The sequence below is a fragment of the Thermobia domestica genome, chromosome 1 (genome assembly GCF_964235325.1).
Source record: "Thermobia domestica chromosome 1, izTheDome1.hap1.1, whole genome shotgun sequence".
Lineage (NCBI taxonomy): Eukaryota > Metazoa > Arthropoda > Insecta > Zygentoma > Lepismatidae > Thermobia > Thermobia domestica.
The window spans coordinates 181345166-181417254 of NC_137454.1; the positions used below are offsets into that span (position 1 = coordinate 181345166).

General features: G+C 36.8%; 1 protein-coding gene across 1 annotated transcript; it reads right to left on the reverse strand.

Moving 5' to 3' along the window:
- Positions 1-738: 738 nt before the first annotated feature.
- LOC145691635 (uncharacterized) lies at positions 739-56007 on the reverse strand. Its single transcript, XM_081767016.1, has 5 exons — positions 55141-56007; positions 24850-24980; positions 12988-13162; positions 8360-8435; positions 739-1350 (listed from the first exon to the last, which is right to left on the reverse strand). Exons 1-5 carry the CDS (start codon positions 55757-55759, stop codon positions 1275-1277), a joined length of 1077 nt encoding a protein of 358 aa, XP_081623142.1. The 5' UTR covers positions 55760-56007; the 3' UTR covers positions 739-1274.
- Positions 56008-72089: the final 16082 nt, after the last annotated feature.

Here is a 72089-nt window from a genome sequence, read left to right on the forward strand (position 1 = left end):
TCGTGCACGTTCACTAGCGGGTCAGGACCCATGCGATCATCATCCCTATCATCCCTTTACTTACTAAACAAAAAATTGTGCTGTAAAATGTCGTGGTATCAATACCACAACACATAAACGAAATGGTTCAAATTTAAAAAAACTTTTGTGGCCAGGGTCGTGCACGTTCACTAGCGGGTCAGGACCCATGCGATCATCATCCCTATCATCCCTTTACTTACTATACAAAAATTTGTGCTGTAAAATGTCGTGGTATCAATACCAGAACACATAAACGAAATGGTTCAAATTTAAAAAAACTTTTGTGGCCAGGGTCGTGCACGTTCACTAGCGGGTCAGGACCCATGCGATCATCATCCCTATCATCCCTTTACTTACTATACAAAAATTTGTGCTGTAAAATGTCGTGGTATCAATACCACAACACATAAACGAAATGGTTCAAATTTAAAAAAACTTTTGTGGCCAGGGTCGTGCACGTTCACTAGCGGGTCAAGACCCATGCGATCATCATCCCCATCATCCCTTTACTTACTATACAAAAATTTGTGCTGTAAAATGTCGTGGTATCAATACCACAACACATAAACTTAATGGTTCAAATTTACAAAAACTTTTGTGGCCAGGGTCGTGCACGTTCACTAGCGGGTCAGGACCCATGCGATCATCATCCCTATCATCCCTTTACTTACTATACAAAAATTTGTGCTGTTAAATGCCGAGGTATACATTTTCTCGGTGATCCTACATAAAATTTCAAAATAGCGGCCATTTTTCAAAATATGAGGTATCCACGCTACAGGGTGTAATTTTCGGGGCTCTAAGTTGAAATTTTTGAGTAGAAGCATAAGACATTTTGAATTTGCTGCATAGATTTTCTCTGCGATCCAATTTAAAATTTCAAAATGAATGCATTTTTTTTTTTCAAAACAGCTGTGAATATAAAATTATTGCAAGTTATGACAATGACAATCTTGAAATATAAAGCACATTTACCCCTAAACATTGAAATATTTCGAAAAGACCGAATTAGACCCGAAAATAACCGAAAAAAACACGTGGATCCAGTTGCATTGTTTTTTTTTAAAGCCCGGGTTTCTTCAAACCCTGATACAATCCCTGTAATTACTATACTTGACGTGGTATTGGAACAGAAATTACATTGGAGCACATAGGAAATGAGTAAAAAATAATATATTAATATAAAATCCTTTATTTTTTATTTTCATTTTCTTTTTTAATTTTTTTTTTTTTTTTTTTTTTTTTTTTTTTTTTTACATAATATTCAATAGGATCTTGAGGCCTTTTCGGTTCGGATGCACTTCGTCTGGGTGTCCATTTGGATAGCTCCTGAAAATAAAGTAGGAAGTTTTAGTCGCTCAAATATTGGTAGTATTGGTACATTAATTTTTATTGTTGTTTTTTCACTTACTAGCCATATCATATTCAGTCAATTCTAACTGTAATTTCGTATTTTTAGGAATCATATTGGGGATTACATAATGTGAACACCAGTGGCGTATTTACGATTTTATTTCGAGGGGTCTTGGCTAACTTTATTCCTGGAAATGTGAAAATTCTGCAAGATATTTCATTCACTTTAATATAGTAAATACAATTTCGGGGGGCTTAAGCCCGGAAGCTGCCCCTTAAATACGCCACTGGTGATGGTCATATACTTACTTATTCCTAATTAGTATGCTCATGCCTAGCTTCGGAAATAATACATTTTTCTGTGCCTCTTTATATATATAATGTATATAATTATTCACTATAGTCGAGAAAGCATTTATTTATTTATTTATTTATTTATTTATTTATTTATTTTACATTTAGCTTCATAAATAAAAGGAATTGAAACGCCTAGTTTTATTTCTGTATTCATCATATATCCTAAAGGTTCTTCTGATCATCCTAGAGTTCTCTTTGCAGTGTGTAAAAAAGAAAGAAAAATATGCGATTTGCTGATAGTTTTTTATTGTTTGTGGTTCGTGGTGATTGTTACAGTTATCTGGATGTCTGTGATACCAGATTGTATAAATACTGAATATCAGAATTTACCTGTCGCTTTTCGATGCATTTATTCATGTGCCCTTTAACTCTAACCAGTTATTGTGTACTTGGGCAGTCTGCTAGAGGAATTTCCTGACTGAGAGGAATTTCTCTAAAAATCAGTAAAATGTTTTCCATTGATGTTTTTTTTTTCTTTTTTTACTGTTGTTTTCTAGCAAAATCTATTTTATGTAACTTGATTTATGTTGAGCTCGAAATGTTACTTTTCCACGTACTACAACTCTAAAATTAAAGATATCCAATCGTATTCGGAGAGGTTTTCACGTGATTAGTGTCGACCAGGAATTTGACTAACACATGATGCTATTTTCCGTATTTGGAAGCACACTGGTTTGAGTGGTTTCAAATTTCATATTTAGAACACATTCGTTATGCTATGCATAGTTTAAATAATGAATTATCTATTTACGTTGAATTTTTTTTATAACCATATAGTTGGAAAACACACACTAGTTAGATTTTGTTTGTTTATAAATACGAATTCACGAATATTTCAGTATCATGTTACGATTATAACGGTAGTTTATAGCTCTTATCAATTTCTAATATTAAAATTCAAATAATCTGGGTTTATTTTACCTGTTAAACAAAGTGGCTCCATTTCCAAACTTTTTGTGTGTAACACTGTGCTGTGTTACGTGAATTTGAGTAATATCATGCCCATTAGCACTGGCGCAAATCCCGGAGGGACGAGGGGGACATGTCCCCCCAATCTTGGATCTGGGGGGACTGTCCCCCCAATAATCTGATTTAAAAAGTGCTTTTTCGGATAAGTGTCATGATTTGTGTCCGACTGTCCCAAAGGAATGTAAGATGAAATTGATTTCTCTTTGCTTTTCCATTTTTTTTTTTTTTTAAATCGTATTCTGTAGTATTTCAAACTGAACTTCGTACTGTAGTGAGTTTAGTAGTCTCATCAATATGTCTTAATTCCACTTCCGCTATTTGGGCACAAATTGCAATAAATGCCAGAGGAGGATATGCCCCTCTCCTCATGCTGGAAAGTTGTCTCAGCTGTAGGTACGGGCACCAATTCCGGGGAAATGGGGACACATGTCCCCCCCCCTTCCAACATTGGAACTGGAGGCTCTCCCAATAATCCGATTTGAAAAGTGCTTTTTGCAGATAACTGTGATGAGTTGTGTCCGACTGCCACAAAGGAAAGTGAGATGAAATTTGTTTCTCTTGGCTTTTCCATTTTTAATGAAAATGAAGGCGTGCGACTGTGCGTGACGTAACCTGATATGAAATCTTATCTCCTCCTCTCTCCTATGCCCTAGCACACGAAGCGTATATAAACTATCCAATGTCAGTAGAACCCATCTTTTCAGTAAATGCGCATTTAATCTATTTGTAGTATCAGCCTAGGAATCTACTCATGCTTCGTAAGCTAACTAACTCTATAGCCTATGGAACCCGGAGGTTCAATGCCACGTTCACAAAAGCTCTTCACTGACTTCTATCCAGTTTCTACTTTGTATTCCTATTTTTGCGAGATCCATCTTAATATTGTCTTCCCATCTGCGCCTAGGTCTTCTTAATAGTCGTTTTCCGATTGGTCTTACCGCTAACACCTTGAAAGAGTTCCTACTTTCTTCCATCCTGGCTACATGTCCTGCCCACCTAAGCCTCCTAGACTTAATGACCTTAACAATGTTTGGTAAGCCGTATAATTTACGTAGTTCGTCGTTATGAAGTTTCCACCATTCCCCATTCCCGTTTCTCTTGGTCCGAATATTTCTCTCGGGATCTTGTTCTCAAATACTTTCAGTCTATGCTCTACACTCAGTAAGCGACCATGTTTCGAAACCATACAGAAGAACAGGTATGATTATCGTTTTATACATTTTAAGCCTCAAATCCCTCGACAGAATTCGCGACGACAAGAGGTTTTGAACTGAATAATAACACGAATTTCCTGTTTTTAGTCGACATTTAATTTCTTCGTGAATATGATTTTCGTCTGTTAATATTGATCCTAGATATTTGAAAGTATCCACTTTATCAAAAGTATTATTTAATATTTTAACACATACATAATTTACCGTATTACGGTCCCGACGCACTTCCATGTATTTAGTTTTCTCTGCATTTACTTCTAAATCCATGTCCATGCAAGCGCGTCTAATAAGACCTGTGCATTGCTTTCTATTTTTTTCCTATCACCCCCTACTAAATTTACATAATCAGCGTACGCATAACCTGGTGAACACCGTTCAGCTCTAGACCCTGGTTGCTATCTTTGATTTTCCTTATAGCGTATTCCAGGACAAAGTTGAATAATAATGGCGACAAAGCATCTTCTTGTTTCAGGCCATTCTTAACGTGAAAGCTCGTGGCCAAAAATTTTCCTACCCGGACTTTACTTTGGGATTCATTTAAACATGCCTTAATTGATCTATAGCTTTTCCGGTATTCCAAATTCTATAAGAACGTCGTACAATGTTTCTCTCCTAACCGAGTCGTAAGCCTTTCTAAAATAAATAAATAGTTGATGTACCGGACTACAGTATTCCCGCTTGTTTTCGAGTATATGGCGAATGGTAAATATTTGGTCGATAGTTGATCGATTTCGTCTAAATCCACATTGATAATCTCCAAACATTTCATCTGCGTATGGGGTCAATCTTGCTAATAGAATGTTTGAAAGGATTTTATAGGATGTTAACAGAAGAGAGATGCCTCGATAATAATTACAGTCGGTTTTGTAGCCTTTCTTGTGGATTGGAACAATGATTGATTCTTCCTACTCTTGTGGCAATTCTTCCTTGTTGTAGATAAGGAGAATGAGTTTGTGTATCTTGTTCCACAATTTTTTGCCTCCAGCTAAAATTAACTCAGCAGCAATTTCGTTTACACCCAAGATTTGTGTTTCTTTAATTTCTTTATAGCGATTTTTACTTCTATTCGATTGAGTTCTGGAATATATGGTTCTGCGTTGTGTATCTTCCTTTCTCCACGCACATTAGTTTTTGGCTGCGTGTTAAGCAAATCGTCAAAGAAATCTTTCCATCTATTTAAAATGCTATCTGTATCAGTGAGAACTGTTCCATCAGCTTTCTTTCATATATAAGAACGAGGTTGATAGCCTTTCTTAAATTCGTTGATCCCTTTATACATGTCCCGAGTGTTTTTATTTTTACTATCTTCAAGTTCCTAAATTTTAGCTTTCAAAATGTCGCGTTTCTTTGTTCTAAAAGTTTTGGAAGTTCCTCGCCTGATGTCTACGAAATTTTGTGTAGTTATTTCATTCGGATTTTGTAGCCAACGTAATTTTGCCTGTTTTCTCTTCTCTGCTAGTTCGAACCATGGTTTGTTCCTACGTATTTCCGCGTGTCCCAATTTTACTTTTGAGAGAGGATGTTTCGTAAGCAAAGAAAAGAATTCAATTGCTGGAACATTTTTCTCTATAATCTTAAGGTTACATCTGTTAAGTAAAGAGTATGACATGCGTCAGATTTCTGAAACGATTCCTGTAATGTTATTGAGATTATAATCATTTTGCTCAAAGAGTATTGTTGCATCATACATAATTGATATTCTTTCTTCATAGTTTTGGGGAAGTCGTCATTTATATTATTATATTACTATAAAACAATTTTAACGTGGATCTTTGTGGATGCCTAATTAGAAACATACCAATTATAAATATGCATGTATTCAGATTTCAGTGTCTTTTCACCGCAGTGATTTGTAATACTGATATGTACTACTACTTCATCTACATCACCTAATATATAATATACTCTACAACAGTTGATCAGATTCATCTATCGTAATATCTCCCTTATCATCTCCCTTATTTAGAATAAGCCTCAAATCTGCCCATCTTCCAATGTTGAAGACAACCAATGTCGTATTTAGGATTTTCTTTCGAGGGCTATGCCCAACACAAGGAAGAAAAAGGGCAATTGCCCACCTGAGTTTGAGAATTATATATATTTTAATTTATGCATAAATTGAAGTTATAATGGCAAGAATTACAGATCGATAAATCCTATATGATATGATACAAAAATTTAGAAGTGAATCTAACCCTTTATTCTATTCATACAAGAAAAAGAAAGCATCCTCTTGGCCGTCCTAATTTTCCGGGCTAATTATTCCCCCGTTTTGATTTTCTTTAATTCAAACATTTCCTTCTTTTAAAAATAACTAAACGATATAATTGTTCCTTTGTTATAATAACTAAAGTCCTGTCATGTTGATATCCGCGCATGTTGGTGTGGTACATTAGTTTCGCTTATCAACTCCTCTTAGTTTTGGTGTTACTGATGACGGCCAACTTGAATCACAACTGACAACGGTCGATAAAGTATGATAGGCTAAATGAAAGTAGTAACGTCAAGAAAAAGAATCAGAAAAAAAGAAAGGATGACAGAAAGAACAATTAAGGACGCAGTTTTTACATGGAATGAAATTTGACAAATACAGTATTATTTCTAAACAAAAAGCATAAGAAAATGGAAAGTCAATGACTTCTTAGAAATGGTAAGAGGGATTATTGTTGTACGTGGAATGCGTAAAACTAACAAATTATTTCGAGGGAAGAATGAGCCCGATAGCCTCCTAAATTTTCCATTACTGAAGAAAATTCTGCTCCCCTGATCCTTCGCAGCATTGTTTTTCAAAATCATAAATATTTTGAACATCGCTTATATATATACAGTGGCGGATTCAGGATATGATCAAGGGAGGGGCTAAACCATAATTTGCCGTTTTATCCAGTGTAAAGCAGAATTGAAGCCCATTTTATCCAGTGTAAACCTGAGCGTCAAGGGGGGGGGGCTATAGCGCCGTAGCCCCCCTTGGATCCGCCCTTGTATATATATATATATGGGAACGTCTTACCCGTCCCCCCCCCCAATGTTGAAGACAGATTTTCGCCTATGCCCATTAGTGTATATGAAAACATATTTTCTTCTTCACATACTGTTGTAGAATTTTCGTATATTTCTCTATTATGCATAATCATTGCATAAATTAACCAAGCACAAACGAATAATAATTAAATGTTACCAAATGAGTTTCTTTTCACAGTGTAAAACTACAGTAGATTTGGAAACTTTGTGACTTCAATATTTAAACTTGAAATAGTACATCTATAGCTACTGATTGTAATAAAGGAATAAGATCAAAGATAGAACCTGTCTTTGGACGCTCAATCCACGTCAAAAACCCATTACTCGCTATTTCTTAGAATATATATATATTTACTACTCAAGAAACAGAAAGTGTTAATTGATGTCTATCACTTCTGGTTGCAAAAGAGGAATAAAATCAAAGGTGAATCCATATAAGAAAACTGCTTATCACTATCTACGTCCGTTTTATGCATTATGCGATTAGTGTTGTAAGAGAAAAATCGTATCTTTCCACCACTTCTAGTTTGTACAGAGACAAATATAGAAAGAAAAGTCATTTTTGGGATACTGAAACTTTTAAGTAAAGCGCTGTTCATTATCTATTACCGTTTTGCTCTATAGAAATAAGTATGAAAACCGTAAATACTAAACACAAACAAACTATTTGCTGAGCAAAACAATATATTCACATAATAAACTATATACGTGTTACAGTTTCGCCAACTAACATTTTGGCTTCATCAGACACTATCAGACACTTAGATAGTGTCTGATGAAGCCAAAATGTTAGTTGGCGAAACTGTAACACATGTGTAGTTTATTATGTGAATATGTTGTTTTGCACAGCAAATAGTTTGTTTGTGTTTAAGTACATACAAAGCAAAGCTTCTACTTATCGTAAATACTAGTGAACTTCAACCAGTAACTATTTTGGTAGTGCAATGCGCTAACTCAATTACTAAAAATCTTGAGGAGCTAATAAAGCAATCACTAAAATCACTTGCCGCTATCGATTACCGTTTTGTTGTTTGACGATCAACGCTGAAGCCGGAAATGGTTAATTTGAATCGAATCATTTCTGGTTGGAAAAGAGGGTTAAAGAGGAGATTGGAGCTATTCTTGGGACGCTGATGCAAATGCAAGAAACCGCTTCTCAATTTTTTTTTACTGTTTTAGTTCTGATACCTGTCGACAGACTGACGGACATAGCCGTTGTATGAGACACTGATATTTACGTATAGTATAGCTTACCAGTCTAAAAATCCCGTTCTGAATATACGAATAAACTCCATCTCACTACTTTCCTTCAAAATTCAGTTAAACAGAAATTTGTAATTCGGTAGAAATTGTTGTGCGCAAAAAAATTGGATACCGTAACGCATTCTGCGAGACAGTCACTGATAAATATAAATTATTATTACCTTTCGTATAAGCGCATGTTGGGTCTACCATTATACATGAAATACTTCCACGTTTCCACTACTTTGCAACACGACTCTGAAAATAAAGATAATATAAAATTGAAAGAGTTTCTTACATACAATTCCTAGATAAAAATGACATACGACATGTTTATTAATCGACACCAACATTTATGAAATTAAAAAAAGGTTTGAACAAAAATTTTCTACTTTCGTTCCTTTCATTTGTTTATCGTTATTAATTTTAATTGGATAAAAATATATTTTTTTAAATTAGTTATTTCTGCATTATTAGATTATTAGATACCTAGTCCATATGTAACTAGGCATCCAAGTTTATCATTGCGCATCTTGTACTTCTTTGCAATTTCGCAGTCGGGCATCATCAGTTTCAAGGTATATAAAATAACAGGTAGGACCAGTTCGCGTTTAGTGTTCTGATTGAATCCCTGTCCGTGACGTCATGTGGAGGTATTGGATGTCTTTTTTGTTTGCCTGCTTGTTACACTTCGCCCTTTACTCGTAAAACGGGATTCAAAGCTACATAATTTTCAGATTTCTTGTCTTTTCAATTGAAAAAAAAAATGAGTTATTTTCTACTCACAGATAAACTCCTCCTCGATCAGTTTTAATGATTTTTGGTACTTTAATGTTTACAGTAAAACACCATGTTTACAGGAGAAATGAGTTGATATTACGCAAGGGTAATTACAACGTTCTAACATGACATAACTTAACCTTGCCTAAACCATTAAAAACAGAAACTATACGAAGAAAGCACGAATTTTAAGCAAAGAATTCTGACCCACCAAATCCAACAATTCTAACCTAAACTAATCTAGGCCTATGTTTACCAGAAGGGGTCAAACAATTTAAAAAAAAAAAACATGTGACTTTTTTGGTAATTTCTATTCTTATTAGGTTAGTTTAGGTTAGGTTAGGTCAGTTTAGGTTAGCTTAGGTTAGTTTATATTATATTATGTTTAGCAGAAGGTGTCCAGCATAATTTTCAAAAAAATGATAGAGTTTCACTTATTTCTACTAATATTAGGTTAGCTTAGGTTAGTTTACGTTAGGTTAGGTTAGATTTGGTTACGTTATGTTACGTCTAAGTACTTGCATCATCCATTTCTCCTGGAAATTTTGTGTTTTTTACGTGCTTCTGGACCCTTTCTGCTAAACATACTCCCTAATCAAAACTGACCTAACCTAACCTAAACCATCAAAAGTACAGAAAATATAACAAGAAAGTACGAATTTTAAGCAAAAAGTTCTGCACCCCAATTCAAAAAATATCCCAATGTGATTTTTTTGCAATAGGTACGATTCTGTTAGACAAGATTAGGTAAGGTAAAATTAGATTAGGTTCAGTTCTTAATGGGTTCCTATGAATGTTCTGCTCAAAGTGCACTTTTGCCAGAATAATGAACCAGATGCTCAACATAACTTAAGAATATTATTTAAAGTAAAGAATATATGAGAATATACCTTTATATTCTCGTTGGTACCCCCTTCTAACTCGTTTTACATACATAAACTCCTTGGGCCTTATGCAGAGACGTTTTGACGCAAGATTAGTGCCATACTAAAGACATTGACTAACATAAGTTTCCTGCAGTAGTCAGCCCTTTAGTATGACGCTAATCATACTTCAAAATGACTTTGCCTAAGGCAGCTTAAGTTTCAGACCCTCAGAAACAAATGTCAATAAAAGTAAAATAAATTATTGTTGTTGCATACATAATAATAATAATTGTTTTTGTTCTCCAACTTGACTAGTGTCTTGTTTAGTTTTTTTCCCCATGCCAGTTTAGTATCAATAATGAGGGAACCGTGTCAGATCTTAAATACTTCTTTTGCGGCAAACCAGAAGCTCATTTTTCATATCCTTTTGATAATCCTGTTGTTAAAAGTGAGCAGAACATGTTCGTGCGTTATCCGCATTAAAAGTGTCCATTCGTTTAGAGCGGGAAGCCCATGTTCTTTGAAGTTCTTCACTTTTAGGGAAACGATGGAACAATATTTCATTCGTATTACTTCCTCTATTCTTAGAATGAGCTACTGCACAAATAAGATGACTTTTGCCCATCTTGAAACAGTAGTGTAATTGTTTATTCAGTATTCCACTTATTATTTTGAAAAATACCGCGATACCTACACGTGACGTCACTGACCGCAAAGAATCCTGGGAAAAATGAGAGCAGAAAGGCTATCCTGAGAGTCCCCTGATCAGTTTAAAAACATCACTACAAATGCCAAATCTTCTAGCAGAAGAATGGGGTCATAACTTGATTAATAGCCCACAATATTTCTGCAGCAATAACTTCATACTTGCTGATTAAGAATACTTCTAGGCATAACACAAGTATTAAATGTTGTGACACTGTTATCGATAACGTATGTTCGTTATTAACAACTGAAGTTCGCACTTCACAAATTTCAGCTTGGAACAGAGTTTGTAGTTGATGGAGCAGCATGTACAGAAACAAGAGTCTGTAGTTTCCTTGCCAGTTATCATGTCAAACAGTTTTTTGCTCAAACTTGAAGAATTTCATCTTTGAATATGCTTTTTGCCTTTGGCATGAGATCGAACTGAAGACACTCCATGCTGCTAATATCAAAACTGATGATACACGAAGAGCTACTACCCTTTATACTACCCTGGAGTTCAAAAATCCAGGGTAGATTATAAAGAATGATAATACAGTAAAACCTCTGAATAACTGACACCAATGGGACGGGATTTTTTTTTTCCGTTACTGAGAGGTGTCCGTTACAGAGAGGTTACAAAAATTTAATTTTCTCAACGGTAATTGTATGCAGTAATATACAGTAAATACATTATGTATGAGCGTAAATACGTAAAATTCAACATGAAAATATTCTATTTAGTACGTATTTGAATTACTGTAATGGATGAAGGAGAAATTCATTTCTGTTAAATAATATTATTGTTGGACAATGTGTTAATATGTTCGTATACTGCAAATGATAATGCGTGTATGGTAATGTTCTTAAGAACGTCATCACCCTGCAAAAAATCCATTAATTCACTTACGGCCTATATTAAAAGTAAAAATACGTTTAAAAAGTATGCAATATTATTATTCAATACTGAAAATGTGGAGAAGAAACTTACCAAATTTCTTGGGGAAAAGTCTACAGTAGTTGTCTGCCGTGTACATCCTACGGACACTAAACGGTGTGACAAACATCTTGGCATTTGAAGGCGGCGCTCCAAGTTCCCTTTAAATGCTGCTAGCAAATGAGAGGCTAGCGGTATTGCCACGTTTATTTTGTACACATCCACGTCTATCCCCAGTCACCTGATCGCTTGTCTGCTTAGCCATAGCCACATCCCTTTACCACTTGGCAACGTCGCGTCAGAACTTGCGTTTTATTCGTTTAGCTGAAATGCCAAGATATTTGTCACAGGCTTTAGCTTCTGTTCGAAATTTGCTAGCAACTGTTGGATCAATTGGAGAACTTCTTTTCACCGCGATTAATGGCAAATTTCTTTCATTGTTCAACTGTTTGACACACCAATTTGTACAAAAGAAAAATTTTGGTTTTCCCAAAAAAAATAAGAGAGAAAACGTTGCTAGTTGAAAAATGTTATTGCAAAACAAACTATGTTTCTTGTGTTATCTATGAAATTGTCGGGAAAGATGCAAGGCCCAGAGGAAAAAGCACTAAATTTGTTAGGGAAGGGAAGATCCGCATAGAACTCTTGACCATACGACTAATCCAGCATAAGTGTTAGTGCTTATTGAAGATTTTCTAGTATTTCCACCAGAAAGCAGTTTATTGCGGGCAGAAAAAAAGAAGCATTTCAAGTTCAGCTTGAAGTTGCTCTGTTTAATGACTTGTGGGGAAAAGTCTTTTCTGTCTACTGTCAAATATCGCAGAACCAAGAATAATTCCTGGCCGTTATGAAGAGGTTATTGAAATGTTTGGGGTTAAACAAGGACTGTTCGCGTCCGTATCTGAGAGTGTTCGTAAAAGGAGGGGGGGTTGTTCCGTAAGAGAACATATATTTTTGTTGAAAGAAAAAATCTGTCCGTATTATAGAGGTGTCCGTTATTGAGATGTGTCCGTTAAGGGAGGTTTCGCTGTATTTGTATATTTCATAACTTTTCCAGTATGTGTATCAAAATTTCAGTATATTTTCAGTATTTTCAGTATCAAAATTAAATTCCAGTATAATTCAACTATTTCCAGTGTTTCCAGTATCAGTAGACATCCTGATATTATGCTCCTTGCTCTACTTTTAACTTTTGTGGTCGTGGTAGTTACGACTTAGACCGTTTATTTTTATCTTTCGAAATAATCAATTCTTATCTATAAATCTTTAATGTTGAACGGTTTATTGTGAAATCTTATATATATATATATATATATATATATATATATATATATATATATATATATATATATATATATATATATATATATATATATCAGTGGCAGTGCCAGAGAAATACCTCCTGGTGGTGGCAACGGTAGCCCCTTACATATGTTAAAGTGCAGGTCAAAAAAATATATAATTATCCTTTCTATTGTGCAAAGAAGAACAAGAACAAGGAAAGAGAGTTAAACAAAATTATGCAACCTTACAAAGCACTTACTGGAATTTAGATGACGCATATACATTCGAAAAGTGAGACAATCTTCTCTGTATCCGAATCTATTAAATACTTTTGGGATTGGTGGAGGCTCTAATAGAGTTATGTAGTTTTCTTTTCTCCTTAATATCACCAGAATTGATTGAATATTGTTTAATGTTTCTTCAATATTTATTCCCTGAAATGATAATAATAATAATAATTCGATAAAAATTCCTTCAAATTCAATTTTATTGCTACTTCTTAAAGTTACTATTTATATTCATATTACACGAAAAAAAAAATCCATCGAACTCATGTGGGTTCGTAATAAATGGTACGGAATCGAATTAAACCTAAGTTTTTTAATAATAAGATAAAAATCAATGACTGCATTTAACTTACTTAGAAAAAACACGAATTTCCTCCCAAATGAATATTCCAACTTTTTCTATTTATAATCTGCATGAAGCTGTCGTGTTGCAGTAGAGTAGTACGTGCTTAACTCGTACGCAGTGGCGGACTGGGACATAAAGGGCTCATGCGGGGATTAATCATGGGGGACCTTCTCTACACACACACACACACACACACACACATATATATATATATATATATATATATATATATATATATATATATATATATATATATATATACCTAAAATGAGAAGCTGATAGCAACACTTTCCAAAACATTCTGCCGTTATGTGATTCTTTTGCATGATACAAGTATCCATCAATTTCCAAATGTCCATGATTAAAGAGGTTGTTTGCCCTACGTTTGGCTGATTTCGTTCCTTCCCCCTCCCGAGCAGAATGGACTCACCCGACCTGGCTCGTGGCGTCCTGTAGTGTTGTGCAATGGGTTCCTGGAAACGGAGTTGTTTTTCCGCGTGGACAACAATAACGCACAAAACAGGACCATTGTTGTGAGTGTTGTGTTAAATTCGTTTTCAAGTGTGTGAGTTTCCGCTATGTCACCAAAATTCCGCCCAAACTAAGCCGGTTTTGGGAAGGCTATGTTACGGCTCTTTATAACTCCCACTTTAGTATTTCTGTCATTAGAAAACAGTGCAAGAAGAATGGTTGCAACATCAGAAGAATGGTATTATTATTATTATTATTATTAACTCAAAGAGTCGAGGCGGGAATGCACGCCTTCCTCCCGGATCAGTCCACCCCTGCACGTACGCAATTGTACTAAAGGCCAACATACACTAGCGTATTTTCAGCGCGTATTTTCGGTCCGTAAAATGATGTCGTAAATTTCGGTCCGTAAGTTGGCCCATACACCTAGCGTAAAAATAGGCGCGTAAAAGAAGAAGAAAAAGAAGCGGTCATTTTTCGCTCTTCCGCTCGCCTGTTGTTTGAGTACGTGCTCGTTTTTCAGTTTACTCAAGTTGCTTGAACAAGATGGATCTATCTGTGGCCATGGTTTTAAGTGCAGGTGCTATAAACATTGTGTTGTTAAGTAAACGAATAAAAAGAAAGCATAGAAGAAACAGACTGGGAACCACGCCGAAGAGGATTAAAAATTCACATTTATCTATATCACGTCCAAGCAGCTCAATCCATTTGGCCTATTTTTGGTACAATCTTAGATCATTGTACTTAGTGATCTGAGATCACTAAATATTTATATAAATCGTACTTCGAAGGAGGAGGACACAGGACACAATGATGATTTAAATTTCTAAACAGACACAATGATGATTTAATACAATTTGAACGAGCTTGATATGTGGTTTCCTCTTACCTTCCGAAATAACCTATTGTTTGGAACTGCAGTTTACAAAGAATAAGGGAGTAAAGGAGTGTTCCGATAGTTGAATAATTGATTGATTTTTTTGTTATACGATGTTTTAGACTGTTGACTTTGGTCGTTAAAAAGTGGGCTACTGAATGATAAATTCAATTTAAAGAAAATATGATTTATTAATGGTTGCAGCTTTCGTTTTTTTTTCTTACAAAATTAACGAAGAATATAGTAGTAACAAATAGAATAAATTATCCCCTCACGGGATACCAATTTTTACTACCTTATCCACAGCTCAAAAATAGGCCAGAAAGGAAAACCATGACTTATACAACTACCTCCAGTCCCATTCTTTAGAAATAGTTTGATCCTTGTTAGCTCGGCTGTTGTAAGTTGAAGGGATCCTCCTCGCTGCTTCCATCTACCTTTTTTTATTTCGAAGTTTATCTTGCCATTTAGTTTTTATCTAGTTGTTAAAAATCATTTAAATATTTATTTATTTAAAGGTTGGGTTTTAGCGGACTCAGGTAATTTCATCACCGGAATTTTCCTCACCGGTAATTTTGTCACCAAAATATTAGCATGTAGGTTATTTCGTCATTGGAATTTTCGACATAGTAATTTCGTCAGTTGTAATTTTGTCACCAAAATATTAGCATGCAGGAAATTTTGTCATGGTCATTTTTTCACCTTTGTTGAACTAAGTAGAGACAAAGTAAATGACCGAAACAGCTGACCTTATCTTAATCAAAGTTGGAAAACAATTCAGTTGGTGTTCGACTCTGGAAAATCAAAGTTTCGAATACTCAAAGCAAGAACAAACAGCACTAAAATAACATAATATCAGTTTCACCAAATGTTAAAAGCACAGGCAAAATGGGCCAGTAATGGATTTATATATCACTATTTACAATATTAAGTTTTGGCAATATTAAAATTTCAGAACAGAAAATTAGCAAACAAAATATAACATGTATTAATGCAATAAATGGTTTACATGTTCATTTTCTACTATTCATAACATTATAAGAAACAACAAGCAATTTTTTTTCAAACATTTAGTTCCAGTGTTATACGTTAAGCACAAAGACTAGAACCATTTCTAAAAAATCTGAAACACTCTTCTAGTTTGCTGTTTGGGTGGTTGCCTCACAGCATCTTGATAAAGCACAGCTGAAACCGTTGCTTCAACTTCTTGAATTTCATGAATAAGCTTTCAAATAGTTGCGTGGGACATTCCTACTAGATGATGAAACTTCTAGTTCCACAATTCACAAATATTATTTACCCTAGAATTGCTGTTAAAGGTAGCTTGGTGAACATTCCAATTGTCTGGGGGATATATACGGGGCACATTACGCAAACAAATATTCCCAAACCGAGCTTTAACACGGCGATACGTGTTTGACACGTAAGTGCTATCAAAATAGTCCAGAAGTTCCAGCTCTTCCTCCGAAGTCACTTGTATTAATCGATGCACATCTGCTATTATAAGAAATGCAAATTGTTTATTTTCTAGCAAAATAGATGAAAATTTTCATTGCTCTTGTTCCGTTCTAAGAGTCCAAGCTCTTGAACCTTCCTCCATGTTAACTGAGTCAGGTGAAAAAAGTAACGCTGTAAACGAGTTGAATCTCCAAAAGTTGCATTTACGCTATATCAAAATCCATTACCATAGTTACATGTCCGGATATTCACTAAATTCACTGCACTGATGCACCACCGCACGAAACAGTTCTTCATATGAATTTTGTGTCTTGGTCTACATTAGAGCGTATACCTTGTAAAGGAAGTCTCACCTCAAATAACACACTTTTTTTTTTGGCCCATTGAAAAGTTGGCGTTCACCATCCATGTTTCACTTTTTAATAGCTTCATAAGGCTATATTTAAAGGAAACATCCAGAAATATTTATACGTTTTTCTTCCTTCATAGAAATTTGTTCTCCTCACATATATCCAATAACAATTTGCCAATGTTTACTCAGAGTTGAAATATAATATAATTCTTTTAATAGCTCCTAAAAAAAAGGACACTCTTTTCAAATGACTCTGTTAACTTGGAAGGCCCAAGAGTTTGGGCTCAGAGAACGGTACTAGAATGATGAAAATTTTCATCTTTTCTCCGGGAAAATTAACTAGAGATGCAAGGGCTCGGAAAAAAACCGGCTTTTTTTGAAAAAAAAACTCGGTTTTTTCTGCTTCGCTTTTTTGCTTGGGAAATTTTGGGCTTTTTTGAAAATTTTGCTTTAAACTGATAAAGCAGATTTTGTTTCGCGTCTCTACAACGAAAAGAACTCATTTAAATAGTGGCTGATGCAGATAATAATATGAAACCTCGAAAATAAACCATTAATTTCAAAAAGATTTTTTAAAATTCTTAACATATTTACATTATGAATTCTAAAGGATTAACCAATATATGTAATAATATTTTAACCTCTTATATACAATAAGTACTTTAAAAAATGATACACAAATAACTAGCAAAATTGTATGTAGTATTTTTACTTCAAAATATCTCACACCCTCTTTTTGAAGCAAAGTAAAAAAAAAAACGTAAGAGAAACCTGCACATCAAGAGTTTCGTTTCGGGTGGTTCTGTACATTCTTGAAATTTTTCAGTTAAGTTTTTTCATATACATTGCATGAATATTTCGAACAAATTTTTTACAGATTGATCACATACGTAATAATCTGTTACCACCTATCAGGTGCTTTGGATCTGCAAAATCGGTAAAGCTCCCAAATTCTGTAATGCACTAACTGCTAGTTAAGCTTGTTCAGAATCGGGAAAGTATCGAATTATCTGTTCATGGATCATATACGTAATAGACGGTTCATATGAGCTCATGGTTTCCTAGGCTGTAGAATATATAACCACCATCACGGTTTACCCAATGCTGAAGGTTTCTAAATTTTTAACAAGAAAATTCAACATATAGTTACGAAATCTTTTTTTTTTTTTTACAAAAAAAAAAAAAAAACTATGGAATACATTTTAAAAGAGTGGAAGAAGAATCAATCACTGTTCCAATTCACAAGAAAGACGACAAAATTGATTGTAATAATTATCGAGGCATTTCTCTTAACATTCTATTAATAAGATTGACCCCATACGCAGATGAAATTATTGGAGATTATCAGTGTGAATTTAGTCGAAATCGACCAGATATTTACCATTCGACAAATAATCGAAAAGAAATGGGCATATATTTCCCAGTACATCAACTGTTTATTGATTTTAGAAAGGCTTACAACTCGGTAAGGAGGGAAACATTGTACAACATTCTTACAGAATTTGGAATACCGAAAAAGCTAGATTTATTAAGTGTTTAAATGAATTCCAGAGTAAAGTCCGAGTAGAAAAATGCGAGCGTCCACGTCGAGATTGGCCTGAAACAAGGATATGTGTTATCGCCGTTATTATTCAGCTTTGTTCCGGAGTACGCTATAAGAAAAATCAAAGATAGGAACCAGGGCCTAGAATTGAATGGTATTCACTAGGTTATGGTGTATGCTGATGATGTAAATCTGATAGGAGAACAATCGAAAGAAATGCAGATAAATCTAAATACAAGGAAATTCACAAGGATCGTAATACGGCAAATTATGAGTGCGTTAAAATGTCAATTAATACTTTCGACACAGTGGATACTTTCAAATAACTTGGATCAGTATTACCAGACCAAAATCATACCCACAAAGAAATTAAATGTTGACTAAAATCAGGAAATTCTTGTTATTATTCAGTTCAAAATATTTTGTCGGCGCGAATTCTGTCAAGGAATTTAAAGCTTAAAATATATAAAATGATAATCATGCCTGTTATGCTTTATGGTTGTGAAACATGGTCGCTTACGCTGAGGGAAGAACGCATACTGAAATTATTTGAGAATAAAATTCAGAGACGAATATTTGGACCCAAGAGAAAGGGGAATGGGGAATGGCAGAAACTTCATAAGAAGGAACTACATAATTTATACGGTTTACCAAACATCCGGTTCCGACAATGCCGGCGATGTAATCGGCGGCAATGTAATCAAATGGTAGCTTGCACACGCTTTCCGACCCGGCAAAAAAGCCAGTGGAACTCCCGGAACCAGCAAATGCTTTACCCTATGCTGCTGTTGCTTGCATGCTGCTTTACCCTATAGATCATAATAAAAGTATTCATGTACTCTGTGTCTAGTCGGGCATTTGTTCCATAGAACGATTGTGGACTGAGTGAATAAGCAACCGCAATGCTGCCTTTTCAGAACCTATTATTATTATTATTATTATTATTATTATTATTATTATTATTATTATTATTATTATTATTATTATTATTATTATTATTATTATTATTATTATTATTATTATTTTAAATACCGTGATCTCAGCCTGTTTCAATTTTGAGAAATTTAAAGAGATGTTAAAATTATAACAAAAGTGAAAAAAAAGGCCATATACCTCGTGCGCACACAACCACACACAAAGAGCAAATAATCTTGTTTTTTTTTTTTTTTTTTCGCCCTTCTGCTTAGCCTCTCCCAAGGGGAAAATATAGAAAAATGATAGTTTGCAAGACTGCTTCTATCAATCATTGATAGTGATCAGGTTTCTGATAAGCACTTTCCTTTTGTGTGGATTGTCTTTCTTGGCTCCTGAAAGATCATAGTACGTAATTTGGAAGGGGGTGTGTTTGCTGAAAGAGGGAAAGGAAAGCATAAAGAAGAGTATCCTGTATAGCAGTAAGTAATTAAAAAATGTTGAATCATATTTCCGCAGCTTTTCATATAATGTATGAAACGAACCTTCCACATGACGCACTGTCAACAATGGATGGATCCAAATCTTTCTAGTGCTGCTTTGTTTCCTTTCTTCGCTGTAAGTACAGCAAGGCAAGGAGATATCGTGCTTATTGCTGGACTCATATTCTCTCCTGGGGCCGCGGTGGCTCAGTGGTAGAGCGTTCACCTCTGATGCTAGGGGTCTCGGGTTCAAACCCTGCTCCCGCCAAGTGAACTTTGTGGTGGACAAACACCGTGTGCGTGGGTTTTCTCGGGGTTCTCCCGTTTCCTCCCACTTTCTTCATTCCACCATTTCATTCATTACTCATCATCACCGTCTCCTTTAGCCTAACCGGCATAACCGTGGGACGTAAAACTCAAAAATTTTATTTCATTTCATTTCATGTTCTCTCCTTCACGTTCAAACTCAAACTACTTCTCGGCACTGGCATTACCGGGATGTGTGTGCAAAACAGCGCCGGCACCGACATTGCCGGGTGCGGCACCGGTTTTGCCGGCCATGTGTGCAAAGCAGCCCCGGTTCCGGTTCCGGTATTGTCGGTGTCGGGTCCGGCATTGCCAGGGACATGTGCAAACGCTGTTAGAGTCATCAAGACTAGGAGGCTCAGGTGAGCAGGTCATGTAGCCAGAATGGAAGAAAGTAGGAACGCTTTCAAAGTTTTAACTGGAAATCCAATCGGGAAACGTCCATTAGGAAAATCTAGGCCCAGATGGGAGGACAATATTAAGATGGATCTAGCAGAAATAGGAATACAGAGTAGAAACTGGATTGAATTGGATAAGGACAGAAGTCAATGGAGAGCTTTTGTGGCCATAGAGAAAGAGAGAGAGAGAGAGAGAATACATTTAAGTTAAGCACAACTGCACAACAAACATGAGTGAGTGGTTAGCTTTCGTGCTTCTATCGTGAAGTCCCTGATTCAACCCCTCATTCGACAATTTTGACAAAGGTTTTTCTTAATTCCATCTGTGAATGTAGAGATAGTGCGTGTACTGTGAGTCCTGGCCGACTTACTTTCTAATAGTTTTTAAATCTTTGTTATTAATTACCAGCAGTGATCTATTTGCGAAGAGGTTATGGTGGGGAGTTCTTCCGGATTGAAGCCTCTACCGCGAAATTACGGAATTTCTAAAACAAACTAAATATTTGTTTTGCCTTTACTCATAAACTTCAAGCTGTCCTCAAATAAAAAAAAAAAAAAAAATATATGAATTTTTAGAAAAAAACTAATCATTAATAAGAAAAGCCCCTCCGAAAATACTTTTCTAAATCCGCCACTGATTATCAGTATAAAATGGTCTTCAAGGTTGTATCTGGAAGATTATAGCTGAATATACAAACGAAACGAAATATTTGTTATGCCTGTACTCATAAACTTAAGCTCCTCTTAAATAAAAGTTAGAAATTTTTAGAAAAACCAAACATTATTCAGAAAAAGAACCCTCCCAAATATTTTTCTAAATCCGATACTGATTATTTCTATCAAATGGTATTCAAGATTGTGTCTGGAAGATTATTGTTAAATCATTGCACAGCTACAGTATAACGGAAATGTGGAAGTACACTCTGAAAGATATATTGAAAAACGTACGCTCTAATGGATATATTGAAAATCATAAGTTTAATTATGTGCTAGAAGCTAGAGTACTAAGCTCTAAGAAGTGAAACACGGATGACTAAAAAGAAATGATCTACAAAAGAAAAAATATCGATAATTCAGAAGTTAAAATCAAGTTAAATAGCTTCTAAAATTGCCCTCAAATACTACGTACTTTATGTTTACTTTAATTCATAAACCATGTGCTCCATCCATTATGATGGTGAATTCCAGAGCGAAATATGGCATTGAGGTCATGGAATCTTATTTAACTTTAGAGTATACTATAAGGAAGCTATTTAAACGGAAAAATCATGAAAATGAAAAAAGCCAAAATTTCCAAAATTCTCGTTTTTTTTCCCCAAAAAAGCCGGCTTTTTATGTGCAAAAAACCATCGATTCAAAAAAGCCGGCTTTTTTGCATCTCTAAAATTAACAGATTGGCGTATCTTCCCATATTTGTTTGCTATTTTCTGTTCTGAAATTTTGATATTCGCGAAATTTAATATTTGTAAATAGTGAATAATGAACCCATTAGTGCCCCATGTTGCCTGTGCTTTTAACATTTGCTCAAGCAGACATTATTTTCTTCTACTGGTGCTTGTTCTTGCGTCGAGTACCAGAAACTTCAATTTTGCAGAGTACAACACCAACTGAATTGTCTTCTAAGTTTTATTAAAATAAAGTAAGCTATTTGATCGTTTGCTTTGTCTCTATTTAATTCAACAAAGGTGAAGAAATAACTGACAAATTTTCCTATATGACAATATTTCTGTGATAGAATTACTGGAAACTTTTATCTCTTGTCTCAAATACGATATCTAAAATATGTAACTCTTTATTTAATATTAATAATCTATTTTGATTATGCTGCATAGTTTTGCTTCATTGAAGATTAAAGAAAACAATTTCAAAAACTTTTTCGAGTTCATTCATTGTACTTGTATTATGTTCTAAAAGACACTGGTGATGAAATTATCGTGACATTATTTTCGGTGACGAAATTACCTATATGGTAATATTTTGGTGACGAAGTTACCGTGACGAATTTTCCGGTGACAAAATTACCGCCGCCCGCTGTTAGCAAGCGGGGTCAGGTTAAATTCAGTTCTACTCTGGTTTTCGTTTATTGCCAGTTTATCACTGTTTATTTTCATGTTTTCTTTAAATGTAGTCTTTAGTAATTTACTGTATTAAAAAAAATGTGTTAAAACACTTAATAACTTTTTCTTCGTTCTTGCTGTCGGGTATATGACATGAGGGTAAAATCCACCCGAACTTGAGGGTTTCCACATATACATACAAATCAATTGAGGAGTAGTAAGGGCGAACTCAACATCGGATAATTTTCTTTAAATTCAAGTGATAAGTTTCTAAACTTAATACTTTTATCAGATTTCCAAGGGAAGGTTTTCGAATTTTCTTCATATCCCCCAAAATAAAGGAAGTTCACTGGTAGATGAAAATAAAAAGACAAATGCAATTTTATCGAAAATGACTCTAACGATTCTGCTCGTACATCAATATTTCATTACCACTTTTATTATCTGGCATAAGTTATTTGTGGTAAAAATACAAAAAGGTTAGTTTACTGTTGCCTGTGAGCTTTTTCGAGATATTTTCTCAAACACGAGTCAGTTAATTTTGTTCGTAATTCATAAATAAATGGTTTATTAATAACCGGACAATATGACATAACTATTTTTTCCTGAAAAGATCCACAACGGGTAGTTTACTCTTGAGGGAGAATTTTTTTTCGAATTTCTGAAAAACGCCTTAGATAGGTTTATATTTCATAAATAAATGTTTAGTTAATAGCCTGCAATATGAAAACATCCACACGAAGCAGTCTTGAAGATGAAATGAAATCTTTCAGTTTTACGTCCCACGGTTATGCCGGTTAGGCTAAAGGAGACGGTGATTATGAGAAATGAATGAAATGGTGGAATGAAGAAAGTAGGAGGAAACAGAAGAACTTCGAGAAAACCCACGAGCACGGTGTTTATCCACCACAAAGTCCACACGGTGCGAGCTGGGATCGAACTAGGGACCCCAAGCAGCGGAGGTGAACGCTCTACCACTGAGCCACCGCGCCCCCTAGTCTTGAAGAAAAGTTTCTACTATGTTCAATATGTAATGTCTGTGAAAAATATACCGAATTTAATTTTTTAAATGAGTAGGGCAGGCCATAGACCAGATAGGAGAACAATACTCAATAGTAGGAGCAACATATGATTTATAGATAATTTTCAATTCGGCAAAAATTGATCAAATGCTATTTACAGTCATACTTTTTTAAAAAAAATCACAACAGAGGGCCACAGCGGCTCAGTGCTAAAGCACTTATCTCTGGTGCGTGGGGTCCCTGGTTCAATCCCCGTGCAAATAAGTTTGTGTGGGCAGCATCATGTCCGTGGGTTTTCTCAAGGTACTCTCGTTTCCTCCCACATTTCGTTAAATCAATTCTCTCATCATTCACTTGCCTTAATTATGGTATCCTTTAGTCTAAAGGGCATAATCGTGGGAAGTTAAACTCAAAGATTTCATTTCAGTATCACAACATGGGTAACTCTGAAGGTGTGACTTCATCTTTATATGCGCCTTTACCTGTGTGGAAAAAAAAACTAATGTCCAAATATTAAATTAAATATTAAATTCCTAGTCGAAAGGCATCAGGTTCGATAAGTTTAGCGATTCTATATGAGAAGTAGAACCCGAACCGCATGAGCACCCGCCTAGAATCGAACAGGGCGCCCCGCACCGAGGACGCGTACGCTGACTACATAGCCACGGAGGAGCTCTCATAATTTGCGAATTCAGATTAGGAAGTATTGGATTTAAATACTTTTTTCTCTGTGCACTCAAAATTAATTATGAATTTTAATTAGGAAATAATGTCTCGTTTTGTGCAATAGGAAATATTAGTTTAACCGAAATCGTATCTTGTATGGAAAGACTGAAACTAGATTGGAATGATGATTTCTGGTGAGTCTACCAGCAAACCTCAGCAACGATTCGCGAGGACAACACAAGAACAGGTTTTCTCTTCTGAAAACAATAAGACCAGACCGGGGAGAAAGCCGTGGAAAGGGCAAGAGACCACCTGCTGCTCGAAAACCCTTTCATCTGAGCCGTTTTTACGCGCCGTATTTACGCTCGAAGTTAAGAGCATCCAGACTTTTCCAGCGTACAAAAATTCGGTGCGTAAACTTACGCTAGGTCCCATACACTAACGTATTGACAGCTGCTAACAAGACTAGCGCATGAAATTTTATGGCTACGGCGGAAAAATACGTCAGTGTATGGCCGGTGTAACAGTTTTCCGAGAGTACGTTTCCACTCTTTCATGAGTAGTTGATCATGGGATTCTGCTATTCGGTTTGGCAACAGTTACTACTGCACTCTATTGTGAACATAAGGAAACTGAAGGGATCACTCTCCTTCCATATAATCTTTACAGCTGCTTCAAATCATGTCATTTCACTGCATCTGGCACTTGTACGGAACTGGGAAAGATTTTCACATGTACGGAAGTGTGAATGTACGCAAGTGGGAGGACACCGTGAAATCTAGTTAAATCATTACTGAATATAAATCCATTCATCAGCAAAAACTAATGTGTATGTAAACGTTGTTCAGTCTTAAAGATATAGAATAATTATAATGTAATGACTATATATAATCATAATGTAATGATTAATGTACAAAAAGAACTCATTTAGATTTACATCATACCTTCAGTAAATCATTTGTGCCCACCATCATCACAACTTTTTTCCTTGTAGGAGATTCTTCCTTCATCATACGTAATATTTGTTTTGTGGTTGCACCACTAATGGTCCATCCAACCCACCTCTTTCCATTTTCTGCAAAAAGATGGTCTTCATAAAAATATATTTATTTAATCAAGATACAAATATAAGGCGTGTCATAATCGTAATAAAACATTGTGTAAGTCATGAATGAAGATATAACCATATGCGTAAACCTAGCACAACCTATTTCCAGAAAGTGAAAATAAACTATCCGGATCTTTTTCTAGTTGTTTGTTCATGATTGTTCACGATTTGTAAACATTTTATACAAAAAACAAAAGGATGCTGCCAACTTCACGTACCGTACCTGAAATTTTTCGAAAATCGGAAAACAATCATGCAGATAGTTTGTTGTCGATCGTTCACATAAAATTTCTTGTTATGCTCCCGATTTATAAATAATTTACAAAATAACAAAATGGGAGGAACGATGTACATTATAAACTAGAACCTATAAATGGTATGCGGGAGAAAGGAAAACATGACAGGCCACAAGAAGACATCGAGGGTCATCTTAGAATCGGTTATGTTGAATTTGGCCCAAAATTCTTCCCAGAGATACATCAATATAGTTATTTTTGGGTCTATCTTTATTTATAACGAAACGATTACCATTTTTTAAAAATAAAATATCTACTCTTCTCGTTCATAATGTACAGTCATGTCCAAAATGACGGTCGCATATCTATAACTGGTTTCTTGTAAGAATATAATTTGATAATGCAATTGAACAATTTGAACACTTTCCACTGCAATAACTTTCAATCAATTGATTAATTGCAATTGATTCTCCATTATTAATGGCCAACTGCAATTAACAATTAACCATTACTTACTTCAATTGTTAATTGCAATTAACAATTAAAGTTACAGATTAATTGTTAATTGTTAATTCAATTGAAATTTGCCCAACACTGCTAAGCAGTCATCTTGAAAACAACCACACTGAATTTTGATTAACATTTTTATACCGATACCATTGAATATGACACAATATTTCTCCCTTAGAGTCTTATAATGTTAATTACTACGAAACTTCTTTTTATCTTTTTTACAGATTCCCACAATCTCAATAGGTTCAGAGTGTCAACGTCTTCCTACTTCACTTGTAAAAAGATACATCATTATTATTACTTTCAACTGATCTTAATTAAGTTATGATCAAATATGGAGTAAAAATAAATTATACTAATGCCTTCCTGAGAGCAAGCGAAACAAGAACATTTTATGACTTTCTATTATTATTATTCAATGCGACCCAAATCTAATGTGAGGCCTTCAAAATGTTCGTGGAGGTACTCGAGTATCCTGCCACTTTTCCCCCTCTTTTCAGTGTCACACCTGCAGACTTTGATTCCATACATTCTGAACTAATTTTGTTTTAGTGTTTACAAACTTCAAACACTGAAATAAATCCTATACTTTCTGAGTGAACAGAAGTTCAGAAGGAAACGCCTAATGGTTTTGCTCACATTCCACAAATAAATATTTCACCAACATTTGGCACATAACGGTATTTTATTTAATAAATTTAATCGAAAAAGGTTACTATGGTGGCCTTTTTTAATGTTGTGAAATGAAATGAAATTATTATTTTTTTTTTAACTTTCCACGATTATGCCCTGTAGGCTAAATGAGACGAATGAATAGAACCAGGGGTCCCTAGCGCGAGAAGTAAGCGCTCTACCATTCATGCCCCATTTTCCACATTTGCAAAATCTTAAAAATTGTTGTATATTGGTTAAAATGTAAGTAATATAATACTTTAAATTGATGTACAATCCTACAAAATTTTCACACTAACTTAACGTAGAATTACCATGGTAATAAAAACATTCTGCATGTTGTTATTTTAATTATATATATAATTTGTTATATAGCATAATTTTTAACGCTTAGTAAGTGGGAATCTTCTTATAGTAATACGTGTCGGGCGTTAAGAAACAAACAAACAAACAAACAAAAAGAAACGCAATAAGAAAGCAAATTACTTCAATTTTTTGGATCTAAGTAGTTGGCAATATAACTGGTACCTGAGGTATCCCGTCCACTTGCCCTGGAAATTCATGTATCTCGTGGTCTAATTTACTAGATTCATGAAACAAACAGTGTGAACCAGTTTGCTACCCTGGTGACTTTAAATTCGAATATCTCGAGTTCCTAAATTCGAATCGTCTAAATTCCTTCAGATTCATGTTTCTCGTGGTCAAATTTACTAGATTCATGAAAAAACCAGTGTGAACCAGTTTGCTTCCCTGGTGCCTTCAAATTCGAATATCTCGAGTTCCTAAATTCGAATCGTCTAAATTCCTTCAGATTCATGTTTCTCGTGGTCTAATTTACTAGATTCATGAACAACCAGTGTGAACCAGTTTCCTTCCCTGGTGACTTCAAATTCGAATATCTCGAGTTCCGAAATTCGAATCGTCAAAATTCCTTCAGATTCATGTTTCTCGTGGTCTAATTTACTAGATTCATGAAAAACCAGTGTGAACCAGTTTGCTTCCCTGGTGACTTCAAATTCGAATATCTCGAGTTCCGAAATTCGAATCGTCAAAATTCCTTCAGATTCATGTTTCTCGTGGTCTAATTTACTAGATTCATGAAAAACCAGTGTGAACCAGTTTGCTTCCCTGCAGCCGTGATAACGTTGGCAGGGCTATCTATTAGTGTGATTGTGGCGTTTATCTTTATTATTAGGATGTATATTCACATAATATTTCATATGAACTAAATAATCACGTTTTTCAATTACACATTTTTATTTTAATAGTCCTTTCGAGGCCCTTATTGGTGAGGGGCTGGGGGGCACTGCCCTAGTTGCTCCTGCCTAGTTAGGACACTGGATATATGCTTATGTAATACATTACGACCATGTGAACTTGTATAAGAAACAGAATGTACTTAAATTGAGACGCGAACTATGCGGAATTTGAATGTAACTAGTTTGGTAATCACTATTGCCACACTTGTTACAATTGTTCCAAATTCAGTCCTTTTTGTTAGTCATCGTCCCGTTGGTACCACGCTGGCATTTTCAGCCCCTTTTGTGAAAAAGTTGGTACAATTCTACCCAATTCAGCACCATTTAACAAACACTTGTCACATTTTCGAAAGTGTCAGTAAGACTTTTCCTACATCTCACTAGCGTATAGTTAGCTTTCCCTAAGTTTTATTTTCTATCGTCCATAATTGTTGATGCACTAATGTTTGGAGTTTTGCAATAAGAGCTACTAACACTACACTATACTATAACCATTTCACTATATGTTGTTATTAGTGCTTTTAAATATGTGGGAAGTTTACAAAATGAAAAATGCTAAGTGTCTAAATTTAGCCCCGCACGATTCCCAAGTGCTAGTAAAACTACTTACATGTTTAGTGCTTAGTAATTGCACATTAGTGCACTAAACACTAACGATAGTACTATCATACTTTAGAAGTTATTAATGAATATCTCGTTCGAGGCTAACTTTAGATTTTTCAACTTTTACACAATTTTTTAGTAATTGTGCCACAAAAGTGGGACTAACACCAGTGGGTAGTGCATTAATAGAGTGAAATTGTAGTTTGGGAATTATTAATGAATAACCCGGACGAGACTGAATTTAAAAATATCGAAAAACACTAATTTTCTCACAAAGGTAGGACAAACGCTAAAGGATAGTGCATCCTTAACGCTTCAAAAAATAATAAGTACTAACGTTAGTGCTATCATATTTTTGGACTTGTTAATGAAACCTCAACCCAGTCTAACTTTAGGTTTTTGAACTTAAACAGTTTTACACTAATTGTGACACAAAAGTGGGACAAACACAAGCGCTTACTGCATTGCTAGCTATAAAACATTAAGCATTGTCGTTAGTGCTTTCATGAATAATCCGGATAGGATTAATTTAAATTTTCGAACTTCACACTAATTGTCCCACAAAGATAAGATAACCACCGAAGATTAGTGACTGTTAGTGCTCCATGAAATACTAATCAGTTAACGTCAGTGCCGTCACAGTTTAGGAGTTTTACCAAATAACTTGGGCGGGGCTAACTTCAGGTTTTTCAATTTGTACACAATTATTATAAAATTCGATAAATTTTAATTGAGTTCCGTCCAAGTTATTCACTGATAACTCCTAAACTATCATAGCACTATCGTCAGTGCTTAGTATTTTTGAAGCACTAAAAAAGCACGATCCTTTAGCGATTATCCTACCTTTTGATTGACAATTATTGTAAAATTCGACAAATTTGAATTTAGACTTGTGCGTGTTATTCGTTAATAACACTTAAATTATGATAACACTAGCATTAGTGCTTATTCAGCGGAGGACTAAACGCTGGTTTTGTCCATCTCTGTCAGACAATTAGCGTAAAATTGTACAAAATTTTAAGATCTAAAGTAGACCCCTGAGTTATTCATTTAACCCCTAAATTACGATAGCAGTAACATTATTGCTCAGTGTCTTTCGGAGCACTAACGATGTTCTAATCATTGACGTTTATTCAACCTTTGTGGGACAATTATTGTAAAATTCGCAAAAATTTAATTTAGCTCAGAGTGAGTTAAACTCTTAAACTCTTAAACTTATAACTCTTAAACTATAATATCGCTAACACCAATGCTTCGTGTTTCGGGAAGCAATAACGATGCACTAACTTTTGACGTCTATCTCACCTTTCTAGGACAATAATTGTAGAATTAGAAAATTTCAATTTAGTCTTGCAAATAATATTCACTAATATAGAGTTGAATCAAAGCACTAACGTTAGAGTTTAGTGTACTAATGGGTACTAACGATGCACTAACAATGTCAAACGTTTTTTTAGTAGTATTTGAGATGCGTGCAGGGCTAAATTTAGACAGGTAGCATTTTCCATTTTGTAAAATTCTTCAACCAAATTTAAAAGCACTAATAACCATATATTAGTGTAATGGTTACTATTACGTTCGGGAATTTAACGCAATGATAAGTACCCCTTGCATTTCTTATGAGAGTTTCGTGACTTACAATTGGCGATATCTACACTAATAGTGAAGCACTAACAAAACTATTAGTATTTTCTGGAAGCACTAACGATATACTAACGATTGACACTAATCTTTTCGTTAGTCCTCAAAGTGGAGGGGGCTAAGTTCACGCTAGTCCCAAAGGGTTTTTCACTTGTAGTACTTACACTAATGAAGCACTAACGTTAGGGTTGGTGCACTAAGAAGTACTAACGATGCACTAACGATTGCACTAAAAGAGATCATTAGTGCTTTTGAATTTGGCGGTAATTTAACGCAATGAAAAATTCCCCATGCATTTCTTATGGGAGTTTCGTGACATGTAATAAGTCATAACCTCACTAATATTTAAGCACTAACGAAACTATAAGTCTTTTCTAGAAGCACTAACGAATGGCACTAGTTATTTCGTTAGTGCTTGAAGTGGGGGGCAGCGTGAACTTGGCCCCCCAAATGTTTTTTCTTTATAACTCCTACACTAATGAAGCACTAACGTTAGCGGTTTTTGGAGTATGAAGCGCTAACGATGCACTAACGATTGCACTAGAAGAGGTCAATAGTGCTTTTTAATTTGGCGGTAATTTGACGCAAAGAAAAATTCCCCATGCATTTCTTATGGGAGTTTCGTGACTTGTAATTGGCTATATCTACACTAATAGTGAAGCACTAACGAAACTTTTAGTATTTTCTAGAAGCACTAACGATGCACTAACGAACGGCACTATTCTTTTCCTTATTGCTTGAAGTGGGGGGCCAGCGTGTTTCATTGTTTTGGCTCCAGAGTCTACACTAATGAAGCACTAACGTCACGGGTTGGTGCATTAGGAAGCACTAACGAATGGCACTAGTTATTTCGTTAGTGCTTGAAGTGGGGGGCAGCGTGAACTTGGCCCCCCCAAAGGTTTTTTGCCTGTAGCTCCTACACTAATTAAGCACTAACGTTAGGGGTTGGTGCACTAAGAAGCACTAACGATGCACTAACGATTGACACTAATTTTATCGTTAGTGCTCAAAGTGGGGGGGCCAGGTTCACGGACGTTGACAAATTCTATGACCTACAAGATCTGGAGTAAAATGAGTTAAAAAGTGTTGCCATGAGGCACAGTACAATTGCCATGTACTGCGGCTACACAGAACCAAGCACAAGCACCAAAGGTTGGGCAAACCGGGCAACTGCCCGGGATGCTAACGTCAGGGGGGGGGGCAAACGAGCACCCCAAAATAAATTTTCGAACGTATTTTCTAACACCACTGTAATAAAATGTAAATATAGTCTAGAACTAAGTGGGTGCGCCAAAGACTCAATGGCAGGGTGAAAATTTTGCTTTTGTCCGCTCCTGATACCGCTTAGAGGGGCCGCGCTTTTTGAGCAAGTTTAGAAGGAACTTGAAAACACTGATGATGCCTAAAATATATTACGAGAACCAGCGGTGCACTTCCCCCTTCCCCGTTATTGTGCGTTAAGTTTTTGCAAGTTAAAATTCTGGTCACTATTACTATTATACAATTTATGAACTGTAAGTTTCGACTCTTCCAGTAAGGAGGTATAAGTTATGGCGAGAAAGCCCTTTATCGAGAACTTGACCCTTCCACTAAATGCCCCTCCCCCCGTTCTCACGTACTTGGCCTTCTCAGTGGTTGCAATGCTACTATGAACTAAAATACTGAAAAATGTACTGCTGATCTATACATGCTTTGCGTTAATCATTTTTTTTTTTTTAAATATAGGTTTCATTATGTATTAGAAAAGCGTGTTAAACAAGAATAATCCACTCAACCTTTTACTTCTCCCCCTCCCTTTAACAACTTATACTGAACAGTTGAGACAAATGCCTTAAGATTTAAAAAATGTATTATGTATAATTAGACTTACCATCTTTTCGTACTCTTGTTCCAGTGTACAGCTCCCAACACCTCAATAATATTGAGTCCCCGACAAAAATGAACTCCATTCTCGTTTGGAATTACTCAACAATTGGCACTAGGTGAAGATTGTACATTTAATGTGATTCGCTATAGAACAAGGTAGATGCTGATTGGTAGATTTTCTTCACGCCTTCTTTTTAATCGGATAGATGTACTGTTGCTCTGTGACCAAACTTACTCTCAGAACAAAATCCACTTTGCAACCAATAAAGTTTCTTTTGCCGATTTCATTGTTAACTCTCTATGAGTATTAATAACTGATATCCACTTAGAAAAGTTTCACTTTTAATGCTTCTTTCTTTCTCCTTTTTTCGTGGGGGAAGGATTATTTCGTTAATGGATAAAGAGTATTTTCATTCATTCTTATAATGTTTATCATATAATATAGCTTCTCAAAAATACAGGGTGATTTAAAAAAATACTCATGGATTTCATTTTAACACATTAGAGGCAAGAGATCCACACACTAACCTCAGTTCAGCTCGCTCTCGCTCGGGCTCACTACAAGGTAAAGACTGTTTATGCTAATTCAACACAATGGCTCTGTGTTATCCGAGCTATGTTACATATTAACACGTGTTGGAGCCACTTCAACTCCATCGGATATCAAAATAGAAGTGATATATGTACTCACATATTAGTAACTTAATATACTCAGAGTATGTTTCCGAAGTCAGTATGTGTTCGTTTGTTACGCAAGATATACATATTCGTAATGTTCATTAAAACGATGTTCTTTAAAGTGTATTGAAAATGTAGTTTTGAGTTCTTTAGTTCTATTTCACTACCATATTACAATCGGCTATATTTATTTACTAGCTGAAATGTTCGTTCTTCCCACTGGGAGAATAAAGTTTAGAAATATACGAGATATTTGAAAGTAAAGAAATAAGCGTAATAAATAAACTACAAAGAGCAACACCTTCGGCCTTGCCCAAGTCAATACGAGTGAGAAACAATGAATATATACAGATGATGATCAGAAAAATAAAAACACCTGTAATTGGCAACACGTCAAATGTATGGGTTGGCAGTGGTGTCGTGGCGCCCGCAGCGCCGGACCGCTGGTGGTGGTGTGTTAGGTCGGTCTCCATACTACGTCAGGCACAGTGGAACAGCAGTGTTCAGTGGCTGCAGCAGACGGAGGTAGTGTAAAATGGGAGACCTCTCAGATTTTCAAAGAGGGCAAATTGTTGGTGCACGGTTATGTGGAGTGAGTGTGACGGCAGTGGCTACTGTGTTAGGTGTGTCGCGTGGGACAGTGTCGAAGGTGATGACGGCCTACACAACACACGGGAAAACCACATCGAGGAAGCGAAACAGTGGGCGGAAGAAAATCATGAGTGACAGGTCACGCCGGGTATTAAAGCGCATTTTCACGCAGAACCGTCGTGCCACTGCGGAGCAAGTGACGGAGGAACTCAATCAGAACCTCCCCCACCCTGTTTCGACAATCACAGTCCGCCGCGAATTACATGACATGAACTTACGGGGTCGTGTTGCACGGGCCAAACCGCTCATCAGGGACCATAACGCTTTCGTACGCCGCAAATGGTGCCGCGACCATGCAACTTGGACCGTTGAGGACTGGAAACGTGTGATATGGTCGGGTGAGTCTTCCTGCATCCTATTCCCAACCACGGGCCGTGTTTATGTGTGGAGAACGCCCAAAGAAGCTTATGATCTGCAGTGTCTCCGCCCAACTGTGAAATATGGCGGCGGCTCGGTAATGCTGTGGGCTGCCATATCATGGTTTTCATTGGGTCCTGTGGTCACAGTTAGCGGACGAATCACTGCCAACTATTATGTCGCAATTTTAGGAGACCTCTTGCATCCTATGGTCCGGATGTTGTTCCCGGACAATGACGCCATCTTCCAGGATGATAATGCACCCATTCACACAGCTGGCGTTGTTGCAGCGTGGTTTGAGGAACATCGGGATGAAGTTCAACACCTCCCCTGGCCCGCCCAATCCCCAGATCTCAACATAATTGAACATCTGTGGTCCGTCTTGGAAACACGACTCCGGCGACGATTTCCACCTCCATCCTCTCTCACAGAACTGGCCGATGCCCTGCACGAGGAATGGTGTAAAATTCCACTTGCTACCATTCACGACCTCTATGCCTCCATCCCACGTCGCATCAAGGCTGTTCTGAAGGCGAAAGGTGGCCCGACACCATATTAATCTGGTAAGTTGCAATTTCGTTCAGGTGTTTCCATTTTTCTGATCACCATCTGTATATTCTCGGGTCATCAGGTATTCCCCTTCTTGTCTTAACTTGGGGTTAAGTATCATCGGAGCTATTACCAATATGAGAAATATAATATGGATTCCACTTTAACATCGATTATTTTCGACAACTTGTACCCCACAGTTCCCCACCCGTTTCAAGTATTAATGAAGGATGAACATGAAATTACATGGTATCAGAGTTTCCTCGTGGCTAAGCTATTAGCGTATGTGTCTTTGGCGTGAGGGACCTGAGTTCGATTCCCGGCGGGAGCTCATGTGGTACGGATTCCACATGAAGCTGTAGGTCTGAGGTCTCACATAACTTCGCTGATGACATGGACTCTAAACTAAAATAAAATCAAATCAAATTACACGAAGTGTCACTATTCATCTCAACGATCCCAAGAATTATAGATCGATAATAATATCAGTTGGTTTAGATTATTTTGTACATATTTGTACTTTGCACCGTACTTTTACAGTACTTCTTACAGTACTTTTTGTTTTTTCAGATTATAAGTCATATAGTACCAAATTTCGTTGAAATTGATCCAGGGTTCTAAAGATATTCTGGAACATACGATACCCTTGTACACGCATGCATTCATAGAAAGGCCTATATTGATTGATGCTCTTCTTGTCCTCTTAAAATAGGAATATTCAAAAATTCTTAAACATGGGTTCCCATTTCCTAAGTTGGCAGAATAGTGAGAAAGTGAATCTTTCGCATAAATTTTGACCCCCCATGCCCTACTTTAGGATATCTATTCTATTTTTCGATATTCCAATATTTTCAATATATCAACTATTTCAATATTTTGTCGATATCGATTTTCGATATCCAACTCTGGATATCGCACAGCCCTAGTTTTGTGTACTTGTCATCCACGCAAAACACATATTCAACAAAGAAACCTTTATTTTTAACAATGTAACACACCCCTGCGTTATCCAGTATTCAACAGAACTCTGGCCGATTCTCAATAACTGCTGCAATGTAATGCACACCTCCTTTCTTGGACATACGTCTGTGTTGAGTTGTTAATGTCTAGTTTCGTTCATGTCTGTGTCGGACATTTGCACAACATATTATACACAACACGAAAAAACCATTGCATCAATGTTTCTCTCAGAATAACAAGTACAATCTTTCAGTGCTGAGATACTTTTTGAACGTACTGTACAATAAATTTCGTAAAATTGTATGATTCTCATGAAATACGCTGAGTGTTTATTTAAGATTTAACAGTTAACATAATTAAGACAAAGGTGTGAATGCATCTTCCAATATGCCAAAGGCGAAAATGTCTCTGTCAACACCAGGAATCGAAACCATGCCCACATCACAAAATTTGAAGGCGCTAACAACTAGGTCCACGAAAGCAAGGAATGTTATGTTTCTCCAACCCTTACGATAGTGATGATTTCAAGGGGTGGGGGCGGGTAAACTTCCTCCCGGAACCATATATTCTATTGTTTTCAATGTAGATTAGATCTTTTAATTGGTAATAATATTATTTTAATATTTTTAATAATTTTCGTAATAATATTTTTCACAATGTATTGAAATTCTCCAACCGGAGAAAATCTTTTTAAATCATTCTGCTCTCGCAGATAAATTTACGGTTTTCGCAACACTGCTGAGTTAATTGTTATCTGGGATATCTGCGTAGAATTTCATAGCCAATAGGTGGAGAGCTGTGTTCAGTTGGCGCTTCTTAAATATGAAAATAGTGTGATATTAACAGCAACCTTTAGTGAGCGTTAAGCCACTGATCATATAAGATGGACCGCACGAAGAAGTTTCGGGAAGCAGAAAAACTTGCTGAATGTTTGGCTGCTATGGTAAGCGAACCTAAATTGGTCACTCGCAATGTTCACAAATGTAATTCAGTATTAGGTTTAGCCGCGACACAAATATTTAACGATAATTCTTTTAAAAATCGAAAGTTATTATATGTTAATTGGAAAAGAAATGCTGGCGGTGTCAAACAACTGTTTCGGAAATTAGTTGAAAAGACAACAAAGCTCAGTAGGGTAGGAAATAATTACTGTGATTCGGAAATAGAGAATGCCTCCAAGTTATCGCATTCAATTGATAGTGTTGTGCATAAAGACGTACATGTTAAATTGGAGTCAAAAATATGCACCGAGAGAAAAGTCGAGAATAAATCTGAAGTAAATGAAATTGTAAACGCGGAAGTGAATGTTGTTTCAGGTACTACTCATTCAAGTGTCATTAATATTGTAGATGTAACGGAATATAAAAATAAACTACAAATTGAATCTTCAGCAAACGAAAAAGTAAATATATTACAGGAAACAAAAATAAATACGGTTAGGGAAGTGGGATATGAGTGTGACGCAGGGAATATCTGTAAGGTCCGTAATATTTTACCGTTATGCAATTCGGATGATACAATTAATGTAGATGAGAAAATAAAGTGTCGTTCTTCAGGAAATAATACGTCACTTATAAATAATGATACAGATGAAGCAGAACTTAAGACTGACACACAAATTGCCTGTGAATGCTCACCAACAGTTTATTACGGTAGTGTTGTGCCTGAAGAAATTAATACTGAAAGGGAATTCATATGTGAGGAGAAAAAGCTAATAAAACATGAAAATGGGAGTAGAAGTATATGTAAATCGAAAATTGGTTTGTCGGTATCACATCCTGATAGCCATGCTACTCGAAGTGAAAAAAAATGCCAAGTAACTTCAGGTATAAAATTTTCGCGCGATCAAAGCAATGTAGTTAGTTTACAGGGTAATTTGGAGAAAGACAACTTGAAATTAATGTTTGACATATCTTTTGAAGAATGGCAGAAAATTTATGATGAATCGAGCAATACCTTGCGAAGATCAGTTTGGCCATATATTATTAGAAGAAAATTTGAGAAGGTTCATAAATTTTGTCTTCTAACAATGAAGAAATATCACTTTAACCGCCAGAGAAGTTCATTTTTGATAATTTATGGAAAATGTAAATTTAAAGGGTGCAGAAAATTCAAACTCTCTGTAAAGAAATACCCCATTAGTGGCCAACCGGTGAAATTTAACGTAACGGGAGTAGGCGTGATGAAACATAAGGGAATGTTAACATCGGATGTACGCGGTGAGGAACGTACTGTGTTAGGGGACATTTTACACAATGTTAAACCTACCGTGTACCGGTCAAAGCAAATTTTAAAGGCTGACTCTGAAGCACTTTCCAAGGGTAACTGCCAAGGAATAAAGTCTCTGAGAGTTTTACAGAATATTAGATTAGAGAGTAAATCTAGAAATGACTTGATGCACGATGATTTCGCAGATATTATTGCAGAATACGAGAAAGAGGAAGTACTAAGTAAAAGTGATAACAAGTGTGGCAAATATATACAACATGTTGCTCTTCCGTTTGCTGTGCATATGTACAGCGAACAACAGCTAGAAGTAATTAGAAAGTACGTGCAAGAAAACGACGATCTGATTGTATATTTTGATGCCACAGGGTCACTGGTTCGGAAACCCAAAGAGGGCAAACGTGTTTTTTATTATGTTGGCGTTATTTCTGTAAGAAATAAGCTTCTTCCGATATTTGAAATGATTACTAGCCAACACGATGCAACATCTATTTCATGGTTGCTAAGCGCGTTCCGGAAATTTTGCAACCAAAAGTTACGTAAATGGCCATTATTTAAACGTGTTGTATGCGATTTCAGTCATGCCATGATTTCCGCAGTAATGTTTGGTTTCAATACCATGCCGCTACAGCAGTATCTGTGCTCTGTTTTTACACTTTTACAAGGGAATAAACTTGAAAATGATAAATCAATGCTAATATTTACACACATGTGTGTGTCACATTTTGTTCACATTGTCGCACGTGATGTTGCGAAGATCTCCAGAAATAAACTGTGTAAGCAATTTATAATAGAATGTGTGTTGTTGATGGTTGACTGCCACGTATTGGAAGATATGATAAATGTTTTTCGTGATTTGATATTTGTTATTAAAAGTAAAGGTCGTTGCAATCATGTAGAAACATGTATTAAAAAATTAGGTAATTCTGCCAAAAAAGTGCGAGAAGTTGAATACGAGGTAGATGAGACTTTATCTGCTGTTAATGTTACTGATGATGAAGAAAACATTTTTCATGGAATACATTTCAATTATAAACAGTCACCCTTTTTCAGAATATTTAATGATATTGTCAGCAGCATCGCACTTTGTGAATGTGTTGTAAACGATATAAATATATTCTACAGTCCTAAAATGGAAACTACAATTGTGAAAAAATACATGCCACTAGCACCATTGTGGTCTTGCCTTCTGACTCGAATGCATATAAGTAATAGTAAAGCCGAAGCGTGGTTTAACATTCTGAAAAATGTTCATTTTCCCGGTGAATCGCATTTGAAACCAGGAAGGTTCGTTAGGCAAGAGAGGGAAATAGTGAATTCAATTGTTAAGGAACTAAATTTTGAAATTCCTGATGTATTTACCAAAAAGCGTAAAACACGGAAACGAAAAAATATTGCTGATTGTTTAGTGGAGGAGGGTTGGTGCAAGCGAAAGAAACGAAAAAGTAGCTATTTCGAGGGCAGTCTTCTTAGGTCGTTACTAACAAAGCCATCAAGAAGCGAGCTTGATGGAAGTATGGAAAACATGAAAACGGAAATAATGGAGGAGGGTTGGTGCAAGCGAAAGAAACGAGAGAGTAGCTGTTTCGAGGGCAGTCTTCTTAGGTCGTTACTAACAAAACCATCAAGAAGCGAGCTTAATGAGAGTACGGAAAAGATGCAAACAGTAGTAGAGGAGAAAGATGGCTTAGGTTTATCGAAAAAAAGTGAAAATGAATACTCACATAATCAGGAAGATAGCAGTGAGGCAAAAGTAATCATAGAGAATGACCAATTAATAGATCAGGTATATAACACCGAATCTAGAGTTAGTAATTATGACGTTAATCATGAAGAGAAGAAATCGAACATAGTTTGTGTGTCAGAACAGAGAGAAGTTTTGTTAGCAAATGGACTATTAGACAATGTAGACTATTACCTTAGACGTCAATGTCAAAGAAATTTCATTGTGATAAGGTTTGGAGGTACCTACCTTGATTTTCTAGATTACAAAACATTGTTTGGAAACAATTGGCTATCAAGTTTTGTTATAGACACAGCCGCAACAATTATGATTCACATTAGTGGTAGGAATGATGTGTGTTACGTACCTGTACATATAAGCACAGCTCTGTGGGAAAGTGGTAAAGATAGCAGTAAATACTTGGAGAATGAACTAATTTCGACCAAAAAGTACATATTGATGTGTGTGAATGTAAACAGAAATCACTTTTGCCTATGCATTATCAATATGATAACTGGGGAGGTGATTTATATCGATCCATTCGGGAGGAATCGTTCGAAGGAGGAAGATGCTTTCAATAAAATAACAGCAATTCTAAAGAAGCGCAATAGAAACACCAGTGACGTAATTGATGTGAGTAGGTTTTTTAGTGCGAGTGTAAATGCTGTTAGACAGAACGATGGTTATAATTGCGGGATGTTTGTATTGTTTTATATGGAACAAATAATTAAAGGTCGGAAACTTGATTGTGACTTTTCCCCTGATAGTTACAGACGAAGTGTAGCTAGATTATTATTGCAAAACTCGGAAAATATGCAGAATATTTGCTTATATTGCGGAAGGGATAATGTTAGAAGAGGTCAATATCAAGAAATGGTACACTGGGTTCAATGTGACGGTCAATGCCGCAGATGGTGTCACACAGATTGTGTGGAAAAGGGATCAAATAGCCAATCATTTGAAAATTGTGAGTTTATTTGCTTTCTGTGTCAAGACTACAGAAAATAGATTTCGCAGACAAAATACATCTTTAAAATTGAATCGCTATATTTTGCTCCTCCCGCAAGAACTTTATTGAGGCTGCAGATGAGGTCAATGGCGGATATACAATAGTAGTTCGGAAATTATGAAAAATCCATTAAAGTATTTCCATTACCATCATCACTATTCCTATTGTTATTATTATTATTATTATTATTATTATTATTATTATTATTATTATTATTATTATTATTATTATTATTATTACACACGTATGCAGCATATGGTATAATGGAAATAAGGTTGTTACCTATGTATCTAAGACTTTTATTATTTTTATAACTTCTAATTTCTATAACTTTTATTAATTTTCGGAAGTAGCCTAATGCTTGGTTTTTAATGCCTTTTTCCCCTTACAAGTTGGCAACGAACTGATCATATACTGTTTCGTACTTTGCAGTGTTGTAGACAGGGGGCTCACCCGGTTCAGGCTTCCGCTTATAGTATGTAGTATATTGAAAGTGGATTCTGCTTATATGAAGTATGTTTCCTTTGTGATCCTATGTTGGGACTTTTTTTCTTTTGCTCCCGGAGTAAGTATATGGGAGCTTGTAGTTTCACTCCAGATGTGTGTGTGTGTGTGTGTGTGTGTGTGTGTGTGTGTGTGTGTGTGTGTGTGTGTGTGTGTGTAATACTTTATTTCTCGATAACTACTGACCAGTTCTAAACAAAATTTGGTGGACAATTACCCAATCGTCTAAGAAATAAAGCATTTCTGAGTAGATAGAGCGTCATCTGGCCGGCCAAAGATTTTTATAGGGTATAGCAAAAGAAGTTTAATACAACTTCACTCTATCTGTTAGCAAATTTCATCGGTTCCTCAATACCGTGTCACCAAAAAAGAAAAACCTAAAAGGATATTACTGTAGTACACGTAGGATATTAGTGTCATGATTTTTCAAGCCCCTCCATAAACACACACACACACACACACACATCAAATGCTTGTGTGTGTGAGCCGCTTCTTGATGAATTTATGGCTATGCCACTGTGGTTTGCACTTTCTTTCACACAAAGAAATCGTAAGTTTCATTATACTGCAATAATTTCGAAAAAAAAAAAAAAGTTGAGATCTCACTGATTAATATCTTTTAAATTGTTAACAGTCCCGTCTCCTACTTCCATTTTCATAAATATTGCATAAATCAAGACAGTTAACTTGTCAACATTTTTGAGATAAACTTTTTTCTTCCCTAGTTCGATGTCTCATTTCAAGAGTTCGTTGTCAATGATAAACATAAAAAATATTTCCCTCAAGTGTATTTTGTAAGTATTACTAAATCGAGGGAGACGGTGGCTCAGTAGTAGAGCGCTGATCTCTGTTTCGATCGCAGGACTACATCATGTCCGTTGGTTTTCTCTAGATTTTTCTGTCTCCTTCCAGATCCTCATTTCACGCATTACTTAGTAATGATGTGCAATATTTTCATTAATATCCGTCTCTTGTAACATGTATAGTGAAACGTAAAATTAAATTCATTTTTAAGTACAAAGTAATTGTACAGGAAAATTTTAGCATTGTGTTCTCTTTACCTCACTATCTGAGGAAAAAATTAATATGTAGAACTAACGAGCATCGTTAAATCCGCCTATTGACCATGCATATGTAGCACATTAAGTTCGTCATTTCGTGATGTGTTTAATTACAGGAGAACGAGCAGATACATTTTTCCAGTTATGGCACCTACTATAATTACGTACAGATTAAAATTTATACTTGAGCTATGAGTATTGAAGCGTTAATACAGGCAGTGTCGAAAACTACAATTGCATTACGGCATTTGTATTTCTTTTATATACGTGATTTGACCATTATTAATTTTACTCGACGCAATGAAAGTAGTACACGAATAGAAATGCATAACTGAGTCGATGAAGATTAAAATTGAGTTGCAGCAAGCATAAAGATTACCTGTCCATCTTGATTGAACGTCATGTAAAAGCATTTGGCGAAGAATACGTTATTACTGAATGGTGAATTTCTGATAATATGTATTTAAGGTATACCCTACTGAGCGCAACAAGGGGCCACCGGGGGTGTAGTTAACGCGCAGAATTACAAGCAATGGGAGTGTACATCAGTTAACGGTCATCATCATCATCATCATCATCAACTCACTATCATCTCTCATAACTGTCATCTCACATTAATACTCATAATCATAAAATGTAAATAGTAGCAGTAATAATAAGAAAAATACAAAAAAAATTAAAAAATGAAAAATGTTAAAAAAATGTCTAAAATACAAAAAAATAATAAAAATATAAATAAAACATATTAACATGTATAATCACATCATTGCTTTAAGCAGGCTTCTAATTAATCTGTTAAAAATTAACGATTAAAGTGATCACTTAAACATAATAACTTTTAAGTTAGTCATTTAAATTTCACAAGTTTTAATTTTTAATTACTAATCGTTAAGAAATTGTAAGCTTCAAGAACTATTCGTTATTTTTTCTTCAGAATAGTGTGAAATGTATATGTTGCTAGAACTTTTTTCTACATACGTTATAAAAAACTGTCCTCGTATAACTAATGCCTATATATATTATAAATGCACAATTTAATTATTTTTCTCAATTTCATGTCTTTTTATTTTACTTTTATTAATTTATCAGTTTCGTTTAAAAGGAGTCAATTGGTAATAATAATCAATTAATTTTACTTGTGTTTCATTTTGTTCATTAGCTTTTAAAATTGGAGATAATTATCACTGAATAATTGTGACAGTTCTCATTTTAAATTGTAATCGATTAGTTTTGAAGTTTTTTTACTTTTTCTGACAATTATTAACTTAATCATATTTTCTTTACTTTATTTTATATTTTAATCCATTTTTTTAAAGTATAGGTTTAAGGCATGGCAAAGTAGGTCCTACTAACTGCATGATTTACCTTACCACTCATGATTCACCCAAACATAATGATAATTGAATTCTGAACAACCCGCAACAGAATTGGCAAACCAAATATCCTTTTGTTCCTTCTCAACCCACCTTATAACCAGCAGTAGGGCATCTGAGTTTCTGCCCTTCGTTGTTAGGCCTTCAGCCTGGCATCGCAGTTTTCTCAGATGCTGGAATCTAGATGTGAGATGGATTTCTCAGTTTGTTGAGATTTGTTCATCTACACCCTTCCAACTTTATTAATGCTATTAGTCACCGTTTCTTCATCTATTTCTTCCAGAACCCTGGTGGATAGCCTGTCGCTAGTGCTAGAAGCCGGGAACTAACGTATCATAGCCCTTGCATGTTCCTTAGTAGACTAACTTGCATGTGGGACCTGGGAGCTAGATAGAGGTCTGTGCTCAGGACCGGATGCTGCGAGATTTGCGGGGCAGTATCCACAAACACATTTCTCTTTCTGTTTCTGCACAGCGTCAATACACTTATTGCACACGTGAAGACCAATGCAACTGAAATAAAACGAATGAAGGGTTGTGGTAAGTCAGACAGCTTTTGGCTGAGTGATTTATGTTCTGCATCTGTGCTTTTATTACCTATAATTAATTTCCTAAGAAGATCCACTACCGTTTACGACTGAATGAAGAAGAAGAAGAGGTAGTAATGACGAGAAAATTCAATCGCTAGGAATCAATACTGTAGGAAAATGCGGGAATAGAAGGAGATGTAAACAGCTAATAGTATTGTGCGACCGCAGGGTACCAATAGGCCTTAAAAGAAAAGTTTACAGAACAGTTGTGAGAGAGGAGAGAGTAACAGAAGTTGCATCTTGCAGAGATGAAGATGCTCCGGTGCATGTGTGGATTGACGCGGAAGGACAAAATTAAGAATGAAGTGATCTGGAGAATAGTAAAGGTGAGACCAGTAGGAGAAAAACTGCAAGAAAATAGACTCAAATGGTTTGGACATGTGAGATCATCTTTGGAATATGTAGCTGACAAAGTGGATACTACAGCACTGAGTGAGAAACGAGCCCAAGGCCAGCCAAAGAAGAAGTGGGGAGATTGTGTTAAAAATGGGTGCATTGAGGTGTCAAAGCGGATATGGCACAAGAAGAAACAGGTGGAGGACGGCGATCCGGAAAGTCGACACCCTGGGAAAAAGGGCTTAGAAGAAGAAGAATGTAATTGTTATTTTGTTAAATAATTTGTGGACATGGTAATTCCTTTTAAAATTGTTAAAAATAAATTTTAGCATTATTATCAAAATTGATGTGTACCTGTTGTCATTTGCTGTAATTTTAGCTTTCTACGCTTTGCAAATTTCAGTTTCTTTCTTTCTTTTTTTTTTCCATTATGATCAGCACATTGAGAGACACCTAAGCTGATAGTTTTACGTTTAGTTAATCTAATTTGTTTATTCAATTCTTTTTTTTTTTTTTTAATTATTGAAAGACGATTGAGTCATTCGACAATTGATTTTTCAAAATTGTATATCAATTTACTTGCTTCTTGTAAAATAGTCAGCATAACCAGTTCCACAAATTCTGGACTAGTATGGCATATCTTTCAACTTTGCAGCATATGGAAATTACCATGCTATTTCTATATTTAAAGTTTGAAGTAACTACGCATCTACTTTCTCCTAGCGTCCTGGTTACACAGTTTTGGGGAAAGAGTAGATTACCGGTACTAATATCTTTTTATTATCAAGTTTGTTCTTTAGCTCTTTCCATTTTCTTTACAGGATATTCCATCAGATATCCGGAATACCGATTTACTCATATATATATATATATACAGTGGCGTAACAAGACGGGGGGCAAGGGGGCATTGCCCCCTCCCGAAGTTCTGGCAGAAGTTATTGGGGGCGCCGAAGGCGCCTAGTGATTACTTTGCCTTTTTTAAAAGCCGATTGAAGAATGAAAAGTTTATGTACAAAAGCAGTGTTTTGTATGCACTGCCAAATCTTCGACAAAATATAAAGTGCTGTGCTTTGTATTATTATAACTAATTGACACTTTTTCTGTTCCTTTTGTATTGATTTTTAGGGTACCTTTGATACAATAAAATAATTAAATAAAAATTACCTATATGACAGTCAAGCAGGGATATGAACATTTTCTTAATCATTTGTCGCCGCTCATTATGTACAGGCGACATACTACTTCGATAGAATAGAAAAGGAAATAATGTTACAATGACAGAGCATTGTAAATATATTAATTAATCCTTTCGTCGCCCCTATCTGTATATGGGCGCCTTCGGTAGAATAAAAAAGAAATAATATTGCACCAAGGGGCGCTGTAGATACATTAATTATTCATTTTCTCGCCCTTGAATATATAGGGCGCCTTTGATAGAACAAAAACTGATATAATATTGCACCACGGTCGATGTAAATATATTAATTATTACTTTTCGTCCCTGATTGTATAGGAGCGCCTTCGATAGAAGAAACAAAGATGAAATATTGCACCAAGAACGCTATAGATATATTAATTATTCCTTTTGTCACCCCTGGACCCCGAAAAGACTAGAACACTCGCAGACATCCGCGAAAAAGTACCAATTCAAAACCGCAGAAGAGAAATTACGCGCAACCTACTATGAATGTTTGGACAATATCATTTGCAAAATTTAGTCAATTCCATCAGCCTGAACTGAAGAGGTATCGTGCAATAGAGGATGTAATTCTGGAAGGTAACTTTTCTCACGACATTAGTGACATTTTAAAAGAATACCATGTCAATCCGGACAGACTACAACTACAGATGCAACAGTTACTCACCACTATTCCCACTTCAAAAAATCTAACAAGGAACCCTAGGTATCTATCAGAGCCCGATTTTCATTAAACTTTGTATATAGAGAGAGTATCTCGGGAAACTCACACAGCCAAAATTGTAGCTGCAGAGTACAAGACGTTGGGACACTAGGGCCCGAGAAAGATCAAAAGTGGAACGTTAGTACATTAAGGACATGGTGAGAAAATGCACGTTTTTCTTTAAAACTAATCATTGTAGCGACACGAAATGAGCATACATGGATACCAGATGGTCGATATGGTCCGTTAAAAGTTATAAAAAGAATATCCGCAATCTTGAAAGAAGCCATGTTACTGGTGTGATTGGTGTAAATGAGAAGAGGGTCATCCGATGCATTAATTTTAATGTAAATAGTCACAAAAACCTGTTGGTGAAGTCTGTTGTTGGATTACATTATTCCTGTGCTTCTGGTAGAGTGGTTTAGGTACAAGATAAGCAAAGTGTATCTCATGACACTCGACCAGACGCAGGGTATGGAGCGCTATAGGTGGACTGATATGACGTTCTGATTTCTGTTCGAATTAGGTCAAGTCTAATAAAAAGTTACTAGTTAATGTCAACCATGACATCATATGAATATTGAACCCGTCATATCAGCACATCACACCAATTACATGCTGACTGTGACACAAATGATGTGCTAAAGTTATATTTTGCTCGGTTTTCTAGTTCCACTGATCCCACTCATAGCGCTCCATAATCTGCATCTGCTTGAGCGTCATAAGGTACACTTTGCTCATCTTGTACCTAAAGCACAAGAATAATGTAACACCACAACAGACTTCACCAACAGTTCAGTTTTTGTAAATTTGAACCATTTCGTTTAATTGTTGTGGTATTGATACCACGACATTTTACAGCACAAATTTTTGTATAGTAAGTAAAGGGATGATAGGGATGATGATCGCATGGGTCCTGACCCGCTAGTGAACGTGCACGACCCTGGCGACAAAAGTTTTTGTAAATTTGAACCATTTCGTTTATGTGTTGTGGTATTGATACCACCACATTTTACAGCACAAATTTTTGTATAGTAAGTAAAGGGATGATGGGGATGATGATCGCATGGTCCTGACCCGATAGTGAACGTGCACGACACTGGCCACAAAAGTTTTTGTAAATTTGAACCATTTTGTTTATGTGTTCTGGTATTAATACCACGACATTTTACAGCACAAATTTTTGTATAGTAAGTAAAGGGATGATAGGGATGATGTTCGCATGGGTCCTGACCCGATAGTGAACGTGCACGACCCTGGCCACAAAAGTTTTTGTAAATTTGAACCATTTCGTTTATGTGTTGTGGTATTGATACCACGACATTTTACAGCACAAATTTTTGTTTAGTAAGTAAAGGGATGATAGGGATGATGATCGCATGGGTCCTGACCCGCTAGTGAACGTGCACGACCCTGGCCACAAAAGTTTTTGTAAATTTGAACCATTTCGTTTATGTGTTGTGGTATTGATACCACGACATTTTACAGCACAATTTTTTGTTTAGTAAGTAAAGGGATGATAGGGATGATGATCGCATGGGTCCTGACCCGCTAGTGAACGTGCACGACGCTGGCCACAAAAGTTTTTGTAAATTTGAACCATTTCGTTTATGTGTTCTAGTATTGATACCACGACATTTTACAGCACACATTTCTGTATAGTAAGTAAAGGAATGATAGGGATGATGATCGCATGGGTCCTGACCCGCTAGTGAACGTGCACGACCCTGGCCACAAAAGTTTTTGTAAATTTGAACCATTTCGTTTATGTGTTGTGGTATTGATACCACAACATTTTACAGCACAAATTTTTGTATAGTAAGTAAAGGGATGATGGGGATGATGATCGCATGGGTCCTGACTCGATAGTGAACGTGCACGACCCTGGCCACAAAAGTTTTTGTAAATTTGAACCATTTTGTTTATGTGTTCTGGTATTAATACCACGACATTTTACAGCACAAATTTTTGTATAGTAAGTAAAGGGATGATAGGGATGATGATCGCATGGGTTCTGACCCGCTAGTGAACGTGCACGACCCTGGCCACAAAAGTTTTTTAAATTTGAACCATTTCGTTTATGTGTTGTGGTATTGATACCACGACATTTTACAGCACAATTTTTTGTATAGTAAGTAAAGGGATGATAGGGATGATGATCGCATGGGTCCTGACCCGCTAGTGAACGTGCACGACCCTGGCCACAAAAGTTTTTGTAAATTTGAACCATTAAGTTTATGTGTTGTGGTATTGATACCACGACATTTTACAGCACAAATTTTTGTATAGTATGTAAAGGGATGATAGGGATGATGATCGCATGGGTCCTGACCCGCTAGTGAACGTGCACGACCCTGGCCACAAAAGTTTTTGTAAATTTGAACCATTTCGTTTATGTGTTGTGGTATTGATACCACGACATTTTACAGCACAATTTTTTGTTTAGTAAGTAAAGGGATGATAGGGATGATGTTCGCATGGGTCCTGACCCGATAGTGAACGTGCACGACCCTGGCCACAAAAGTTTTTGTAAATTTGAACCATTTCGTTTATATGTTGTGGTATTGATACCACAACATTTTACAGCACAAATTTTTGTATAGTAAGTAAAGGGATGATGGGGATGATGATCGCATGGTCCTGACCCGCTAGTGAACGTGCACGACCCTGGCCACAAAAGTTTTTGTAAATTTGAACCATTTTGTTTATGTGTTGTGGTATTGATTCCACGACATTTTACAGCACAAATTTTTGTATAGTAAGTAAAGGGATGATAGGGATGATGATCGCATGGGTCCTGACCCGCTAGTGAACGTGCACGACCCTGGCCACAAAAGTTTTTGTAAATTTGAACCATTTCGTTTATGTGTTGTGGTATTGATACCACGACATTTTACAGCACAAATTTTTGTATAGTAAGTAAAGGGATGATGGGGATGATGATCGCATGGGTCCTGACCCGCTAGTGAACGTGCACGACCCTGGCCACAAAAGTTTTTGTAAATTTGAACCATTTCGTTTATGTGTTGTGGTATTGATACCACGACATTTTACAGCACAAATTTTTGTATAGTAAGTAAAGGGATGATAGGGATTATGTTCGCATGGGTCCTGACCCGCTAGTGAACGTGCACGACCCTGGCCACAAAAGTTTTTGTAAATTTGAACCATTTCGTTTATGTGTTGTGGTATTGATACCACGACATTTTACAGCACAAATTTTTGTATAGTAACTAAAGGGATGATGGGGATTATGATCGCATGGGTCCTGACCCGATAGTGAACGTGCGCGACCCTGGCCACAAAAGTTTTTGTAAATTTGAACCATTTCGTTTATGTGTTGTGGTATTGATACCACGACATTTTACAGCACACATTTTTGTATAGTAATTAAAGGGATGATAGGGATGATGATCGCATGGGTCCTGACCCGCTAGTGAACGTGCACGACCCTGGCCACAAAAGTTTTTGTAAATTTGAACAATTTCGTTTATGTGTTGTGGTATTGATACCACGACATTTTACAGCACAAATTTTTGTATAGTAAGTAAAGGGATGATAGGGATGATGATCGCATGGGTCCTGACCCGCTAGTGAACGTGCGCGACCCTGGCCACAAAAGTTTTTGCAAATTTGAACAATTTCGTTTATGTGTTGTGGTATTGATACCACGACATTTTACAGCACAAATTTTTGTAGAGTAAGTAAAGGGATGATGGGGATGATGATCGCATGGGTCCTGACCCGATAGTGAACGTGCACGACCCTGGCCACAAAAGTTTTTGTAAATTTGAACCATTTTGTTTATGTGTTCTGGTATTAATACCACGACATTTTACAGCACAAATTTTTGTATAGTAAGTAAAGGGATGATAGGGATGATGATCGCATTGGTTCTGACAGGATAGTGAACGTGCACGACCCTGGCCACAAAAGTTTTTGTAAATTTGAACCATTTCGTTTATGTGTTGTGGTATTGATACCACGACATTTTACAGCACACATTTTTGTATAGTAATTAAAGGGATGATAGGGATGATGATCGCATGGGTCCTGACCCGCTAGTGAACGTGCACGACCCTGGCCACAAAAGTTTTTGTAAATTTGAACCATTTCGTTTATGTGTTGTGGTATTGATACCACGACATTTTACAGCACACATTTTTTGTTTAGTAAGTAAAGGGATGATAGGGATGATGATCGCATGGGTCCTGACCCGCTAGTGAACGTGCACGACCCTGGCCACAAAAGTTTTTGTAAATTTGAACCATTTCGTTTATGTGTTGTGGTATTGATACCACGACATTTTACAGCACAAATTTTTGTATAGTAAGTAAAGGGATGATGGGGATGATGATCGCATGGTCCTGACCCGATAGTGAACGTGCACGACCCTGGCCACAAAAGTTTTTGTAAATTTGAACCATTTTGTTTATGTGTTCTGGTATTAATACCACGACATTTTACAGCACAAATTTTTGTATAGTAAGTAAAGGGATGATAGGGATGATGATCGCATGGGTCCTGACCCGCTAGTGAACGTGCACGACCCTGGCCACAAAAGTTTTTGTAAATTTGAACCATTTCGTTTATATGTTGTGGTATTGATACCACGACATTTTACAGCACAATTTTTTGTTTAGTAAGTAAAGGGATGATGGGGATGATGATCGCATTGTCCTGACCCGATAGTGAACGTGCACGACCCTGGCCACAAAAGTTTTTGTAAATTTGAACCATTTTGTTTATGTGTTCTGGTATTAATACCACGACATTTTACAGCACAAATTTTTGTATAGTAAGTAAAGGGATGATAGGGATGATGTTCGCATGGGTCCTGACCCGATAGTGAACGTGCACGACCCTGGCCACGAAAGTTTTTGTAAATTTGAACCATTTCGTTTATGTGTTGTGTTATTGATACCACGACATTTTACAGCACAAATTTTTGTATAGTAAGTAAAGGGATGATGGGGATGATGATCGCATGGGTCCTGACCCGCTAGTGAACGTGCACGACCCTGGCCACAAAAGTTTTTGTAAATTTGAACCATTTCGTTTATGTGTTGTGGTATTGATACCACGACATTTTACAGCACAAATTTTTGTATAGTAAGTAAAGGGATGATAGGGATGATGATCGCATGGGTCCTGACCCGCTACTGAACGTGCACGACCCTGGCCACAAAAGTTTTTGTAAATTTGAACCATTTCGTTTATGTGTTGTGGTATTGATACCACGACATTTTACAGCACAAATTTTTGTATAGTAAGTAAAGGGATGATGGGAATGATGATCGCATGGGTCCTGACCCGCTAGTGAACGTGCACGACCCTGGCCACAAAAGTTTTTGTAAATTTGAACCATTTCGTTTATGTGTTGTGGTATTGATACCACGACATTTTACAGCACAAATTTTTGTATAGTAAGTAAAGGGATGATGGGGATGATGATCGCGTGGGTCCTGACCCGCTACTGAACGTGCACGACCCTGGCCACAAAAGTTTTTGTAAATTTGAACCATTTTATGTGTTCTGGTATTAATACCACGACATTTTACAGCACAAATTTTTGTATAGTAAGTAAAGGGATGATAGGGATGCTGATCGCATGGGTTCTGACCCGCTAGTGAACGTGCACGACCCTGGCCACAAAAGTTTTTGTAAATTTGAACCATTTCGTTTATGTGTTGTGGTATTGATACCACGACATTTTACAGCACACATTTTTGTATAGTAATTAAAGGGATGATAGGGATGATGATCGCATGGGTCCTGACCCGCTAGTGAACGTGCACGACCCTGGCCACAAAAGTTTTTGTAAATTTGAACCATTAAGTTTATGTGTTGTGGTATTGATACCACGACATTTTACAGCACAAATTTTTGTATAGTAAGTAAAGGGATGATAGGGATGATGATCGCATGGGTCCTGACCCGCTAGTGAACGTGCTCGACCCTGGCCACAAAAGTTTTTGTAAATTTGAACCATTTCGTTTATGTGTTGTGGTATTGATACCACGACATTTTACAGCACAAATTTTTGTATAGTAAGTAAAGGGATGATAGGGATGATGATCGCATGGGTCCTGACCCGCTAGTGAACGTGCACGACCCTGGCCACAAAAGTTTTTGTAAATTTGAACCATTTCGTTTATGTGTTGTGGTATTGATACCACGACATTTCACAGCACAATTTTTTGTTTAGTAATTAAAGAGATAATAGGGATGATGATCGCATGGGTCCTGACCCGCTGGTGAACGTGCACGACCCTGGCCACAAAAGTTTTTGTAAATTTGAGCCATTTCGTTTATGTGTTGTGGTATTGATACCACGACATTTTACAGCACAAATTTTTGTATAGTAAGTAAAGGGATGATGGGGATGATGATCGCATGGTCCTGACCCGATAGTGAACGTGCACGACCCTGGCCACAAAAGTTTTTGTAAATTTGAACCATTTTGTTTATGTTCTGGTATTAATACCACGACATTTTACAGCACAAATTTTTGTATAGTAAGTAAAGGGATGATAGGGATGATGTTCGCATGGGTCCTGACCCGATAGTGAACGTGCACGACCCTGGCCACAAAAGTTTTTGTAAATTTGAACCATTTCGTTTATGTGTTGTGGTATTGATACCACGACATTTTACAGCACAAATTTTTGTATAGTAAGTAAAGGGATGATTCGGATGATGATCGCATGGGTCCTGACCCGCTAGTGAACGTGCACGACCCTGGCCACAAAAGTTTTTGTAAATTTGAACCATTTCGTTTATGTGTTGTGGTATTGATACCACGACATTTTACAGCACAATTTTTTGTTTGGTAAGTAAAGGGATGATAGGGATGATGATCGCATGGGTCCTGACCCGCTAGTGAACGTGCACGACCCTGGCCACAAAAGTTTTTGTAAATTTGAACCATTTCGTTTATGTGTTGTGGTATTGATACCACGACATTTTACAGCACAAATTTTTGTATAGTAAGTAAAGGGATGATAGGGATGATGATCGCATGGGTTCTGACCCGCTAGTGAACGTGCACGACCCTGGCCACAAAAGTTTTTGTAAATTTGAACCATTTCGTTTATGTGTTGTGGTATTGATACCACGACATTTTACAGCACAAATTTTTGTATAGTAAGTAAAGGGATGATGGGGATGATGATCGCGTGGGTCCTGACCCGCTACTGAACGTGCACGACCCTGGCCACAAAAGTTTTTGTAAATTTGAACCATTTTATGTGTTCTGGTATTAATACCACGACATTTTACAGCACAAATTTTTGTATAGTAAGTAAAGGGATGATAGGGATGCTGATCGCATGGGTTCTGACCCGCTAGTGAACGTGCACGACCCTGGCCACAAAAGTTTTTGTAAATTTGAACCATTTCCTTTATGTGTTGTGGTATTGATACCACGACATTTTACAGCACACATTTTTGTATAGTAATTAAAGGGATGATAGGGATGATGATCGCATGGGTCCTGACCCGCTAGTGAACGTGCACGACCCTGGCCACAAAAGTTTTTGTAAATTTGAACCATTAAGTTTATGTGTTGTGGTATTGATACCACGACATTTTACAGCACAAATTTTTGTATAGTAAGTAAAGGGATGATAGGGATGATGATCGCATGGGTCCTGACCCGCTAGTGAACGTGCTCGACCCTGGCCACAAAAGTTTTTGTAAATTTGAACCATTTCGTTTATGTGTTGTGGTATTGATACCACGACATTTTACAGCACAAATTTTTGTATAGTAAGTAAAGGGATGATAGGGATGATGATCGCATGGGTCCTGACCCGCTAGTGAACGTGCACGACCCTGGCCACAAAAGTTTTTGTAAATTTGAACCATTTCCTTTATGTGTTGTGGTATTGATACCACGACATTTTACAGCACACATTTTTGTATAGTAATTAAAGGGATGATAGGGATGATGATCGCATGGGTCCTGACCCGCTAGTGAACGTGCACGACCCTGGCCACAAAAGTTTTTGTAAATTTGAGCCATTTCGTTTATGTGTTGTGGTATTGATACCACGACATTTTACAGCACAAATTTTTGTATAGTAAGTAAAGGGATGATGGGGATGATGATCGCATGGTCCTGACCCGATAGTGAACGTGCACGACCCTGGCCACAAAAGTTTTTGTAAATTTGAACCATTTTGTTTATGTTCTGGTATTAATACCACGACATTTTACAGCACAAATTTTTGTATAGTAAGTAAAGGGATGATAGGGATGATGTTCGCATGGGTCCTGACCCGATAGTGAACGTGCACGACCCTGGCCACAAAAGTTTTTGTAAATTTGAACCATTTCGTTTATGTGTTGTGGTATTGATACCACGACATTTTACAGCACAAATTTTTGTATAGCAAGTAAAGGGATGATAGGGATGATGATCGCATGGGTCCTGACCCGCTAGTGAACGTGCACGACCCTGGCCACAAAAGTTTTTGTAAATTTGAACCATTTCGTTTATGTGTTGTGGTATTGATACCACGACATTTTACAGCACAATTTTTTGTTTGGTAAGTACAGGGATGATAGGGATGATGATCGCATGGGTCCTGACCCGCTAGTGAACGTGCACGACCCTGGCCACAAAAGTTTTTGTAAATTTGAACCATTTCGTTTATGTGTTGTGGTATTGATACCACGACATTTTACAGCACAAATTTTTGTATAGTAAGTAAAGGGATGATAGGGATGATGATCGCATGGGTTCTGACCCGCTAGTGAACGTGCACGACCCTGGCCACAAAAGTTTTTGTAAATTTGAACCATTTCGTTTATGTGTTCTAGTATTGATACCACGACATTTTACAGCACACATTTCTGTATAGTAAGTAAAGGGATGATAGGGATGATGATCGCATGGGTCCTGACCCGCTAGTGAACGTGCACGACCCTGGCCACAAAAGTTTTTGTAAATTTGAACCATTTCGTTTATGTGTTGTGGTATTGATACCATGGCATTTAGCACACAAAATTTTGTATATTATGTAAAGGGATGATAGGGATGATGATTGCATGGGTCCTTTTGAGCGTGGAGTAAGCTTGCTATGGGATTTTTATTTTTCTAAATTTAAATTTGTAGTGTTTGCAACCCTGTGTGTTGTGCGGATGACCTTGAACGTCCTTAGTTTTGTGGCTGGATTTTGTGGCTAAGATGGGCGAGGTACGCTTTGGCACGTTGTAATATGAACTATTTCAGCTGGTCGAAAGTTGATTGTGCGTTTTTCTTCAATGAAAGCTCCCATTGTTTTCTGGTGTTCTTATCTAGCTTCTCACCCACATGATAAATTAAAATCACATCCCAATGTTCCACTGGAAGGCCCAGGGATTTAAGTTCACACACACACTGAACACTATTGTCAACCAATCTTCGTAACTCACCTGATGACTCATTCTTCACAGCTGATTGAGTAATCAACTTGCTCAAAATATGATTTGCTAGCTCCCTCACGTCTTCATATCTTGATTTAAGTAACTCCCATGCTACTTTATAGTTATCATCAGATATGGAAATAGACTGCAACAATATAGCAGGTTCCCCTGATACAGCTGTCTTCAAATACTGCAACTTTTGAGCATTTCCTAACCGATTGTTATTATGAACAGCAGCAACAAATAAGTCACGAAACGATAGCCAATCTTGCACTGTACCACAAAATGTAGGAAGTTCTAAGTCTGGCAACTTCACATCTGTGCACTGTTTATTAGATGTATTTACCTGTTCAGTATTAGGTGACTGCATATTGTACAAAATTTCTAAGACAGAGTCCAACTTATTTTGCACTTCATTAAATTCTCCGTCATATTTTGCAAACTCACTTTCACCACCCACAGAAATGAACTTTGTAATGAGCTGTGTGCAATCGCCATGTAATTGCGTAGCACGTTCAGTGTACAGCTTGATACTGAAGTTAGGCTTGTCTTTATTCTCGTTCACTTTATGTATTAACCTTGTCACTTCACGTTTAAGTACAGTTTTCTTACCTATGAGTTCTTCCATTGTTATAATTCTGCACCACTTTGACAATGCACTACAAAATGAAGATACTGCGCCACAAGTTCGCAAACCATGCACATGCACAACTGGAACAAAATCCGGTCGGTAAGGACCACTTTAGTATTCATGGACTGTATTATTTTGAACACAAAGTTTGTTGTACAATATACTATTTATTATATTGTAAACACACAACTAAATACACTAATTGCTATGCATAAGCAACTACACACTATGCAGTCACACACGCCACGTTGACACTTGTAAAGAACTATCAATCGTCCAGTGTTGCCAAATACAAAACAAAAGAATAATGAAATGCGGCCGAACAACGATAAATGTTTACGATACTTTTCGTCTCGTCGGAATTCTCATCTCCAAAGCGAGACGATAATTTGAGTTACTTTGTCCCGCCTCGAATGTAAAATGTTCATTTTCATTTTTTTTTTTGTTTGTTTTAGAAACGAGATGAAAAATTCCTCTTCTCGTGGGCATCATTAAACAAAACCAAAGCATTATTGCCAAATGTCACGTTTCTGCTTGTAATGGTATGACCTGAGCGATAATTAGCTCCTAGCTTTCAATATTTTACGAGATAATAATTATTATTATTAGTTTATTATTATTACTATTATTATTCATGAAGATTTGATAGTTCAAGTATTGAAACATCCGAGTATTCAAATATCTGAATATAATAAAACGTGTGTCATCGTCGATCAATCGCCATCAAAAATTCTAAAGTACAAAAAACTTCCCGACTTGGACTCGAACCATTAACCTCCAGATTACTAAACCAGCGAATCGTCCACTGAACCACGATCACTACGCGGAAAATGATTCGTCTTTAATCTCGTTACTTTAGTTTTCTTTTTGCCTCCGCTTGCAAAGTTGTATTTCCTCGTTTCAGAACATCTTTCGTGTTTCTTTTATGATGATATAATTGAATAATCTTCGGCAAAGTTTATATTAATAACTTGAGTTGTTCTTAAACCTTTGGTTCACAAGTTTGTTTCTTCTACACACGAAACCACAGATATGACTGATTTAATTCTCATACTCTGAATTTGTTTCAAAGCAGTCGCCATTACCTGATCAATTATTTATATCCGCTACGATACATTGTAACTAAGTTACAAGAGGTTTATGTCCTATCTGAACGGCACCGAGTCAACTTTTGGAATATCCCATTAAGTTAGCTTTCAACGTACCTAAAGGAAACGTATGTAAACAAGTACATAGAGTTCTCCGTAGCAGAATAGATAGTCGTGGTTCGAAACAACAAGGTTCATGATTCGAAACTCGTCTCAGAACCTTCAGATTTTTTAAATTCTTAATTCCTGAGTTCTCAAGATCTTTCTCTCCATACGTAATCATCTGATTCTCTAAAAAGTGTTCTCCACCTTAATTCAAAAACTGCCTAATGTGATCCTCGCAGTTCGAAACCTTCCCTTCTCTGTTTCACAAAATCACAATCTTCATCATAGTACGAATGGTGTCCGATCATTTTTTCCAATTTTAAATCTGTGTATATAAATCATCCCTCTCTGTCTCCATACTTGAATCTCTCTTTCTCAATGTCGCCCAGGAACTCATATGGCTTGAGATCAAAACTTCGACTCTTGAAACCAAATGTAAGCTCTCTAGCAATGTGCTATCGTAACTCTATAGGTCTTTTGCTAAAAGAAGTGTCTTTTAGATTTTATTCGGAGGGGGGAGATTCTCCGCCGACGTAAGATTTTCACTTTATTATTAGTGTATTACTATACATTTGATCAAACAATACGTATTTATGAAGCTCAAGGGAGGGAGAATTACACCCTCCTGTCCTGCCCAAATGACCCCCCTGGAACATTTGCTTGCAATTACTGAAAAGAAATGAAATGAATCATTGAATAACACTCATTTCTGTCAGTACATATTTTAGAGCTCAGTGCGTCTATTACAGACTTCAGGAATCACAAAACCTACTGCCGTTATTGGCAATTTCCATAGAGCTCTAGAGAGCATCTTTCTAGCTTGAAGTCTTTAAAGAAGGGAAAGAATGAAACTAAAGATATTTATGAAGCTTTGGGAACATTGTGTGAATTCTTTTTAATTTATTCTCTTACAATATTTCAGAACAAACGAATGGAAAAGACTGTTTTTAAGCTATAATGCTGTAAACTTGATTCCTGTTTCCTTTTCAGCTGAATGGAAAGAGTCTACTACGTCATACACACTGCTTTAGACAAGGAGAGGTGGAGGAGGGGGAGGAGTTGGATTGAATACTGGAAGCAACTATTCGATTGAGACATGTATTTCTGGATGCATAAGAAAACTTGGCAAGAGTTTGTTATTAATTTGGACTTAGAATCTGTGTAGCAATTTCTATGCCGCGAACTATACCAGCAGGAAACAGTATGTAATAACCGCTAGCAAGGTAGTTATATTGGGTGATATGCATAAAAGTGAGATCTTATTCTTTGCTCAAGATTTTGAGATTATTCTCATGGTTGAATGCATAAAAAGCGAGACAACCTGACGTTATTTGGGTTTAATCTCAGGCATCTGAGTAAATACTTGGAACTTATAAATCATACTGTGTTTTCTCACTTTTCGTATGCATAAAGTTGAGTATAATCTCAAATAGCTGAGATTAATCTACATTTTTTTTAACAATCTCAATACCTATCTCACTTATCTCAGTGTGAGACAGTGGATCGAAATGGCTGAATTTATGGACGTGGAGCCGAGAAGAAAAGTGTACAAAGTTCGGAGAGACTATGATGTTCCTGACTACAAATGTCTATATAGTCTTGAAAAACTAAATGTATACACGACTCCAAAAGTGCATTACCACCTGCAATTCTCCTTTTCCTGCAATAGCAGGCAACCCAAAAAGCTCGGCGGTTGGGTTGGTTGCGAATTCGAAAGGCGTAGGACAAAACCTCAATTTTGTCACAAATATATCAGTGTGGCAAACTGCAAATAAGGGAATAAAACAAATTGTTAAGAATGAGAATTTTATTATTGTGATGGAGTTGGATGACATCAAAAGTTACAAAATGACTTACTTAAGCAGTTCAAACAAGATGAATAGTAAGAAACAGATATAAGAAGAAAGCATTTCTCTCTTTCCCCCCGCCCCAAAAAAAGAAACTCATAAAAAGAAAAAGTTACATAATATAAAAGTTTCATATAAAAGCCTAACAGCACAAAAACAAATATCTACACGAAACGAAAAAGAGACAAATACAGAATAGGGGACACCAGTGGCGTAGCAGACTTGCGGCCTTCCCATTCAAGATAAAGAGACAAGACCCTAGTTGTAAACCCCATTGTTATAATAATAATAATAATAATAATAATAATAATAATAATTATTATTATTATTATTATTATTATTATTATTATTATTATTATTATTATTATAACATGTTTATAACATAGCATGTTTATTATTATTATTATTATTATTAAAAAGTCGTTTCCTTTTCTAAATCTCTGACTCTGCCTCAGAGCATAAATGCATATAGCGATCATGTGTGCACCTTTTGTCAATTAGCGGTCCCAAAGGCCAAAAGGGATGGAAATCTCCAAGGAAGAGAAACAAAAAACTTTCTTACGGTAAATTCTAGTTCAAAGTTCGAAGTACTTGCTTTTCCATGTGATTTTTTGTTTCTTTCTTCAGGGAACAAAAAAGTTCTAGCTCCTAAGAAATTACATCATATAATATTGCAAATTTGCAAGTGGATGTATTTACATTGCAATGTTTGGTAATAAAGATATTATAATTAGAAAACAATCTTGCAAAAAGTAAGTTTAATTTCTTCATCCATCGCAAGTCTTAGGGGACCTTTATACCTTGCATCCCCACTCCCCGAATATCGATATCGAAAATTTAGAATGATTATATTCATGTCCATATATTTGCGATATCGAATGTTGATATATGATAATATAGATATCGATGATAGCGATATATCGACATATCACAGACCCAGATTCCGAGAAGTGATGCTTGAAATATACTGGAATCAACAATCAAATTCTAAATAAGTTTATCATTTCCGTATCCAATGTTGAGGGGGAAGGATGGGAGTCTACTTAGCTACAGAGGCCATATCAATTGTGTTCTCAAACCAGCCATTACACCAGCTATTATCAAAGTGTTAAGTCAGCCATTGTCTGCGAGTTACGCCAGTTCCATCTGAAGTTTGAATTGAAAACCTGAATTACAAAACATCCCAAGTCCACTCTTTATCTTCGTATTTTTCGTTTTCTGTTTTTTATGTTAGCATCTATGTTTCAGGGATGTTCACTTGCATAATACGTAAGTCCAAGTCAAAACTTAAAAAAAAATCAAAATAATTTCAGCTAACAGAATAGCATTCCAAGTATAATCTTCTTGTCTTTCTTCTAAAAACATAAAAGTACTCCGGTGGATTTCGGATGTTCTTCAATTCAGATCTTCAATTTTATTTACGGTCTTTAACCATCTTTAACTCACAGGCTCCTTGCTTTCATAAAAAGCATTTGTTGTGTAGATTAAAATCAAAAATGAATCAATCTATATTCTTGGGAACTTATTGTTGCACCAACACACATATATACAGGGTGTAACAAAAAGGTACGGGAAAATTTTAGAGGTGGATTCCTTATGGGTAGACAAGCAAAATCGTTCATATGACCATATGTCGGGAAATGTATCATTACAGAGTTACGGCCATTGAGCCGCCTAATGGTGGAAATAGTCACATTCTGGTCGCTCCTTAATGTGACTCAATTTACTCAGACCCTCAATCACTCAGACCCTAATTAACCTAGGAAGATATTTTTGATATCTATGTATTTCTAAAGGACGATGCTTTCCGCCTATATATATATAGGGTGAGTCAAAAGTCTTGGACACCTGCATAAGTTTTAAAATCGACGGAAAAAGTAAAAAGTGATGATGGGAAAAGAGGTTTGATGAGGGGCTGCAACTTTTGGAGTGTATGTCATTCATGGCCGCCATCTCGAAATCCGCCATTTTGAATTCAAGTCTTTTTTTAAATGGGAAAGTGTATGTCACATCAAATAACACTAGCTTGAGCTAAGAAATTTAGTGGTGTAATTTGTTTTTTTCTATCTTGTACAGTTTAGAAGTTATTAATGTTCAAATGTGGGAAATTACCTTGTTACTGACCCAGTTCTCTCTGTTCCAGGTGATCTAAACTAGGTCTGACACGTGAACAGAAGATCGAAACCATCCTTATATCAGTGGAACGCAGCTACCGAACAATAGCAGCTGACTACAACCGATGGCACTCAGACAGAGAACCGGTATCGCACAGCACGGTGGCTCACGTGATCACCAAATTCCGAGAGACGGGCTCTGTTCAAGATAGGGCACGTAGTGGGCGACCAAAGACTGCCACCAATGACGAAACTGCAACGGCGGTTGTTGCGTCGTTTGTGAAAAGTCCTACACGAAGTACCCGTCGTGTGACCCTAGCATGTTTAATAAGCCAATCCTCCGTTATCCGGATATTGCACACCAATCAGTGGCATCCTTACAAGCTGCACATGCAACATAAACTGAACGATGATGACCCTGATCGCCGGTTGGAGTTCTGCATGTGGGCTACTGAACAACACGAACTGGATCCTGCGTTTGTCAAGGGCATACTGTTCAGTGACGAGGCGTATCTCACTTTGAACGGGGAGGTTAATCGACATAATTGTCGACACTGGTGTGACGCAAATCCGATCTGGGTTGACCCGAGTCGAGAACATAGTCCAGCGAAGGTGATGGTTTGGTGTGGCATATGGGACACCCGCATCATTGGGCCATTTTTCAGTTACAACACCTTAACTGCACCACAGTATCTGATGCTGTTGCAGGACTTTGTGTTCCCTGCCACACTGAACGCTGACGGCATTTTCCCATCTTATTTTCAGCACGACGGACCCCTCCACACTATAGACTTGGTGTCCGTCAATGGTTGGATGAACAACTGCCAGGGAAGTGAATTGGTCGCCGTGGTCCCGTGGAGTGGCTGCCCAGATCCCCTGACTTAACGCCCCTTGATTTTTATCTATGGGGACATCTTAAGCAGATAGTGTATGCTGAGACAATCCGTGATTTGAGACACCTGGAGGAACGCATTCAACAAGCCAGTGACCAAACTTCAGGAGACATCTCCTCCGTGTGAGACTCCAGTCAGAGTGGTTGCAGGGACTACAGTTGTGCATTGCACGAAATGGACAACACGTAGAACATGTGTTGTAGCATTCAGTATCAAGGTAATTTCCCACCTTTGAACATTAATAACTTCTAAACTGTACTAGATAGGAAAAACAAATTACACCACTAAATTCCTGAGCTCAAGCTAGTGTTATTTGATGGGTCATACACCCCCTTCCCGTTTAAAAAAATGATGTGAATCCAAAATGGCGGATTTCAAGATGACATACACTCCAAAAGTTGCGGGCCCTCATCAAACCTCTGTTCCCATCATTACTTTTTACTTTTCCCGTCGATTTTCACTTATGCAGGTGTCCAAGGACTTTTGACTCACCCTGTATATTTTATGTATGTGTGGGAGTACCACGGTGGACATGGAAGGGTAATTACTTGTTTTTTGTTTGATTTTTGCATCAGCATTTTGAAGATGGCATTCCTTGGGGATACACTCATAAAATGCATATCAGCGGAAAGCTTCCTACTAAAATTACCTTCCTATCTTAATCAGAGTTTGATATATTGAGGTTTAAACTGAGACACATTAAGGAGCGACCAGAATGTGACTATTTCACACCAGTAGTCAGCTCAAAGGCCGTAATTCTGCAACGATGCATTTCCCGACATATGGTCATCGGAACGGTTTTGCTTGTCTACCAATAAGGAATCCACCCATGAAGTTTTGTCGTACCTTTTAGTTACACCCTCTATATACAAGATCCGTTTTCTTGATTTACGAAATCACTCTTTTTTCCTCAAACAATTTACAAAAAGGGTCTTGAATGAGGTGGTCGCACTAGTAATGACATCCCGTAGCGTCGTTACGTAACACACACAGTATAAATAAAGCTTCAAAACCACAAATTGCAAGTTCTGCCGCAGATAATTCGGTAAGGTGTCTGCTTGTTGAGTGGGCAACCCAGATTCATATCACGGCTGGTACGGTTTACTTTTTTTCCCTTTCAAAATATGTTTCTATATGTTTATATTTCTTCTTAATAATTACTTTCTTGCAATCTTAAATTAGTCGGGGTTAAGTAGTCAGAAGATTAAAATACATGTCTGACTACTTTATCCGTGTGTGTGTACTCATATATATATCTTTACATATTTGTTTCTTTCTTGGGGACGCGGCGGCTCAGTGGTAGAGCGTTCAACTTTGGTGCTTGGGGTCCGGGTTAGATCCCAGTCCCCGACAAGTGAACTTTGTGGTGGACAAACACCGTGTGAATGGGTTTTCTCGGGGTTCTCCTGCTTTGTTCATTCCACCATTTCATTCATTACTCATCATCACCGTCTCCTTTAGCCTAACCGGCATAATCGTGGGACGTAAAACCCAAAGATTTCATTAGTCTCTATCCTTCAACTAGTGTTGCCACGAGACCAGACAGAAACCTTTGATACGAGACACGAGACGAGACAGACTACTTGTCCCGTCTCGTTTCCGAGACGAGGCGAGACGTCTCTTGAAATGCCTCGTATCGTCTCATATCTCAAAAATGAAAAGACAGTTTTTGAAAATGAGGACTATCCTAAAAGAACAAGGAAGACCTAAAGTTATTTTTAAATCAATCTTACAAGCAGCTTTCATTTCTATTTTCCAACCGATTCAAGTTTAAATATTTAGTGATACTGTTCCAGATTCAAGTAAAATGTTAAACCATTCTTTGAGATCAGTGTTTCAGAATATTTCATTCCGAGGGCTGGTGGTTATATCTATGTATAAAAATCCTTTATAGAAATACAAGTTCTCTTAATGCCAGTTTCATCAGCAACTAGCATGAGTTTTCAGCAGCAGCATGAGTTTTCTCGTTCCGAACAAAGACAGAAACGTGTAGGCCTTTTCCTGTACTGAGTTTGAAAGGATGCTGGTTTGACAATAAAATTTAGTTTCGTTTTATTGTTTTATGATGTTATTCGAACCAAAGTCATTTTTGAAATCAGAAAGTCACATGGGCCTTCTTATATTTTGAAGTGGCGCCAGAGGTTTTGAAAAAAGGATTTCAGAATAAGTGGGGAAGGCTTGCCTTTCGACTGTACCGACGATATTGACAAATATTCCTGTCGTAATAATTCATTACTGGAAACCATTGGCGCCCGAAGAATTTTTAAGGGGGTCATCTCCTTGATTGCTATGTTACGCCTGATATTTAATATACGTAGTTTGCTATATTACACATATATTTTCGTGAGCAAGGGCGGCCGGGCCCCTTCCCCCTACCTTCGGGCGCCCGTGGTCGAAACTAAGTAGTCGTTGTTTTAAGCAGTGTTTCTTCCAGACATGTTTTTGGGGTGCTGCCCCCTGGAACTCTAAGAGTACCCTCCACGGGGAGACCAAAATAATACATCTATAATAGAATAATACCAGCAGTACCCCCGGAATCCTAAATATACCCTCCCAGGAACATTTTTTTCTGAAAGAAACACTGATTGGAAGATTGTAGTCGTGTTGTGTGTTGTGCTGATGACCAAACAAAAGTGGTTAAAAGCTGTAATTTTAACCCCTTTGTATAACAGCTCCTTTTTGTGGGCCTCATCCGCTCTAGTGTTGTCACGAGACGAGACATTTCTCGTGTCTCGTCTCACGAGACTAGACAGCTTGAAGTCTTCTCTCGTCTCATCTCGTGGAAACACTACTTTCGACCATGTGGGTTACTGCCTCGATCTTGGAAATGTCCTCGAAGGGATTGTGCTATGAATAAGATTTTATTCGAACTAATTGACTGACTCCGATGCAACATTGTTCCAATTTCGCCTATTCGCAATGTAATGGAATAGACAAACATACGTTTATATGGTTACATGAAGGCGGTCCCGTGTTCGATTCCTGGTGGGGGCACTCGGCCGAAAAATTTAAAAGTTTTTCAGGTCAGTCACCTTGAATGAGATTTTCCTGGGTTTTCCACATTCACACCAGGAAGATGCCAGGGTGATACCTTAGGTTTCAGATCACTTCCTTTCTTCCCCAATCCTTTCTTCCTTCCCTTTCCCCGGAAAGTGTGTTCGCCTAGAGATGTCATCCCTCGAACGTGACGGGTTAAATGGTCTCAGATGCCGAAAGCCCAGAAATCTAAATCCTAAATCTTAAATTTACAAAGTTACTTCTGGGAAACATTGTTCTTTCAAAATATATTTCTATATATTGATATTTATTATTATTAATTGCTTTCTTGCATCTTTCCTACATTATTCTAGATTAGTTACCATCGGTTAGTTTAGTCACATTATGCATAGTTAAATACGGTTACGTATGTTTACCGTTTCTTTTCTTTTTTTCAAAATACATTCCTATCTGATCACATGTATTGTTAATAATTTATTTGTTGCATTTTTTAATAATTTATTTCATACAACCGATAAAACAACTTATACATTTTAATTACATAGCAAATAGTTCTTTGACATGGAGGGAAATCTCTTTTGGCTATAGGAGCATATAGTATTACCAATGCGGATTTCCCTCATCCCCCTTGTAATTCGCACATCGTCAACAGATATAGAACATTGTTGAACATTTCTTGAACCACTTCATCACACTCCTGGCCTTGTGACATGGTGCATTATTTTGTCGAAAAATGCCACTACCGTTGGGAAACATGGTCGTCATCAAGGGGTGTACGTAGTCTGCAAGCAGTGTGCGATACGCGTCGGCCGTCATTGTGCCTTGCTCGAGCTACACTAGATAATGCTCACGTGTATGTCCCCCAGAGCATTACTATTATTACTATTATTATTATTATTATTATTATTATTATTATTATATTTGAAGTACAATCAAATATCACGACATTAATTATTAGTTTTAATTAACAGAATTGAGCTGAAAATTAAATCTTGATTTCGAAAGATTAACCATTAAGTTTATGCGTTCGGTACCTTTCTAAAGTAATAAATACTGGAATTGGTTTCAAGGCTGTTTCTGACTGAATACTTTCTTCAAAATAATATTAAAAATTATAGATTTTCGACACATTCGAGTCGAGTCGAGATTTTTACGAAAAGTCTCGACTCGACTCGTGTCTCGGCTCGAAAATTAGAGTCGAGAAATAAATTTGTCTTGACTCGTCTCGTCTTTTACAAAGTGTGTCAACTCGAATTTCAGTCCAGATTCGAGACATGTCTCGACTCGTGCGCATCCGTAAATATTCATATTTTAAATGTGCAATACCACCTCGCGAAAAATGACCCCGAAGTTAATTTACCAAAGTCTACTTGCTTCTTGTTAGATTAGTGATCGTGGTTTAGGATAGATTATGTAAAGTCAGACATGGTTATGTATGTTTACAATTTCGTTTCTTTCTTTCAAAATGCATTCCTATCTGTTCCCATTTATTATTAATAATTTATTTCTTGCATTTATTAATAACTATCAGAAAAAAAACATTATTCGCATGGTGGCTGTATTTGGAAGTCAACGCCTCTATAGTATCACCGTTGATTTCAGCGAGTGCGAAAACTTTGGATTTGACATTAATATCGGCCATTTTGGATTATTTTTACATGTCAGTTATCATCTCCGGTACCCTGATCCTCAACTAAGTGGGGTTAATTTGGAAGTTAATGTAATCGGAGTTTCACCATTGATCTCAGCGACCGCCAAAACTTTGAATTCGACACTAATATCGGTTATCTTCTACTACTTTTACATGTCCCTGTAAACGTCTCCTGAGACTTCCTGGTTCGATTTAAAAAAAACGCTTCGTCTTAAAAAAACCTGGGCCAAGGTACCCAAGATCAAAATTTGGTAACTCTCGGTCCTCTTGTCTGGTCTCCAGGCAGCACACAGATACATACATACAGACAGACAGACACACAAACAAACTTTTTACTTTATTTATATTAGATTAGGTGTATTTCAAACAGTGCTTCTTCCAGAAGTGTTTTTAGGGGTGCTGCCCTTCCCGGAGCTCTGAGAATGCCCTCCGGAAGAGACCAAAATAATACATCTATAATATAATAAAAAATAGAAAGTTATCGATAGTGTCTCCGGAAAACCGAAGTGTGCCCCCCCCCCGGAACATAGTTTCTGAAAGAAACACTGATTTCAAACACAACAGATAGAACCAACGGCGCCGACTTTCCAAAATGTATGTGGGTGCATATAAATGGCGGGACGAGTTATATGTTTTCAGGGGTCTCGATTTTTTTTTATTGATTTCTTTTTAGTTAAAATCTTTTATGAACACTGTCATAAAGCGCTGTGCTGTGATAAAGTAAAATATACCGGTAATATAAGGATAAGTTGGGACTGTCCTAACTCAGTCGGTAACACGGCTGACTTAAACGTAAAGAAACAGGTTGAAACCCGGGTTCAAGTTTAATTCCTGTAATGCATATTCCCAACATATATCATCGTGGTATTTAGTGTATATTTTCAACAACTTACATGATGCACAATGAGTGCAAGAGGCAGTGATATTATCAAACGTTACTAAAAGAAAATACTACATTCATACAAATTAAAATGAAAATATCATCATAAAAGAAAATAATTTTAATGGTATTGCAAGAAGAACTTGCAAGGATTTTGAAAATGAAATCTTTGAGTCTTGCGTCCCACGGTTATGCCGGTTAGGCTAAAGGAGACGGTGATGATGAGAGATGAATGAAACGGTGGAATGAAGAAAGTGGTAGGAAACGGGAGTGCCCCGAGAAAACCCACGAGCACGGTGTTTGTCCACCACAAGGTTCACTTGGCGGGGACTGTGATCGAACCCGGGACCCCAAGCACCAGAGGTGAATATTCTACCACTGAGCCACCGCGCCCCCTGCAAGGATTTTGTTGTGGACATAAAGTATAAAGTGACTAACTTAGTGTGTTCCTTGGTTGCCTTTGCAAAAACACATTTGAAACAATCAATTATGTTTTAGAGGTTAGAAATTATAACTCCCATCTCTATGTTTTAATTGTTTATTTTTTAATAGTGTCAAGCGAGAAATATTTATTTTATTATGTGTATTATGTTTCAAAACTAAAAATCTTGCCTGCAGCGCCCTGACAAGATTATTTGTGTGAGTGCTTTAACCAGGGAACACCAAGGAGGTGGCACACATAGACAGAACAACCCCTAGCATTTCTTACACAGTACAACGTTGTTTGGCATATAACGTTGCTCCTGTACTAGCGAGTTCCAGCTAGTTAAGCCTTTTATTAACAGCCGGAGGCAGCATTCTGTTATATCGTTGTAGTGAGTGGCGTGTTAAAATACTCCTAGTATCAGTTTTTTTTTCATTGTTCGATTGACCTTGAAGGACCAACAAATGCCTTTCGAGGAATACAAGTTCCCTTTAATTCATGAAGTTAATATAGAGATGACCTTCAAACCTATGCTGTGCATAAATGCTGGAAGTCTTATAAAACGGTTTTATCCGTGTGTCTGTAGACCAGAGCCCTGCAAAGCCAGGCCCGAAGACGGCCCGGATGGATCTGTATTCTGTGTCCGTCTCGACCCGATCCGGCCCGAATCTCGAGCCGGGCAGAGAATGGGCCGGACTCTAAACTGGCCGGGCACAAAGGAGCCGGGCTCTAAACGGGCCGGGCGTAACCGGCCTGAGAACAACCAAGTTGATAAATCAAGTCAATCCTTCAATATGTAATGGAAAATGAGAAATATGTCGTCATAATGTTGCACTGTCTATTTGTCCTTCTCAAATAGGAAAATCGTGTGAAAAGTTACCCAAGGTTTTTTTCTATATCCCTATACTGTCTGTCTATTTGTTATTTGTGCTTGCTCTGTCCAGCCATGTTTATTATACAATAATACAGCTCATGGACGTAAAAGTCTTATACTACACTCATTAATGCATTGCAAGTAACAGAGAAGATATGTAAAACTTCTACACCGTATGTGATACTAATACTACAACTACTACTGCTAATACTATTATTACTATTGCGATTAAGAATGCTAGTGCTAATTCCACTATTGCCGCCACTGCTACTACTGTTACTATTACAACTACTGCTACTACTTATTACTATACTAATACGACAGCGAATACCACTACTGCTATTACTAGTAATACGAAAACAAAACAATGCAAATGAAATCTTCGAGTTTTACGTCCCACAGTTATGCCGGCTAGGCTAAAGGAGACGATGATGATGGCGGAATAAATGAAATGAAATGGTGGAATTGATAAAGTGGGAGGAAACGGGAGAACGTCGAGAACCCCCACACACGGTGTTTGTCCACCACAAATTTCATTTGGCGAGACCTGGGATCGAACCAGGGACCCCATCCACCAGTGGTGAACGCTCAATCACTGAGCCACCGTTCCAGGAACACCTAATCCGCCCTGGCGTCTTGGTGATTTATTTCATCATAATATTTTGTTATATTTGTAGTATCATACTATGATATAAAGAATACAGGAACATGTAACATAATTTGGTATTTGGCTTGCTAATTGAACATAACTACAAATTGCACTGATCTTATGAGCACGCCAGTTCACGGTTTTGGCCTCCGTGGTCTAAAGGTAGCGTACCAAATTCTACTTAGTAGGTCAAGTACTTGACTTTGTCATACGTTCTTTAGGTAATTACGGCTCAGGCTGTATGGATGATGATGGGATGAATTGGTGGAATGAAAACAGTGGGAGGAATCGGGACCACCCCGGAAACTCCCACGAACACGGTATTTGTCCACCACAAAGCTCACATAGCATCTGGGTGGTAGTTCTGTACGGATCCAATGAACTACGGAATAACGTAGCAGAAACTCCCTACTCTGTAAATATATACTGCTAATATTCGTAAGTTTCAAGCTTGTAAAAGAACGTAGCTGTTTTGTCTTTCTATTAAGGTTTACGATATTTCTATCGTATCTTGTCTGAGCTGCAAAACGAGAGGTAATACGTTTATCGATTTATGGTTAGGGATTGGTCCTTTAAAACATTTAATTAAATCGAGAGGTGATAGAAACATACTATCCCGCAAAACACGTACGATGATAACACTACTTCAAGTTTCACTATTGAATTCATATTGTTTGGAAATCTTCGTTTCATACTGTGAAACGATACTCACTTCTTTTAGTTTGGTATTGGTACTGGTAACTCCTCTAATATATGCAACAAGTTGAAACTCTTCGTCATAGATTCAAAATGTAGCAATACACGTTGAAACCGAGCTTGGCTAACTTCAGCTACTTCTTTTTTGATTAGGAATTGGTGGAAAGTATTCTTGGGATGCTGAATTCTTGGAGGAACATTTCCTTACGACTCTGATATATTTTAAAAAGCCGTATCTTGATATCTGCTATTGTTTTGATTCCTGGAAACAAGAATTGAAATAGGAAATGATAGTTAATTGGAACCACTTCCTGTTGATCGTTAAAAAAAACGTATCCTGATATCTTCTATTGTTTTGATCTATGGAAAAAAGAATTGAAGTAGGAAGTAATAGTTAATTTGAACCACTTCCTGTTCCGGTAGGGTGTTGACAATAATTATGGTATGTTGCCTAGAGACTGTAAATCGTTTGGACAAAAATGTTCTATCTGTTACTGTTTTTGATCTATGGCGAGGAACGTTCAAACAGAATATGGCTAATTTTAACAAATTCTGCTTTGATCAAAGCTGCCACGGAAACGGAGGAGGCTATTCTTGAGACGATGAATCGATTGCAAAAAGCCACTTTTTAATATCTTTGACCATTTTTGCTCTACGGAAATCAGTATTGGAACAGGAAGTACTAGTAAATTTGAACAATTTCCAGTTTTAGTAGAGTTATATGGATAGTAACGATATGTTTGTTCAGAGGCTGAATCGTTTGCTTAAAACTGTTTCTAGCTATCTGCTGCCGTTTTCATTCTATAGCGATAAACGTTGAAACCGTTATTGAAACCAGAAGTTATAATAAATTCTAACTACAGCCGAATTTAGTATTGTAGATGTTTGTCTTTAGACTCTAAATCGTTTGCAGAAACCACTTCTCACTATCCGTTATCATTTTCTTTATATATCGACAAACGTTGAAATCGGAAATGGCTAATTTGAAGCAATTCCGGTTTGAGTAGAAGGTTAACGGAGGAAATAAAATATATTCTTTGGATACTGAATTAATTGCAAAAGACCACATCTTGAAGCATTTACTATTTCTATTAGGCGGAAATTGGAAATTGAAACCGGAAGTAATAGTAAATTTCAACCATTTATAATTTCTGTAGAATATTTTGTGTACCCATGATGTTGTCTCTAGATGGTAACTCGTTTTCAAAAATCAGTTCTCGCTATGTTACCGTTTTATGCTATGACGATGAAAGTTGAAACTGTTGTTGAAACCGAAAGTAATAATAAATTTAAACCATTTTCAATTTTAGTAGAGATTGTGAATGACCATGATATGTTGCCTATACACGCGCAATCGTTTACAAAAAAAAAAAAAAAAAAAAAAAAAAAAAAAAAAAAGTTTTCATGTATGTTACCGTTTTCATCTATGGGTTAAATGTTAGAACCGGAAATTGCTAATTTGAACCACTTCTGGGTTCAATATAAAGTTAACGGATGAGATGGAAGCTATTCTATTCATTGGATGAAGAATCAATAGCAGAAAACCATTTCTCTATACAGGACCGACTTCTGGGGGGGGGCGGCGGGTTGTCATAATGCTACTTTTAAGGGTTCCAAACTCTGGGATGGATTTTATTTATATATAAAAAATAAGAGTTTCCTCTTCTGGGGGGGGCCATCGCCCCGATCGCCCCCCCTTGGATCTGCCCCTGTATCTATATCACTTTCTGTCTTTGCTTTGTAAGCGGTTAGCGTACGCGCCTTTGGCGTGGAAGACCCGGGTTCGATTCCCGGCGGGAGCTCATGTGGTTCGGATTCCACGTTAATCAGTAGGTCCACGTCTCATATAGCCTCGCTGCTGAAAGGGACGCTAAATTAAAATCAACTCAACTCTTTGCTTTGGTATCTGTCAACAGACACACGGATGAAACCACTCTATAAGATTTCCGACTTTATGCACAGCACAGTTTGGTAGTTTAAAACCTGTCTTTGGTTCCATAAATATTATTAACACTAACATATCAATGATACTCTTGTGTATGATTCAAAAAGTTAGCCGTGAAATTTAATCTAGATTGGAAGTAGTTGTGGAAAGGCCTCTTGCTATAA

What these genes read in the sequence shown, in the direction of transcription:
- LOC145691635 (XM_081767016.1), bottom strand. Translation starts at nt 55,759, where the DNA reads ATGGAAGAACTCATAGGTAAGAAAACTGTACTTAAACGTGAAGTGACA. An exon ending in TGTGAAGAATGAGTCATCAG is followed by an intron (nt 24,981 to 55,140) that starts GTGAGTTACGAA and finishes ATCTTTTTGCAG; the next exon opens with AAAATGGAAAGAGGTGGGTT. An exon ending in AACATGCGCTTATACGAAAG is followed by an intron (nt 1,351 to 8,359) that starts GTAATAATAATT and finishes CTTTATTTTCAG; the next exon opens with GAGCTATCCAAATGGACACC.